General features: G+C 26.1%; 2 protein-coding genes across 2 annotated transcripts; one reads left to right on the plus strand and one right to left on the minus strand.

Annotated features, from left to right (window-relative positions):
- Nucleotides 1–10,878: 10,878 nt before the first annotated feature.
- Nucleotides 10,879–29,478, plus strand: LOC117177074 (S-phase kinase-associated protein 2). Its single transcript, XM_033367556.1, has 6 exons — nucleotides 10,879–10,977; nucleotides 19,165–19,491; nucleotides 23,263–23,539; nucleotides 25,840–26,276; nucleotides 26,391–26,518; nucleotides 28,186–29,478. The coding sequence occupies exons 1-6, from the start codon at nucleotides 10,952–10,954 to the stop codon at nucleotides 28,530–28,532; spliced, it is 1,542 nt and encodes a 513-aa protein (XP_033223447.1). The 5' UTR covers nucleotides 10,879–10,951; the 3' UTR covers nucleotides 28,533–29,478.
- Nucleotides 29,479–31,840: 2,362 nt separating this feature from the next.
- LOC117175882 (serine-rich adhesin for platelets-like) lies at nucleotides 31,841–55,522 on the minus strand. Its single transcript, XM_033365707.1, has 6 exons — nucleotides 54,674–55,522; nucleotides 50,734–51,308; nucleotides 46,844–47,371; nucleotides 39,085–41,667; nucleotides 36,227–36,428; nucleotides 31,841–32,502 (listed from the first exon to the last, which is right to left on the minus strand). The coding sequence occupies exons 1-5, from the start codon at nucleotides 55,450–55,452 to the stop codon at nucleotides 36,235–36,237; spliced, it is 4,659 nt and encodes a 1,552-aa protein (XP_033221598.1). The 5' UTR covers nucleotides 55,453–55,522; the 3' UTR covers nucleotides 31,841–32,502; nucleotides 36,227–36,234.
- Between the last annotated feature and the right edge of the window lie 6,537 nt (nucleotides 55,523–62,059).

Here is a 62,059-nt window from a genome sequence, read left to right on the forward strand (position 1 = left end):
TTAACTGTATTATCAATTCCAGGAAATAATAACTTCTTACGATTTTAATAAAAGGCAAAAATTATTAAACAAATAAAAATTGTTTAAATAATTACTAAATATGTTAAACAAAAAGAACTACTTTTAACATTAATCAAATGTATATAATTTATCCCGAAAGATAATAACTTTTCACGACTTGCAGGAGGGGAATGGTTTAAACAAATAATAATTTTCTGGGCACAATAAATGCGATCGGGGAGTCAAAATTAAAAGTTATTGTATGGAAATTATTCCTGGAACATTCCTTAAGAGGTGACTATACTTTAATTCACAAAAAGTTCATCAAAAGTACTTCTTTTTCCTATTTTTTCCAAAACTGATCATTTCCCAAAAAAAAAACAATAAAAAAAATACGAATTTTGTTTTCTGCAAAACGAACAGCTTGGAGGGGGGGGGAGGTCGATCGCCAAAAATCGAAAGTGGAATTTTTGGACCATGCTAATGACATGCCCTAAAATAATAGTGGATGGAAATTTGGATAAAATTAGGTTGCAAATTAAATTTGAAATCAGAAATAAGAAACAAGAACGCGTTTATTTCAAGAGTGCTACTTCAATTCCTTTTCTACCAATTCATTTTCTGAGAGTGCTATTACGGCAGTCGATATGTCATTCACCTTTTAAGTGATTGCCTACGCATTACAATTACTTTAGAATAAGAAACCAGAACACAAGAAGCTATTTTTAAAGCCATTCAGCACATTGATATTATATTTAAATGTCTTCCTTATTCAGCTTATTAAGCACAATTGCGAAATGTTCTTACAAATGCCATGTAGGTAAGTCATTGAACTAAATATAAGACAATTACTAAATGAGCTAAGCATTATTATAAATTTTTCTATTTGCATGATGACTTAGTGAAGCTCTTCGCATGGGGTGATAGCTAGTGAGATTGAGCAGCGACCTGCGTCGAAGCACTGTTTCGGAACCAACGCATTATTTAAATAAGCAGTACGGGAATTCTGGATTGATAAAAAAATACCTGCCTCTTATACCCCTTATACAGTCCACTCTCTAAATAGTGCCGGAAATGGACTGGTAGGGGAGTATTTTTCGTGGAATTCAGCGTCCCCTACTCTAGCACGTGGAAGCGCCATCGAATTCCAGCCCGCTCTCTCTGAATAGTACTGGACATGAGCCCCCCCCCCCCACCCGCAAGTACGAAGTATATATGTTTGGATGTTTTTTTCTCGATTTTGATTCGACAAAAACGAGTCGGTTGTGTATAAGCATTGATTCGGAAAGTATTTGATTAATAATTATTACTGCTATAAAACATTAATCTGGTACATATTCTATTTTCGTACACATATTTGAGTGGCACTATTCAGGGAGACTGGATTGAAATGGCGTTGCTCGAAGCGATAGCGCGATGGTGAGGGACGCATTCGAGAAAGAATAAGGAGAATCGGCACTATTCAGAGCGGCATTATTCGGGGGGCGGAGTGTTCTTTTAAGGTAGTTGTCGCGCCAAAAGTCAGATATCTGAAAAAAAATTTGTATATGATTTTAAAAATGAAAATATTATAACTGATGTCATTTCAAATAAAAAACTTTAATTTTATGAAAAATATTCAAATTCACAACAAAAAAACGTTAATTTTAACCGTGTGTTTTGCATTTTAATTTTTCTGGCCGTCACTTCTTACAAATTTTTGAAAAATCATTGCATTTTAATAAATGGCGGCTATTTTTTCCGAAAAGGATTCTCCACAACTCTATCTTTTCTAATTGGAAAATAACTAAATAATCTTAAAATAACCTTTAGTTTCACGGTGGGAACGTGGGTTCCCACCAACTTCACTTCAGATTGTTACATAAATGGAAGAACTTTAAAAAATGTCCTTTTTTCGAAAGAATTCATTTTTTCAGAATCTATTCAACATAATAAACTAAAAACCCCTACTCGGGGTTTTTTGGGATCGCTGATTACGAATCTGAATTCAGAATTTCGAAATATTCAAATTCAAGATGGTGGATTCAAAATGGCGGTTCCAAAATGTTGAAAGCAGATATGCGTGCTTGAAAATCTATACTTGGAAGTTTTTGGGGTCGCTAATTACAAATCTGAAGTCAGAATTTGGAAATATTCAAATTTAAGATGGCGAATTCAAAATGGCGGTTCAAAAATTTTTAAAAAAGAGATATGCGAGCTTGAAAATCTGTACTCAGGGGTTTTTGGGGTCGCTGATTACGAACCTAAAGTCAGGATTTGAAAATATTTAAATTCACGATGGCGGATTCAAGATAGCGGTTACAAAATTTTGAAAAAAGAGATATACGAAATTGAAAATCTAAACTCGGGGTTTTTGAAGATGCTGATTACGAATTTAGAGTTACTAAATTCAAATTTAAATTAGTCGATCAAATTTATTGTACATTGATACGTAGACCTTCGAACTCGTAGATGAGATTTTGAATAGATTGATTTCAACAATGTAGCCATTTATGGAATTTTGCGATTTTTTTATAACGAATTAAAAATTTCATAAACATTCCAACCACAATTTATGTGTTAGTGTTGGTCATATTAGATCTAGTTTGAAGAATTACGAGAATCTAAACGTAGATCAGCGATCGTAATCAGCGACCCCAAAAACCCTTGAATATCGATTTTGAAGCTTATACATTTTTTTTTCTTCCAAATTTTGAAATCGCCATATTTAATCTGCCATCTTGAATTGAAAATTTCGAAATTCTTACTTCAGATTCGTAATCAGTGACCCAAAAAACCCTCGAATAAGAATTTTCAAGTAAATTCGTTAAACAGAAAAATATGTGCAACAAAGGGTTAAAATGAAATAATTTTTTTGTGAATTTTAACATTTTTTATAAAAAACAATGCTTTTTATATGAAATCACATCAATTAGAATATTTTGTTTCTCAAAAACATAGAAAAACTATTTTTTTCAGATATCTGACTTTTGGCACAACTACCTTAATAATAATAGTAAAAAATGTATTAAACTCCAAAAACTACAAATTTTTCAGTGAATTTCACTTAGAAAAAGAATTATTTTAACAGGTGAATCAGTCAATATTTCTGAATAAATAAATCAGCCCATTGAAGTGTCTGATTTTCCTACTATAATAAACTAGTAAGGTCATTTCTGAATGAAAATTCCTTATTAAATTTCCGCATTTCAAGGAATGATTGAAATTAACCATAAATGAATGCTTAACATAGTAAAATTTACAGATTATATAATTCAAAATGACTTTCTTTAGATCATCTAAAATTACTGATTAAGTCAGTGGGTATTACTGATTAAATGAATTTGTTTTTATTGAAATAAAATACATCTTTTTGTTTTAAAATTCATCTTTCTGGTTAAATTCCGCTGTTTTTTATTTAATATTAACATATTTTTTAGCTGAGATATCAACTATTCCATTTTTGTTGGGCATAATATTTTTACATTCCCTATCAGGGAAGGTATACCAGATTTTTTTAATTTGTCCCCCCCCCCCCAGCCCGTTTTTTATAAATGTCCACTTTCTTAGACTCCCTGAACCCGAAAAACAGGTTTTTACGAATGCAAATGTATGTCTGTATTAATGTCTGCCTGATAGCCTGTCGGTGTGTATGTATGCATGTACATATGTATGCATGCATGCATGCATGCGTGTATGACTGTATGTATGTCTGTCTAGATGTCCTTATAGCCGCATGTACCCGTGTGGAAAAATGTTCTGGCGCTGGCCTGGCCCAGACCAGACCATCAGGTTTCCAGCCCTGGCGCTGACCAGATGGTATGGCCTGGGCCTGGCCAAAAGTGTAACGTTTTTTCTGGCTAGCTTCAGCCCAGACCGTCTGGTCAACCGCTAAACATGGGCTGGTCAGCCGCTAGTTACGAGCTGGTCAGCCGTTAGTTATAGGCTGGTCAGCCGCGAGTTATGGGCTCGTCAGCCACTAGTTAATGGCTGATCGATTAATGTTTTATCGTTGAGAATCATATCGTCCATGTTTAGAGGATACGCTTTGAGGATAGGCTCAAAAAGTAAAACATGATTTCCTAGAAAAATATGTCATATACATGTTTGATATAATCAGTAAAAATTCAAATTTTGCGTCAAAAATATACTTCCATCAATAAAATCAATAAATTAAATTATCGTTTCTAATACTTATTCTTTTATAATAGATAAAAAGTAGGTTTGTACTTACTATTTATTTAATAACTTAATAAAGATTTGGTACATTTTATGCCTCCGCTTTTACAGCTATAACTTTTGGCTGGATTAATATATTATTAGGAAAATAATTAGAAATTTCGACAGTTTGTGACACTTGATCGACAAAAACTAGCACTGTTTCCGAGAGGTCGGAGCCAAACACTGTCATAATACTTCAAGTTGCGACGTCAACTGGCAAGATGTCTACACGCCGAGGGCTAAGCAATGAATTACAATTACTTGGGAAAACTTGATTGTTTTAATGACTTGAATACAAAAATTTCACTATAAACTTTTTTAGTTAAAAAAATATCATTATAGGCTCTGTAACCTTTTTAAATGTAAGAAAAAAATTACTGTAACGAACTTAGATTTTTTCTTGGCTCGCTGATCAGCGCCAGGCCTGGACCAGACCAAACTGTCAAGATGATAAGAAAGAAAGTCGTGTTTTCATAGTTTGAATTTCTTATTTTCCATTATTTTAGACACCCTGTAACTTTTTCAAAATACATCCAAAAAAAATTGGTGATGGAACTTAAGATTTTTTTTCTTGGCTCGCTGATCAGCGCCAGGCCTGGACCAGACCAGACTGTCAAGATGATAAGAAAGAAAGACGTATTTTTTTAGTTTGAATCTCTTATTTTCCATTATTTTAGATACCCTGTAACTTTTTTAAATACATCCAAAAAAAATTTGTTGATGGAGCTTAAGATTTTTTTCTTGGCTCGCTGATCAGCGCCAGCCCTAAACCAGACCAGACTCTCAAGATGATAAGAAATAAATTCGTGTTTTCATAGTTTTAATTTCTTGTTTTCCATCATTTTAGACACCCTGTAACGTTTTCAAAGTATGTCAAAAAAAAATTTGGTGATGGAACTTAAGATTTTTTTTCTATTGGCTGGCTGATCAGCGCCAGACCTGGACCAGGACAGACTTTCAAGGTGATAGGAATAAAGGCTTGTTTTAATACTTTGAGTTTCTAATTTTCCATCATTTTAGACACCCTCTGATATTTGAGAAGTATGTCAAAAAAAATTTATGTATGCATGTTTGTATGTAAGTATGGATGCATGTATGATTGTATGTATGTATATATGTATGTATATCTGCATGTATGTTTGTATATGGTCTACTCTTCAAGTATCTTAAACTGAGGTTCAAGATCATTATCCAGCCATTTTCGATGAAAATTAAAAAAGTTAAAACATTCAAAATCTTTGAGACCACTGCTTTTCCAGATTGAAATATTCTCGGCCCGTCTGTTCGTTTTATTTAAAAACTCAAAAAATTTATCTCTACGACTTTTTTCGACAAGAAGAAAATCAACAGCGTTATAGCATTTTCAAAAAAAAAACAAAAAAAAACGAAAATGAACATTTTAAGCCAAATAACGCACAATACGGAAAAAATGAAAATAACAAAAAAGTTCCTTTTTTAAAGCCTTGTAAAATTATCGTAAGAACTTTTTGATTTTTGGTAAAAAATCGAAAATTGAATTTTTGATTGCATAAAAAAAATCAACAATTAAAAATCTCTTTTTGCCGTCTAACTATGCAAGTTAAAAAAAATTACAAAAATTATATAAAAAAAAGTCGTTGATCCAGAAAAGAGCTACATATTTTTTATAAATATTTTTTGTACAATGAGTTCAAAAGTTCAAAAGTTCCTTACCCTAAAAAGAGCCTACAAATGTGTATTAATCATTTTTGATAGGATGCGTAAATTGTGTTTTAATCATAAAAAATAACATTAAAAATAAGAAATTTAATTTTTGAAAAACGAGACAAGGTAAGAAAAAAATTAATGGACAGAAGTTGTCCAGTCCAAAAGAATGAACAAATTTATTATAAATTCTTCTTATAAAAATATACTAAAAATGAAAATATTAACATTTTGGAAAAGGAACGCAAACTTTAATAACATTGTACATTTAACCAAATTAGTCTCTTAAATTATATCCGAAAATTTAATAACAAAATTTATTTTTTTATAGGATGTGCTTTTTCTTTAATTATAAAAACAAGACAATAAAGAAACATTTGTTTCAATATCAATGAATATTTTTTATTGCAATAATATAAATTGATTGAAATGATGCATTTTCTAGGGTAGCTGAGAATAAAATTTAACGCAAAATAAGAAAGAAACATTAAAGTGATCATGAAGAGTAAAATTTGTACTTTATTTTGCAATATCTGAATAAGCAATCCCAGGTAAAAGTACATACATAAATATAATATACATTTAATATACAATTTTTTAGTATAATGTAGAAAAGTTCCCATTTTGGACAAAATCGTGTTCGAAGCTTGGGACGCGTGATGAGAATGTGTTAGTTACAGCCGAAGAAACTTTAACAAAAGAGAATTCACAACCATCAAATTACAAATGTCGATGGTTCAACCTTTAATTTTCCATGGGAAATTTGAAAAATGTAAATCGATGAAAATTCTTATTCGTCGAAAACCAAATGCTATTGAAAAGATCCGCTTGCGGAACCTAAATATGTATAACTAATTTATATAGCTTATTAAACCATTGTGATTTCACAAACTGTTATTTTTCTTAACTTTGTACAAACAATTATAAAAGCATATTTTGTAAATGGTAACAGAATATTTTTTCATATTTATAATTTTGTTTATTATGATATACAGTTCTAAATCAGTTTATTCATTTGTATCAATTAATTGGTTGCTTTTGACTATTTAATTAAGAATTTTATATTGTGCTAAAGCTCATTATGAAAATTAAAAATGAACCGATTTTTTCAGTTGAGGATTTTTGTAAATAACAGTGGGTATAATCAATAAGAAGCAGGAATCGGAAATTCTAACCATGAAAATTATAATTTTTACAAAAAAATTAACGATTTAAATAAAAGTTACAGCAAATAACTTGATAATTATGGTTTTTAGAGGCAATCAGATTTCCAAAAAAATATATTATTTAAAAGGTTGAGAATAAATAATGTCTCTCCGTACAATAAAATGCCACAAAAGTGACAAGTTTTAGTTTATATAAAAGATTAATAAAAAATCAATGAAAGACCTCAGCTATTAAAATACTTTACATTCAGACAAATTCCTGGGACAAATACAAAAACTCATGTCAAATATCAATGATGTGCAGAAAATCAGCAATTTTTTAAGGTAACAAATTTTTAAGGCTTTTGAAAATACCTTGTATTCTTTTAAAAGTCCCTAAAATATTTAAAATACTTAAAATATTTAAAATTGTTTGAAATCCTTTTAATTTCTTTGAGCTCTAGAAGTATCTTTTTAAACCTTTTTTAAATCTCATAAAATATTTAAAATCCTTTACAATTTTTGTAAAGGATTTTACTATATTTTTTCAAAATAAAAAATATAGTTAATGAATGTGAAGAGAGATATTTCTTTTCTAACATATTGGGTAATTATTTCAACAATCTTCATTTTTTTAACAATTTTTTTAGCGTTAAATCGTGAAAAGTTATTAGTTTTTTAACATTCGTTAACTGTATCATTATTCTAGAAAATACTAACTTCTTAGTATTTAATTGAAAAAATCGTAAAAATAAAAATTATTTAAACAATTGCAAGATATGCTGAGCAAAAAATATAATTTATTACATTCATTAACTGTATCATTTATTCCAACAATAGTGACTTTTCATGAATTATTAGAAAAATTATATTGTTTAAACAAATAATAATTTTAAATTTTTAAAATTAGTTTTAAAATATTTAATTATTTGTAACTTATAGAATTAAAATAATTAATGTGTAAAAAATTTTTTTTAATACTATCTTTGCCATGAATTTTACATAAAACTGCTATTTCACATTTTTTGCAGAATTTTCCGAGCACAATAAAACGGGGAGGGGGGGGGGTCAAAATTTTAACTTATTGCATAAAAATGATTCCTTGAACATTCTTGAGAAGTAATAAAACTTTAATTTACAAAAAGATAATAGCAAGTACTTTTTCCCATTTTTCGAAAACCGAGCTTTTCCTATTGGGTTTTGAATATCTTCAAAACCCCATGTTAATTTCAAAAGTCCAAGCACGGATTAATATGTTGAGCGAATTGAACAAAAAAATTTTTTAATTTCTTTTCGCAGAAAATGAACAAATTCGAAAAATATTGTTTCGTGAAAGTATAATATTTAAAAAATCGAAAAAAATATGCTTTTTTGTTAATTTATACGTAGAGTTGCCAACAACATTTTTATTTTTTATTTATTTTCTTATGCTCTTTTTAATACACTAAAGAAACATGTATTTTTAACTTTCAAACAAAAACATGTTTCTATTTTTACAGATACTTCTTTAAAAAGAGTATCAAACATTAAAAAAAACACGAAATATTTTGTTTGCAAGTTTAATTACAAATGAAAAAATTGCATTTTTCGTCATTTTTTGAAATCTTATACTTCGGCGAAAATTTAAAAAAGTTACCCCAACAAAAATTTCTTCCATGCACAAAAAATTAAACAAATTTAAAGTTAGAAAATTTGGAATCGAGTTGCCCAATAGTGAGAGATTCTTTAAAAAAATGTGTTTATTTGTTCATCATTCCACAAAGAAACTTTTCAGTGATATTAGCCTATTACGAATAAATCTAATAAATTTCAGTTTTCCTTCCCCACCCTCATCAACAGCCCCTAATCAAAAATTCAAATATTCGCGCAAAAAAGTGCAGCGGATTTTTTACGAAAGTAAGAAAAAACATTTTTCTTTGAAACATAATATTTCAAAAAACAAGAAAATATTCACTTTTGTTCTTTTGTACTTAGAATTGCCAAAAACTGGTATTTTTATGCTCTTTTTAATAAACTAAAGAAACACATATTTAATAAACAAACTGAATAAACAGTTATAGATTTTTAAGTCTTGCAACATCAGTCATTTTTGGAAATATTATATTTCGACGAAAAGAATGTTTCTTATTTCTTTTTCTATGTAGGGTACTTCCTCAAACTTCGCCCTAAAACAATTTTCTTCAATACAAAAAATTCTAATAAATTTAAAGTTATAATTTTTTTATCTATGTGCCCAATGGTAAGAAATTTTTCAAAAAATATGTTCATAATTCTGCAAAGAAACTTTTCTGTGCTAGTACGAATGAATCCAATAATTTTGAGTTTTTTCGGCCTACCCAGATAGACGACCCCTGATCGAGGATTCAAATAATCGCGCCGAAAAATCCCGCGCATTTTTCACGAGAAGAAAAAATTTTTTTAACGAAATTTTGTTGTAGAAATATATTTCAGAAAATGGCGAAATATTCCAAAAATAATTGTATTTAATTTTTTGAATTTTTGATACTCCTTTTAATAAACTAGAGGAACAGGTGTATATTTTTAAGTTTTAACAAACTATTTTTGTCTAGATTTTACGGATCCTGTATAAACGGATCCTTTACTTATGAAAAAGAACATAAAAAATTTTTTTAAAAAACGAAAAACCTTTTTTTGGCAACTTAGTATCAAATTAACACAATTGCATTTAATAAATTTAAAGTTAAAACATTTTTTATCTAATTGCCCAATGGCTAGAAATTTGTTCAAATAATTACAAAAATTTGTTCATAATTACACAAAGAAACTTTTCAGAGCTATTACCAATAAATATAATGATTTTACGTTTTTCGGCCCATCCCGATGGAAGACCCCTGATCGAGAATTTAAATAATTGCGCGGAAAATAGGCGCGCACTTTTTACGAAAGTAAGAAAAAAAATTGCGTACAAATTTAATATTTCAAAAAATGACAAAAGATGCCAAAAATAATTGTATTTTATTTTTTTAAGAAACAATTTTTTTCTAATTTTTACAGATCCAGTATGAACGGCTCCTTAGTTTATTATAACGAGAATCAAAAAAATTTACTTGAACGAAAAACCTCTTTTTATTTAGCATCTTTAGTTACAAATTTACAAAGTTGCATTACTCTTTATTTTTTTTAATATTATATTTCGACGAAAAATTTTGTTTACTTTATATTCTATCAAAGCTACTTACACAAAATAAAAATAAAATTATTACCATACACAAAAAACTTTAAAACTTCAAATTTAGAAATTTTGTAATTGATTTGCCCAAAGGTGATAAATTTTTGGAAATTAAAAAAAGATGGTTTATAATTCAAAAAGAAAGCATTTCAATGTTATTACGAAAGCATTTAATTATTTTGAGTTTTTCGGCCCACCCTGATGGACAACCCCTAACGAAAAATTCAAATAATCGCGCGGAATGTACCCGCGCATTTTTTGCGACGCATGCGCCCCTCGTCTTTAAAGGCCGCGCTTCCCAACGAGATACCGGACCGAATATGAGAATGAGATACAAAAGCCCGCCAGTAGCGGTTGTTTTACCACGGCGCAAAGAGGGATAAAAAAAATAGCCTACAGTTTTCCGCCAAAAACGAATCCCGGCATGGACGAAATTACGACACTAAGCCACGAGTTCATCGAGAGTTCTGAGGAATTATTACTGCCCAAAAGGTGAGTCAGATCATTTCCAAAACTGGTCGGTTTTCCGGAATTTTTCAACGTGTCCCGGCGACCTCGACCTGCCGCTAAGAAAAAGGCAGGTGTTCCCTGCGCGCCTCAGGTAAGGTTAAGAACCCCTGGGCACACACACTTCATCCCTGAATCGCCACGAATCACCCTCCAAGACGCTTGCTTACCTGGTTTTTTCCCTCCGAAAATCGGGGTGTTCCAGTGTTTTTAAAAATTATTTATCATGTCCGCAACCTGCTGGTACCAGAGGTAAATTTCCCTCCAAAATTATTGCTCTTCTCTCAAAAACGCGACAAGTGAAAATCATTTTCAGTGATTTTTGACCTGCGATTCGAGTCAGTGTTGGTGTGAAAATTAGTGGAAAATGGCAGCCTAGACGCTTTTCTGTTTTTCTCAGCTGCCTCAAAAATCTCAGCGGTTCCTCATTTATATCGTCTCCTGTTTTTCCGAATACTAGTGTTTCAAATTTTTTACTTTTATTTACTTTGCTTTGTTATGGAAATGTTATTGTTTTCCGTTTTTTTTGTGGTTTCTCAAGTACATCACCACGTGTTCGCATAATTTACGATATAGTCAAATTTGTTTATATTTTTAAAAGAATGAAAACAAACCTCTAAATTTGAATTTTAATAAACGAGCTTCTTGTTTAATGTTTATTTTTATCGATAACTAATTTTTTTAGGTTATTTTATTATTTTTGGTGTGTTTATTTCATTTATTTGGAACTTAATTTTTGTATTCAAAAGTCTGGATATAAATTTAACATTTTTTTAAATAATAGAAAATATTTTCATGTTTTTCTTCACAATTTTTCTAGTATTCATGTTTAATCATGACATATTTCACGGATAAGAGTATTTGTATAAACCTTATAAGCATCTCAAAACCCGAGTTCATTTCTAATCTTATCTAGCAGTCAATCATTTTAAAAAAGCGTTCTTTAACAATTTTGTGAATTAACAGTAAAAAACTACATCTTTTAAAAAAAGTTACTTTCCCTCAAAAAATTATTTTGTTACTTGACTTTTCAACCAAATAGTTACATTTTTAACCAAAAAGGTGAATTTCTTACCAAAAAATATTATTTGTCAACAAGATACATGCATTTTTAACCAGATAGTGGAATTTTCAAATCGAGAATATGAATTTTTAAAAAAAAAGTTAATTCACAACCAAAAGACACAAATTTTCCACCAAATCAGGTAAATTTTCAACCAAAAATTGAATAGGTAAATTTTCAGTTGAAAAAAATCAATCTTCAACCAAAAATAAATAATAATTTTCAAAGAGAAATTAATTTTTAAATTAAAATGATTAATCTTCAACCAAATAAATTAATTTTGAACAAAAAAGTTAAACTTTCAACAATTTTCAATTAAAAAGATGAATTTTTAACTATAATTATGAATTTTTAACCAAGGCAAAGCAGATAAATTTTAAAACGAAAATTGAAGGGTTAAATTTTTAATTGAACAAATTATTCTTCAACCAAAAAAAGTAGTTTTATTTTCAACTAAAAAAGATAATGTCTGTGTTAAAAATTAATATTTTTGTTTGAAGATTCAAGATTTTAATTGAAAATTCATCTATTTTATCAAAAATAACTACTTTGTTGGAATCGTTTGTTTTTTTTTCAACTAAAAATTTAATTATTCCTCTAGAAAAATTCACTACTTTGCTGAAAATACTTTTTTATTATTAAGAATTAGATTTGCAGCCGAAAATTCAACTATTCTATTTCTGGTTTGAAAATTGATCTTTTTTGGAAGAAAATTCAACTCTTTGATTGAAAATCGATATTTTTTATTTAAGAATTAAACTATTTGTTTGAACATTTATTTAATTTATAGAGAATTTGTCTTTATTTGTAGAAAATTAATCTGTACGATTAAAAATTCATCTTTTTTTTAAGTACAAAATTCAAATTTTTTTGTTGATAATTGTTCTTTTTTAATTCAAAATCCAACGATTTGGCTGATTATTTGTATTTTTTAATTCAAAATTCAACTATTTCATGGAAAATTCACATATTTTGTTTGAAAATCGATTTTTTTGTATAGAAAGTGATTTTTTTCTTTGAAAGTAAAATTATTTATTTAAAACTTCTTCTTTTCGGTTAAAAATTCAAGTATTAAGTTAAGTCTTTCATAATTTTAGTTAAAAATTCATCCGTTTGGTTGAACATTCATTTTTGAACTACAAATTTAATTACTCGATTTTTGTATTGAAAAATAACCTTTTAAGTTGAAAATACGTTTGGGGGGGGGGGTGAACAATTATTTTAGTTTTGATTTGATTTTTATTTCGGTCAATCTTTAAAAAAAATTCTACTTTAAAATGTTTGTTAATTAAAAGTGAAAAACGATATATTTAAAAAAAACTCCAAAACTGGTAAATTTTCAACCAAAAATCGAATAATTTAATTTTCAGTTGAAAAAATTAATCTTCAACCAAAAAAAAATTAATTTTCAACAAAAAAAAAGTCGTTGAATTTGGTAGAAATTTTTTTTCTAATTGAAAATTAATTCTCTTAAATAAAAATTTAAATAAACAATTATTACTCAAATGTCCTCTTTTTTTAGTTTAAAGATTTAACTGTTTAGTTGAAAATTGATGTAATTTGTTGAAAATTCGTCTTTTTTTTAAGAAAATCATCTTTTTGGTTCATAATTCAACTGTTTGGTTAAAAATTTATGTATTTTATTGAAAATTCCTTTATCTGGTTAACAATTCATGTATTTGGTTACAATATCAACTATTACATTTTTGGTTGAGAATTTAACTATTTTATTGAAAATTCAACTGTTTGGTTAAAAATGAACTAGAAAATTCAACTGCTTATTTAAAAGTTTTGTTTTAAAACAAAAATAATAATTTTCTACCAAGAAATACTAACTCTTAACAAAATACATATATTTTATACCCAATAGTTAAATTTTTTACCAAGAGAATTAATTTTCTACCAGGACACGAATTTTAGAGAAAATTACTATTTTACTGTTTGTGGATCTTTAATTTTTCTGGTTATCTCCGCATTTTTATAAAATGTATTTTTTTTTTTAGAAAATTATCTTTTTCTTTCAGGGTTAATCTTGTCGTTCGTAAATTATTCTTTTTGGTTAAAAATTCAATTATTCCAGTTAAATATTGATAATTTCAATTGAAAATTCGTCTTTTGGTTTGGAAATAAATTCGAATTCTAATTATTTTTTTGTTGGTTGAAAATACCATAATTTTACTTAAAAATTTATTTCCTTGATTGAACATTCATTTTTTGAGAACAAATTTAATTATTCAATTTTTCGTTAAAAAATGACCTTTTTCATTTGAAAATCCGTCTTTTTGTTAGAAATTCATCTTCTTGGTTGAAAATTAATCTTTTTGGTCAAAAATTCAATTATTCTAGTTAAAAATTAATTATTTCAGTTAAAAAATTCATCTTTCTGTTTTAAAATTCAAAATTTCAACTGAAGTTATAAATATTCAACCAAAAAAAAATCAACTTTTCAGAACGTAGTTCAACTTTCAAGCAAACAGTTGCATTTCCATAATAAAAAAATGAATTGTCAAACTAAAAAGATGACTTAAAAACGAAAAAGATGACTTAAAAACGAAAAAGGTAATATTTGATATTTCAGCAAATAAATATTTCAATAAAAAATGAAAAACCGTTAGATGCAACCAGGAACAAAAATTTCATAACACTATTTTGACACTATTTTTTTAATTTGGCGACACTACTATTTACAGTATTTTCGATCTCTAAAGTGAGCCTGAGCCTGCAATCAAGTGTTTAGATTCAATTAACCAAGGAATTTTTTGAAATATTTTAGTGACCACCTAGATCTATTAAACAATTTTTTAATCTACTAAAGCATATTTCTCTCTTATGGACCTTCCTTAAATTTTTGCAAATTCGAAAAAACTGTTCGAAAAAATGTAACAGTTTTCTTGGAAATGAAACTATTTTCTATTAAATGTACTGTTTGTTTAAAATTTCTATTTTTGCGTTTAAAAGTCATTAGAAATGTTTTAGAATGAAAATTTAACCCTTTTGAAAATTTGTCTTTTTCGTTTTAAAATTGACCAGCTTTAGCAAGCATTACATCTTTCTAGGATAAAAATGCAACTATTTGGTTGAAAATTAAATTATTTTGTTAAAAAAATTTACTATTTCGTAGACAATTTACTTTCTGCTTAAAATTTATATTTTGGTGTTGCAAAATGAACTAAGATCTTTTCTGGATGAAAGTCATCCGTTTTAGTAGAAATTTTCTTTTTCTGTAATAAAATTAACAATACATATATTTGGTAGAAAATTTAATTACTCTTTAAAAAATTCATCCTTTTTTGTTGAAAAAATCGTCTTTTTGGATTGAAAATTCAATTGCTTTTTTGTAGAAACATTTTTGTTGTTGTTAAAAACTTCATATTTTGATCTTGAAAAGTCAACTGGAATATTTTTTGGATGATAATTGAACTATTTTTTTGTTAAAAAATTGTTGTTTAAAAAAAATTCATCTGTTTTAGCAGAAATTTTATCTTGTTTGATAAAAATGCAACTATTTGGTAAATAATTCCACAATTTTGTTAAGAAGTCTTCCTTTTTGGTTTAAAATTCTGCTGTTTTGTTTAAAATTGAACTATTTCGTAGAAAATTTACTTTCTTGTTGAAAATTTAACTATTTTGTAGAAAATTTGCTTCTTGTTTAAATTTTTTTATTGAAAAATGAACTAAAATCTTTTCTAGGTGAAAGTTCAACTTTGAAAAAAAGTTCGTTGTTTTTCATATAAATTAATCTGTTTTAGTGCAATTTTCATCTTTCTTGGATAAAATGCAACTATTTTATTAAAAACTCACACTTTTTTGTTTAAAAAATTCGTTTTTTTTAGATTGAAAATTCAATTTTTTTCGTAGAAACTTATTTCGTGATTTTGATCTTGAAAAGTCAACTAAAATATTTTTTAACCGATAATTCAAATATTTTTTGGGACGACTGAAAAATCCCGAAAAATAAAATTTCCGACACTGTAAAATTCCTAAATTGCAAAATTGACGAATAATAAAAATACCGAATGGGAAAATTCTCGAATAATAAAATTCCCGACAAATAATTGCCGAATTATAAGATATCCTAATTGTAAAATTATCGAATTTAAACCATTACAATTATTTATAAATATATTTGTTTGATTACAAATACTGTACCGAAATAATATTTGAGAACATTATTTTCAATGTTGAATTTAATATAACAATAATTTTTAATGTAATATTTCTGGGAGACGTATTTTTTATGTGCATAGTATTTGAAAAAATACAAAATCTTTCGCAAAAATCGAATTTTAAATTGAAAGATTTTTTTTTTTGAAAAACGTGATAAGGGTGCTAGAAAAATAGAGGGTGATTTCCATTTCTTTTTGTTCGAGGAGCAAATTTGGTCAACTTTAGAAGGTATCAAAAAATCAAATTTTCAAGTTCAAACAATGAGAATTTAACTTGCAGCTATTGAGTTCCGGGTGGCTGCTGGACCGGGAATTTTTTGAGACCGGGAAATGACAGTGATTTTTTTTTACCAGGAATATTAGAAATTTGCAAAAGAAAAATCTGTCCACGTTCGATTTCAACAGTTTTTAAATAATTAGTTGGATTGTTATGTTTTTCTATTATACTATTATTTAGCTTACAATGCGCAATTAAAAATTTTTTACTTGAAAATTTGTCCACTTTAAATTTTTATTTCTAGGCTAACATTTTTAATTTAAAGAATTTTAAAATGCTTTTTTAAAGACTTGAAAAAAATAAATAAAAAACTTTGATATTGAAAATTTGGGATAAAAAACATTTTTATTTAATAAATAAATATATTTTTTTAATTTATCTGTACTTTAAGTAATAAAAAGTGAACAAAAAAGATTTTAAACCAGTTCAAAATATAAGAATTTTCAGATTTTAACGTTTTAACTTAAACGGTTACAATTTGAAAGTCTTAATCATTAAACAAATGTGAAGGTGTGACTGAAAGTTTTTAAAATATTTTCAAGTTAAAAATAACTTCATAATAATATATTCTTAATTAAAGGATTTTATTCAATTTGCAATTTTTAATTTAAAAAAAATATTAATTATTGAATATTTAGCAATATTTGATTTTTTATTTAAGACAAGTCAATTGAAACCAAATATGTAAAAGTAAAGAATCTTTAACTGAATTGTTTGACATAGAAAACCTGGAATCGTTAAAATTTCGAAGAGCCTTTAAACTTTGAACGTTACAATTTTAATTGTTGTATTTGAAAAATGCTGAATTTGTAAGTGAAATTTATAAATTTTGATGTATAATTTAAAATAAACATTAATAGAACAAATTTGAGTAATTTTAAGAAATATTTAGGAGTTTTAAAAAGATTAAAAATTATCATTCAAATTTTAGAAAGTTTTCTTAAAATCTTCTAGAATCTTTTTTGAAAATTTTGTTTAAATCTTTGAACAAGTTTTTAAATATTATCTTAAAATAATTTTTCAAAATAAAATGTCATTTTTAATTTTCTTAAGAAAATGTTTTTATTCCTTTGAAGCCTTTCACAGTTCTTGAAAAGAATTTAATTTTTTTGTTTAAAATCTGCGAAAATCTACATTTTGTTTGATGTTAGGCTATCATTTGAAGTTTTACATTAAGTTTGAATCTTTTCAAAACTTCTACATATCTCTTAAGATTACTCAAATTTCGCCTGCAACTAAATAAATGTTTAATTTTTATTTATACATTCAAACTGTAAAGAAATTTTCTCAAATTTGAAGGATTTTCTGAAAATTGTAGACAAAATTCAATTCATTTTGACAGATATTTAGAAGTTCTGAAAAAATTTCCAAAATAGTAATTTTGAATTTAAAACAAATTTAAAACTACTTCTAAATTTCGCAAGGTTTTGAAATAGAATTTTGAAGCTTCCCAGGGATGTTTAAATGACTTAAGAAGAAAATAATTAAATTTCTAATTTATGAAGTGTTAAGTTAACATTTTTTCATTTTTTCAATATTAGATGTTTCTAGCTTAAAATTCCTTAAAATTATATAAGTTTGAAAATTTTAAAGTTCATTTATTGGTTTTGTAATTTGAAAAATGTCAGTACTTTCAATTTTATACGCGTAAATTATTGAGTATTTTAATACAAACTTTTTAAATTAAAAACTTTAAAATTAAAATTTTAAAATTTCAAAATTTAAAAGTTCCACTTTGAGTGCTTTCATTTGTAGCTCAGTTTTAATTACCTAAAGTGGAAAATTGTTTGCTTTTAGTGTTCCATTTTTTTAATTTCATTGACCGTGAAAAATGTTTGCGGACCGGTAAATGACCGGGAATTTATGTCGTCGATTAAAACGCCCACCCCGGAGTTACTGAATTTTTACCAAAAAAATTTCGAAAAAAATGAGGTTCCGAGAAAATTGAGGTGGGATTTTTTTGCATAATAGATACATTTCATCAAACCTAAACGGCGATAATGACATAAGCTAAAAGTCAATTTTTTATTCAATTAAAAATTAGATTTTTTATCACTGTCTACGTTTGATTTGACCAAATTTGCATCTAGAACAAAAAGAAATAAAATCACCCTCTATTTTTATCGCACCCTTATAACGTTTTTCAAACAAAATACATATATAAATTTAGAATTCGTTTTTTGAGAACGTTTTTTGTATTTTTTCAATTACTATGTACATTTAAAAATGCGTCACCCAGAAAAATAGAATTAAAAATCATTTTAATTTTAAATTCAAATAATAATTTTCGAAATTTTAAACATTAAAAATATTGTTCTAAATCAATATTTCATTATAGGATTTGTAATCAAACAAATATGTTTATAAAACAAATTGTAATTGCCTAAATTCGAGAATTTTCCAATACGGATATTTTATAATTCGACAATTTTCTGTCAGAAATTTTATTATTCAGAAATTTTATTATTCGAGAATTTTCCAATTAGGTATATTTATTTTTAGGCAATTTCATTATTCGTGAATTTTACAGTGCCGGGAATATTATTTTTCGAAATTTTCAGTCGTCCCTATTTTTTGATCATTTATCTTTTTGATTTAAAAATTCATCTGTTTTAGCAGAAATATCTTCTTTTTTTTGTAATGAAAATGCAACTTTTTGTTTAAAAATTCTTCTTATTTGCTCTTTTTTTTCTTTAAGATTGATACTTTTAGTTGAAAATTCACTTATTTAATGATCGAGAAAAATGAAAAATGAGGGAATTTTGAATATAAATTTCTCGGAAACTAAAAATTACGTACAGAAATAGGGTGGGAGGGGTAGAAATATTTTGTTACAGGGTTGGGGGGGGGCTAAGAGAGGGCCTACAATCCATAACATAATTCAAGTACGGCCCGTTATGTAAATTTTATTTGTTGATAAAAAAATGTTTCAGCAAACGAATGCGTTTAGACGATGGCTGTAATAATAATTTAGACGAATTAACGGAAGCTTCGAAGAACAATAGCACGCATTGGTCATGTTCAGGTGACACGAGTCTTGTGGAGCCAGAAATTTTGGAAGACATGGGCGTCAGTATGTTGGAAGATGAGGAAAGCTGTGAGAGTGATTTGAAAAAAATCCGAACGGAGGAACCTTCACCAACACATCCTAAAATAAATGGTGAAATTCCTGTAAAGGAAAATGGGGTTTACGCCAGTCAGGATTCAGAACTGTACAGACATTCCAGCTTTGAGGCAGTCACAGCCGAAAAGTACGATAGGTTTGTCTTTCAAATTATTCCTTAATTATGCGTTTTTTATTTTTTTTCTCCTGATTTCAAGAAACTTACCCTTTTTCTCGGTTTTAAAAAAATATTAATTCTTTTTAATTGAAAAGTCTGGTTTTATATTTTCGATTGAGAGTTCATCTTCTTAGCTGAAAATCCAAATTTGATTTCAACAGACTTTTTAATAATTATTTGAATTTTTATCTTTTTCAATTATGCCATAACTCAGTTTACATTGCGTTATTGGAAAATCTTTCACTTAGAAATTTTGTATTTTAATATTTAGGCCTCCATTTTTCATTAAAAGAACTTTAAAGTGCAGTTTTAAATGCTTGAAAAGTTAATAAAAAATAGTAGCGTTTGAAATCACAATTTTTTATTAGGAAAAAAAAACTTTTTAGTTGATCAAATTAAATATAATTTATAATGATTCTTAAATTTTAACAAGTGAAATAATTATTTATTTTACAAAAGTATTCGCAATCAGTGTTTAAAATGGAAGAATTTCCAGATTTTAACGTTAAAAATTAAACTGTTTTAATTGGAAAGTCTTAGCAGTTAAATAAATATAAACGCACTATTTATACTTTATAAACTATTTTCAAATAACTTCAAATATTGCTAAAAATATATGTTTAGATATTCGGAAAAAGTTTCAAAAATAATTTAAAATTTTGAAACTTTTCAAGAATTTTTAAACTATTTAAAAAGAAGATTTAACTTTTAATTTAAGAAGTGTTCAAATTTGTAAGAAAGATATGATCGCTCAATTTTTATTATTTCTAACATAAAATTGCTCAACATTATTTGCAGCTCAGTTTTTATGACTTCAAATGGAAATTTTTTTAGCTTTTGAGTTTTAATTTTATTGACCGTGAACAATTTTTGCGAACCGGGAATGGACTGGAAATTTTGGTATTGAAAATTCAACAATTTAGTTTAAAAATAATCCTTTCTGATTTTTTTTATTTACTAGAAAAAATCATTCTTGATTGCAAATTTGTAATTTTACTTTGAAAATTCAGTTCTTTTGGTTAAAAATGAAACTTTTTGGTTGAAAATTAATCTTTTTTAGTCGAAATTTTCATTCGTCTTTTTGGATAGAAAATTCATATTTTTTGATTTTAAATGATTTATTTACAATTTAATAGTCATCTGTTATATTATTAACTAACCTCTTTTGTTGAAAAATGAATTATTTCTTTCAAAATTATATTATTTTGTTTAAAAAAAGATATTTTTTCTTTGAAAATTTAACCAATTGGTAGAAAATCCATTTTTTGGTTGTTGAAAATGAATTCTTCTTAATTTAAAAGTGAAATATTATATTTTTGTTTCAGAATTGAACTTTTCGGGTTAAAAATTTAATTATTTTCTTGAAAATTAAGCTATTTTATACAAAAGCCATATATTATGGTCGAAGTTTGCTGTTATATTTTTGGTCAAATATTTAATAATTTTATTGAAAATTAAAGTATTTTGCTTTTAAAAAAATCATATTTTTCGTTGAAAATTCAACTTTTTTGGATCAGAATTAATCTTTTTAAGTTGAAATCTAATTATTGTTTTGAAAACTCAACTATTTTGGATAGAAAATTGAATAAAATATTATTTTATTTTAAAAATTCTTGTGAATTGAAAACTCATTTTTTTTGTAGAAAATTAATCCTTTTGATTAAAGTTTAATTTATTTTAAATCAAAAACTCTACTATTATATTTTTGATTCAGAATTGATCTCTTTTTCTCCTTTGGTAGAAAATTTATTTGCCTTGGTTGAGGATTTAATTATTTTGTTTAAAAATTCCAATATTTTATTGAAAATGTATCTTTTCGGGGTTAAAAGTAACAATGTTTTCTTTTAAAAATTCACTTTTTGGGCCGAAAACTAAACGCTTATATTTGGTAATTGGCTCTTAAAAATTAAATTTTTCATTGAACATTCATTTTTTCGAAAAATCCTTCTTTGTTGGACATTCATCTTTTTGATTTGAAAATTAATCTTTCTAGCTTAAAAACTCAACTATTTGGTTAAAAACTCTTCTGTTGCTTAAAAGTTAAATTATTTTGTTGTAAATGAAACTTTTGGTACAACACGATTTTTTCGAAAATTCAACTATTTGGTTGATAATTCACATTTCTTAGTTGAATATTAACATTTTTGTTGAAAATTTTTCTTTTCGGGCTTAACATTCAAACTTTTTCTTAAAAAAATTGACTTTTTTGTATGCATTTTTTTGGTTGACAATTTATGTATTTTTTTTTTTTTTTGAAAATCATATTGTGGTCGGAAATTCATCATTTTGGTTGAAAATTGAACTATTTTGCTATAAAATTCATCTCTTTAGTTGAAAAAAAACTTTTTTGTTTAAAATTTTAATAATATACTTGAGCATTAATATGCTTTTTCGTTAACGATTCAACTATTTTGTTAAAAATGTAACTATTTGGTTAAAAAAATTAACATTTTTGTTGAATGAAACTATTTTTGGTTTAAATTAAAATCATTTTTTCTTAAAATATCAAATAATACGTTTTTTGTTGAGAATTAATATATTTAGTTGAAAATTCACTGGCTCATTTATTAATTTTTTAACTGAAGATGTAACTGTTCCATTGGTTGTCGAAAATTTATAATTTTTGTACCGAATATTTGACCGTTCTATTTTTAGTTGAAAATTTATTTGTTTCAAGTGAAACTTTTAAATATTCTTGGGTTAAAAATTTAACTTTTTTGTAGAAAATTCGTTTTATTTTTGGTTAAAAATAATAGCTATTATATAATAATATCATAATAATATAATATAATAATAGATAAAAATTAGTTGTTCTTCTAATAGAAAATGCATCCTTTGGGATGAAAATTCCACTATTTGCTCAAAAATTCATATTTTTAGATGAAAATTCATCATTGTGATGAAAAATTAATTTATTTGGTATAAAATTCGTTTCTTTTCAGTTGAAAAACACTTTTTTCAACTAAGACTGTAACTATACTATTATTGCTTGAAAATTTATATTTTCAGTTAAAGAAGAATTAATTTTGCTGAAAAGACGATTTTTTTGTTTAAAATTTACTTCTCTAACTGCGAAATTGAAATTCCTTATTAAAGAAAATTAATTTATCGTTTTTAGTTGAAAATTTATATATTTAATTGAAACTGTATCTTTTTTGGTAGAAAATTTATCTTTTGGGTTTAAAATTGACTTATTTTGTTGTGAATTTATTTTTTTGATTGAAAATTGGTTTAACTGAAAATTTAAATCTTCTATTTTTGATTAAAAAATAATTTTTTGGATGAAAAAAACAACTTTTTTTTAATTGAGTTTTTTTTCAAAATTGATCCTATTTAGATTAAAATTTATCTACTTTATTGAAAATTAGTCTTTTTTATTAGAAACTTAATCTTTTGATTGAAGATTCATTATTTTAATTCAAAATTCATTTCTGTGTTTGGACACTTTTTTTTTACTTCAAAACACAACCAAAAAGTGTTTAAAATATTATTTAGAAGCGAAATTATTTTGCATAAAATTATTAATCTTGTAGGTGTATGATTGGTTTTATACCTAGAAGAATTTAAAAGTTGGGGTATTGTATCAACTTTGAATAATTTAAATAATGTAATTATTAAATAATGACGTAGAAAATACGATTTTTTAAATCCTAATTGCAAATTCTCATAAATTCTCAAAGCACATAAAGGTCGTTCATTTGAGTTTATTATTTTGCAACATTTTTTTTTGTTTTGACAACTTTTTTAAAGGCTCGAGGACTTGATAGATTTGGAGGATCCAACGAGTTTCTCAACTGCGGGGAATGAATCTGGATATGGTTCGAGGGCAGAGATAGAATGTCTTGGAGAAGTTAAGCAAAGTTTTCACAAGGACGAACAAAATCTTACCGCGGACAAAAATAGTTTAGATTTACAATTTGGCCTACGCAGAAGGAAAAAACCTTCGATTGTAGGAGAGGATAGATTTAATAAATTATCGGATGAGATGATTCTGATGATCTTGAAGTGGCTTCCAAAGCAATGTCTGGTGAGAAATATTTTTATCACTTAAAAGTTTATTTCGGGTCCCTAAAGTGCCCTATTTTTAAGATTTGGTCCCTATATGGTACTCTATTTCCAGCCCATAATGGAACTTTATAAAAATTGATAATAAGATCAAAGCTTCCAAGAGTCAGGTATTTTGAAAAAAAAAAATAGAAAAAATCGACGAATTTCTGTAAGAATTAAATTGACTCATGGGAAATGACAGTGAATTTATTTTTTGATTGGGAATTTTACAAAATTTTTAGAATAAAAATTTTGCCCAACTTTGATTTCAACCGTTTTAAAATAATTTCCTAAATTGTGATTTTCATAAATTATTATATCATTTATTTTAGAATGCTTAATTTGAAAATCTTTCACTTTAAAAATGTTCCATTTTAGACCTTTAATTTTTAAGTATATATTTTTAATTAAAGAATTTTAAAATGCAGTTTTAAAGGTTAACAAAATTTTAAATTAGAAATTTTTTTAATCGAAGATTGCTTTATTAAAAAAAAAACAGGGTGACTGCCAGACCGGGAATTTTACGTATTATCAGAAGAAAAATCTGCCGAAGTTCGATTTTAACAGTTTTTAAAATAATTAAAGTGCAGTTTTGAGGATTTCAACAATTGAAAATTAAAAGCATTTGCAGTTGAAATTTTTTGATTCCAATTATTTTGTTTTTAAATAAAAATTTCCATGATTTATCAATAATATATTTTTAATTTAGAGTTTCAGGTATTCCTTTATATTATTTTTTTATATTAAATTTAATAAATAAATTTATTAATATATTATTTCTATTAATTTTTTTAGCGATTAAAAAAGGTAGAAGTGTGTTTTACGATTTTCAACTTTTAAAAAAATTGATAATAATATAGTCATAATTAAAGATTTTTATTAAATTTAAAATATGGTGAGTCTAAATCATTTAATTTTTGTCTCATTTAATTTGAAATTTCTTAAAGTAGAAAAAGAATAAGTATTTAAAATTTAGCAATATTTCACTGTTCATTTAAGACGAGTAAATTGAAACGAAATATTTAAAAGAAAACAATTTGAAACTGAATTGTTTTACATAGAAAGCTTTGAATCTTTAGATTTTCGAAGAACTTTTAAACTTTTAGCGTTACAATTTTAATTAGTCTATTTAAAAAGTGTTTAATTTATAACGGAAATTGTTAAATTTTAACGCATATATAACAATTGAACACTTATTATTTATAGAAAAATTTTTAGAAGTTTTAAAAAGATTCAAAATTAATTAAAAACTTGAAATTATTTCAAGTAATTTAAACGAAGTGTGTTAAAATTTTTTTCATAACTTCTAAATATATTTTTAAATTAATCCAAATTTTCCTACAATTTTTGAAAATTTAAACAAGAAAAATGAATTTTCAACCCAAAAATACAAGTTTTCACAAAATATGTTGAGTTTTGAAGCTAAAAGTAGATTTTTTAGAAAATATTTTACTCAGGCGGGCCGTTTTAATCGACAAACAAAAGTCCCGGTCATTTCCCGGTTCGAAAACATTTTTCACGGTCAATAAAATTAAAAAATTCGAATTCTAAAATTTGTTTTACATTTTTTAATTTCGAAAATATTTTTGAAATTTTTTCCAATCTTCTATAAAACGAATCGAATTTTTCCTACAATTTTTTTAAATTCCTGAAAATTTAAAAATAATAAGTGTTTACAAATAATAAGTGTTCTGTTGTTATTTATAAATTCAAATTTTTTTTTAGGATTTTCTAAAAGTTATAGAAAAAATTCAATTCATTTTGAAATATATTTAAAAGTTCTGACAAAAGATTAAAAAATGATTTTGAATTTGGAAAAATTTTTAACCACTTCTAGATTTATCAAGATTTTGAAATAAAATTTTAAAGCTTTTAAAGGATGCCTAGACTATTTAAAATAAAGATAATTTAACTTCTAATTTAAGAACTGTCAAGTTAAAAAAATTATTTTTAAATTTTTAATGTGTCTAGCTTAAAATTACTAAAAAATAATATAATTTTGAAAATGTTTAGAGTTCATTTCTTGATTTTTTAATTTAGACTCTTGAAAATTTTAACGTTGATTTATATTTTTGGAACTTAATCTGAATCTTTGAACTTGTTAGAATGAATTTACCCGGAATTTTTTATCCTTTGAGCACGTAAAAAAATAACCTATGATTATAAAAAAAAAATACAATTTGTTCCTTACATTTTATCCCGTGAGTACTGTGAGAAGAAGCCTCTTATTTTAATAAGTTAATAATAAAAAATAAAAATAAAATATGATTTCTCTTGCAGCTGCGTTCCATGTTGGTTTGTAAAAGGTGGTGCCAAATAGCAAGGGACGAAGCCCTGTGGACGCGTTTGGATTTGGGCAGTAAAGTATTAAACGACGGAACTCTAGGACACATAATTCCACGAGGTGTTCACATTTTAAGGCTAGCCCAGGCCGAAATAGCTTCTCCAGTATTCCATCCAAATAGTGAAGCCCTTTCCGAAATCTATACGAGTAAATTGCAGTACTTGGATCTCTCGATGGCTGTTATTTATCCCCAAGACTTGGCAATTTTGCTCTCAAAATGTAGACTTTTAAAAAAATTATCCCTTGAAAAGTGCGTGTTAAACCGATCATGCTGTGCAGAGATCAGTGAAAATGTAGGCTTAGAAGTATTAAATTTGACCATGTGCGAAGGGATGAACATTGAATGTGTTCGTAGTTTAGTCAAGTTAAAACGGTACTAATTTTATACATATTTTTTTATTTTATTTATTTTATTATTTTAATTATAAAATGTTTTTAAACATTTTTTAATTAAGAGCTGATTGCTGTAATAGATTTTTTTTTGCAGATTGAATTCCTTGAATCTGGCTTGGTGTTCTCTTGATAAGGAATGCATGAGTCTTCTTTGTCAATCATTACCGTCGACCATCACGCGGTTAAACGTTTCTGGATGTCGGAAAACTCTCCTCGATGAAAGTATGTATAAAAGATTTTAAAATTTGAGAGCTTTCGTTTATTTATTATTTTTTTTTTTATTTAACGAAAATATTTATTTTTAACTGTGAAATTCTTTAATAAAATTTAAATAAAAGAAAAGAATGATTTTCGAATTTTATTTCTTTTCGGGTCTAAAAATTAAATATCTAACAAAATTTACTTTTGAGCTGAAATATCAATACTTTGATTGCAAATTTATATTTTTGGGTAGAAAATTCGTATTTTTTTGTTTGAAAATGTAGTTTTTAGCTTGAAAAATCAACACTTTTGTTGAAAAAAATTTTTTTTTTTTGAGGCTGAAATGTCATCTATTTTTTTGAAAATTCATCTTGATTGAAAATTGATCTTTCCGGGTTCAAAAGTAAAATATTTTCTAAAAAATCGACTTTTTAGCTATAAAACTCAACTCTTTTATTGAAAATATGTGTTTTTGTGTTGAAAAGTTCATCTGTTTTTATTAGTATGTTTCCATTCGAATTAAAAAAAGTTAATATTTTTGGACTATAATATGTTTCAACTGTCTTATACAAAAAAATTTATATTTTTAACATTAAAATACAATTCTTTGTTTTTTATCGTTTGAAAATTTAAATCTTTTATTGAAAATGCATCTTCCTTGATTAAAAATGAACATTTTGATTTAACATTCATCATTTTCTGGTTTAAAAGTAAAATATTTTCTAAAAAATCGACTTTTTAGTTATAAAGCTCAACTCTTTTATTTAAAAATTCAAAATTTAAATTGTTAAAGTTCATTGCTTGATTTTGAATTTAGACTATTGAAAGTTTTAACGTGGATTTATATTTTTGGAACTTAATCTGAATCTTTGAACTGTATAATAGATAAAAGTTCTAAAATTTGCAGTTAATTTATAATTTTTAATTGAGAAGTGTTAGACCTTCCATTTGGTACGTGTGAATTTTTCAGCATTTCAATACACAATTATTGAGTTGAAAACTTTTAAACTTCAATTTTGGAATTCAAGTATTCCATTTTGAATGTTTTAGTTTGTTGTTTATTGTTTATTACTTTATATGGAAAAATGTTTAGGATATAGTTTGATTTTTTTAATTTCATTGGCCGTGAAAAATGTTTGCGAACCGGGAAATGACCGGGAATTTTTTTCTTCAATTAAAACACCTATTCTGCATCTTGAAAATTCAACTCTTGCCGAAATAACAATATATATTGCGCTGTTATTAATCCTTAAAGTGCATTGTGGGTGTCTGATACCCCAAGAAATTTTCAAACTCTTATAAACCATACTTTATTCGAAAAAATTGAGTAAATCTCGCCATTAGATTTTTTTTATGAAAGTACACTATTTCAAAAATTAGTCATAAATTTTCAGGTTAAAATAATTAAAATTGCGTGTCTTATGAATTTTTAAGTAAAAACTCCGTTTTCTCAATAATTTTTTTAACAAACTTAAAATAAATAAATGGCTATAAAATCAACTCTACCTTATAAAATATACTTTAAACTATAGCGGGTAATTTTATTGTGGAAAAATATTCAATAGGGGTTAAACAATACATGATTAAATACGCTGGGGTGTACATCACCCACAATGTACTTTACCGTGATTTTTACCATTTATGTACTTTAAGGGTTAATCCTTCTACTTTTTTATATTTTATTTCAGATGTGAAGGATTTGCTCAAGAGTTGTCCAGATCTCGTGGAATTGGATCTGAGTGATTGCACACTGCTCACAATAAGTACAGTCCACAGTATTTTAAAATTCACACGTCTAGAGCACTTGTCCTTGAGTCGCTGTTACAGTATTCCAACCTCGATGTACATCCGATTAGCGTACATGCCGTCGCTCATGTATCTGGACTTATTCGGCCTGATGACCGATCAAATACTGAAAACCTTCCAGATTAATTGCGAAGAGACGGAAATTAACAAATTCCTCTATAGTTCCGTTGCGAGGCCTACCGTTGGCGTCCGAAGAACGAGCATTTGGGGCCTTCGAGTCAGGGATTGACTGAATTTTCTACAGCGAATAATCTGATTAGTAAGAATCTGAATAATCACGGAAATCGATTTTTCATTCAGAGGCTGAAAATCCGGAAGAGCCGAAATTGAAAAAAAATGTGTATATTGATACAAAAGCGGGAAAATAATTTCGATTGGATTTTCAGGAATTGAAGATACTGATTTTTTTTTTAACAAGAATTGCTTCCGGTTTCGTACTTTGAACGGTACTTTGAAATTGGTGATACAATAAGTATTACAGTTTGCGAAATGAAGTATCTTTTCAGTCCGATTTTCTTCACAATTTGTAAATAGAAGTTGTAGTATTGCACAGAGACTTGTTACTTTAATTTTCCCTCCGAGGCTGTGCGTTAAAGATACTTTATTATTATTATTTTTTTTTTTTTTTAAATAGATTTATGTCATCACTATATGTGTTCTAACTTGTCACAAATTTAGCAAACTACTAATACTTCCTGCCTGCCTATCTATTGATAAAAATCGATTTATTAATTGTTCGAAATTATTAATTTATGAGTGAAGATCAAGTCAAAGTGAGCGAGTTAGAACATGAAGAATCACATTTAATTTGCTGATTAATAAGATTTTTATATAATTATTCGAAAGCAACTTCAGCATCATTGTTAAGAAAATCTCAATTTACTGATATGGAATAATTAAGCAAATGTATGAATTTACCCTCTTGCTTAATTGTGGAACTAGAATATTTTCTTTTTTTTTTTGTTTTTTCTTTTTCTTTCTTTCCTTGTTTTGCCTTACCGAGACGATTAAAGATGACATTTTTTGTAGTCCCGTAGTCCCTAGTTTTACAAACGACGTTGCTCCAAAAGAATTTTATCCATTGTGATTTTCATGAAGTACCATAATATTAAATGTAAGGTAATGTTTTTTTTTTACATTATGAAGCGTTTTCAATAAAAGAATTATGAGAATGATCAAAAATTTTAGAGTTTTTTGTTTTAAGGATGAAACTACATTGAATTGTTAACGAAGAAGATAAATTTTTAATTAATAAGATCATTTTCAAACAAAAAAGTTAATTTTCTGCCAAAAAATACAATTTTTCAACAAAACAGTTGAATTTTTAAATAGAGAAGAATCCATTTTTAACAGAACATGGAATAGTTATATTTTTAGTTAAACATTAATTTTTATTAAAACTGAAGAACTTTCAACTGAAATGATGAATATTTTTAATCTGAAATACTTGCATTTTTAACCGAAAAGATTAATTTTTAAACAATAAAATTAATTTTCAAACAATAAAACTAATTTTCAAACAATAAAACTAATTTTCAAACAAAAAAGTGAATTTTCTGTAAAAAAAATACAATTTTTCAACAAAATACATTAACTTTAACCAAATAGTTAAATTTGCAATCAAAGGAGACACATTTTCAACTAAACAGTTAAATTTTTAACTTGAAAAATATCCATTTTTAACAGAATATGGATATTTTTATTTTAAAAATTATTTTTTACTTAACTGATACACTTTTAACTATAATGATGAATATTTTTTTTATTAAAATACTTGAATTTTCAAGCAGAAAGATTAATTTACAAACAAAAAGAATTATTTTCTACCAAAAAATACCAGAAGAACATATATTTTTAACTGAATATGGAATAGATAAATTTTTTAGTAAAAAGAATTTTTATCATAACTGATGAATTTTCAACTAAAATTATGAATATTTAACTGGAATACTTGAATTATTAACAAAAAAATGCATTTTTAAACAAAAAGATTAATTTTCTACCAAAAAATACAATTTTTCAACAAAATACCTGAACTTTAGCCAAATATTTGAATTTGCAATCAACGGAGACAAATTTTCGTCTATAAAGTTAAATTTTTAACTTGAAAAATATCAATTTTTAACAGCATACGGATATTTATATTTTAAAAATTAATTTTTTACTTTACTGATAAACTTTGAACTATGATGATGCATAGTTTTTATTATTGAAATACTTGAATTTTTAACCAGCAAGATTAATTTTCAAATAAAAAGAATTATTTTCTACCAAAAAAATACAATTTTTCAAGAAAATACATACATTTGAACGAAATAGTTGAATTTCTAACCAGAAAAAAATCCATTTTTAACTGAATATTGAATAGATATATTTTTAGTAAAAAGAATAATTTTCATCCTAACCGATAGATTTTCAACTGAAATTATGAATATTTAAATGGAATACTTGAACTTTTAACCAAAAAGATTAATTTCAAACAAAAAATATCATTTTTCAACAAAATACATGAATTTTAACGAAATAGTGGAATTTTCAAACAAAGGAGACAAATTTTTTAAGCGAAATACTTGAATTTTTAACCAAAAAGATCAGTTTTCAAACAATAAGATAAATTTTCAAACAAAAAGAATTATTTTCTACCCAAAAATACCATTGTTCAACAAAATACATAAATTTTAACGAAATATTTGAATTTCTATCTAGAAAAAAATCCGTTTTTAACTGAACTGCTATATTGTTATTAAAAAAATTAATTTTCATCCTAACTGATGAATTTTCAAATAAAATGTTGAAGATTAAAATGGAATACTTGAATTTTTAACCAGAAAAATGAATTTTTAAGCAAGAAGAGAATTTCCGAACAAAAAGATTAATTTTCCACCAAAAAATACAATTTTTCAACATGATACATGAATTTCAAAAAGATAGTTGAATTTTTAGCATGAAAAAAAACAACAATTTTTAACAGAATATAGAATAGTTACATTTTTAGTAAAAAAAATCATTTTTATCTTAACTGATTAATTTTCAAATACAATAATGCATATTTAAATGGAATGTATTTGAAATATATCTTTGAATTTCTTTGCTAAGTGAATCAAATAATATGCCCGCTATCTCAAATAATTATATTTTTAATGAAAAAGGTGAACTTTTAAAGCATTAATTTAAAGAATCTTACACAAATTTATCAAATTCCCGGTCTCAAAAAATTCCCGGTATCCCGATCCAGCGGCCACCCTGGCTATTGACGATGCTGGCAAAAAAAATATATGCTTCAAAAATATTAATTTTAGTTAATTTTGCAGAATCTGAAAAGCGTAAAAAACTTGTAAATATTCGATCTCAAATTATTTTCAATTCACCTAAACTCTAAAGACTATTTAACTCTTAAATTAATGACTGAAAAGGTTCTAAGTAACAAAATCTAAGAAGAAATAATATGAGAATATGATTTATTACTCTGCTCACGTACGATAGTCATTTATAATAATATATATTACTAAACGCCTTATTACAAAATGTTAAAATGATTATTTTCCATATGTATTGACGAAACTTAAGTTCAGTTAAATCGCAAAATTTCATAATCCTAATATCATACAGGTTTCAAAAACTAAAGAGTTTTCCTTACGTATATCCATTTCTCTCTCTCTCTCTCTCTCTATTATGATATAAATCATACACGCACTAAACTGGCAAACACAATTCGAGTACGCATCTTTCCCAAGTAGTCTCGAAATTACTTATATAAATTCATCTTACAAACTAAACCGCATCACTTATAGGTACCCTTTCTTCTTCGTAAATCTAAAACGCAGCATTTTTTTCTTTTTTAGAATGAAACAGGCGATTTTTTTAAGCTAATTGTAACTGTACAGTCTATTCTATTGCTTTACACAAACGATTTATTCGCGGTAAGATTCATTCACTAAATACTTGCACATATTTACATTTTTGTTACGTTATGTAATTTAAAAATAAGCAATCACCGATTTCCAAATCAGCAGTGAAAACTATTCAATCCACAATGGAAAATCGAGTGCTTATACGTTTTCACTGCATCGAAGAAGAAAGTTTTTTGTTTTTTTCCGCAATATTTCTTCGATGTTTCACATCCGTTTCAAACACTCTTTTTTTTCTCTACAACTTAATGCCATTTTGCGTTTGCTACTTTAGCTTTTGAAAGCCCTTATCTGAAATGTAAAATAAAGTCAGATGAAATAAGTTTTCAAACTCAAATATTTATACATGATTTCATCATCTTTGTCAAACGTATGTTTTCTAGATTAAATTTATACCAGACATGTGGTAAACTAAATTGCAAATTAACTAAAATACTTGTGAAATTGCAAGGACGCAACTAAGGCAAGAAGGGTAATATCATTTTGGAAAAAATCAGAGTTGATTACACACTTCATTATTTGCCTCTATATTTACAGTCTTTATTTTACATATTTTTACAGAAAAAGAAAATTTTTTTTCTAGGTAAATATTTCTTTGAACAAGCCTTTGTTCCGAGGGGGAATAATTTACCACTCACCAGAGTGCGCGGTCTGTTTGGGTCCGAGTGTTGCGAAAATTAAAATTTTATATATGAAAAATAGCTTTTTTTATACAAATTATTAATTAAAGTTTATAGTTCATTCGTGAAATAGAGTCCAAGTGTTAGCCACTTAGTTTTAAAGGAAAAAATTAATATTTTAAATTTTAACAAGTTCTCTATTTGCTATAGCAAAAAATTGTTCTCTTTTTGAATTCAACTTTTTTTATTCAAATTTTATAAGTTGAAATTTCTTCTCTTTAGTTGAAAATTTAACTATTTTGTTGAAAATTTGTCTTTTACTTTCTTTTGTTTTATTTTTGATTAAAAACTAATATTTTTTATTTGAAACATTACATAATTAGCTGCAATTTTGTTCTTTTTGGTTGAATTCAGCAGTTTCCAATTTAAAATATTTTTTGGTTAAAATATAAATTATTACATTTTACATTGTTTCTTGAAGATTCATCTCTTCAGTTTAAAATAAACTATTTATGTGAAAATCAGTTTTTTTCGTTAAAAATTGATTGACTGAAAATATAACTGTCCATTTTTTGTTAAAAATTTGCCTCTTTTAGTTCAAAAATGAACCATTTGGATGCAAATCCATGCATTTTATTGAAAATTCGTCTCTTTTGGTTGAAAATTCATCATTATGTTTAACAATTAATATTTTTGGTTAAAAAATCGTTTTTCGGTCAAAAATTTAATTAATTTTTTTAAAATTCGTTTTTCTTTCCTTGAAAATAGATTTTTTGAATTAAAAATTGAACCTTGCGTTTGAAAGTTGTTTTATTTTTAGAAAATTATTCTGCTTGTATGCAAATTCATTTATTTTTTATAAAAAATCATTTCACGGACTTAAAATTTAACTACATGTTAAAATATCTTTTTTTTTGGTTCAAAATTATTTTTTTAAGCTAAAAATTGAACTATTTCATTTTTTGTTACAAATTTATTTTTTTAGTTGCAAATTCACTTCCTTTGATGAAAACTTAACTATTTTATTCTTTTTTTTTTTTAATTCAATATTTTGTGTTGAAAATTTAAGTTTTTTGTTGAAATTTCCTTTTTTTTTTTTTGTTAAAAATTATTTTGTTAACTGGAAATTGAACTATATTTTTACAAATTTATCTTTTGTTTGTTTTTGTTTGATATGTTTTTGAACAATTATATGATTTGTTGAAAATTCTTCCTTTTTTAGGAATTCAACTGGGCTTTTAATAAAAAATATTTTTGATATTTTGTTTTAAAATTGACTTTTTGTTTAAAAAATTACAGTTATTCTTTGCAAATTCATTTATTTTGGTTAAAAATTTAACTACTTTGTTAAAACTCTATCATTTTTTTTTTTTTAATTAATATTTCAATTGAAAATTAATCTCTTTTTTTGCAAGAAAATTAATTTTTTTAATGAAAACTAAACTATTTCATTTTTTTACAAATTTGTTTTTAAATTGCAAATTCGCTTTCTGCAATGAAAACTGAAATATTTTATTGAAAATTTTTTTTCCTGAAAATTCATTTATTCATCATTTAAAAATTTATTTATTCTGGTTAATTAATTTTTGTTGAAAATGTCAGTATTTTGTTCAAATCTAATTTCTCTTTCGTTCAAAATGATGTTTTAACTGAAAATTAAACTATTTAATTTTTTTGTAACAACTTATTTTTTTAAATTGCAAATTCATTTCTTTCGATGAAAATTGAACTATTTTATTGAAAATGTGTTTCGTTTTCTTTGTTTAAGATTAATTTTTGAACTTCAAAATTTAGTATTTTACTAGAAATTTGTTTTTGTGTTTAAATTCAAATGTTTTTTAATTTAATAATACAATTTTTTTGTTGTAATATCAAATATTTAATTTTTTGTGGAAAATTTATCTTTTTTGGTTGAAGATTTTATTACTTTAGTTGAAAATTCATTTCTATGGCTAAAAATTTAAGTATTTTATACAAAATCGTTTTTTTTCTGTTAAAAAATAATTTTTATCACGAGAAAATTTAACTTTTTCATTTCGGGCTGAAATTGTCTTGTTTTTCAGTAAAAATTTCACTTATTTTGTTATAAATTGAACTATACTGTTAAAAATTAAAGTTATTTATCTGAAAATTTCACTATTCCATTTTTGGTTAAAAATGTATTTTTTTAGTTAAAAATCTAACAATTTTGTTGCAAACTATTCTTCTTAGTAGAAAATGTAGCTTTTTTTAGTTAGAAATTTAATTAATTAGTTGGAAATTATGTATTTTGTTACAAATTTTTCTTTCTGTTAGAAACTTAATCTTCCCGTTTAAAAACTCATAATTTTCGTTAAAAATTGACCTATTCAACTTTTTGGTTCAAAATTAATCTATATTAGTGGAAAATTCTACTATTTTATAGAAAAAAAAGTAAATCTAATCAAAACACGTTCTTTGAATTTTTTCAATAGACAATAATGTTATTTTTGTTAAATCTCGAAATACGCCAAAAAAGGTACCAGCAAATAAAATATAAATTTTTTTTCTCTTCAAACTGAATGGCTTGCTCTTTTACTTCATTTTACAAATAAACTATAAACTTTTATTTGTAATTTGTATAAGAAAAGCTGGAAAAAATGATTTTTTTCTTGTTCTATTGTCAAGATGAGTTGAAAAAACAAAACAAAAAGAGGAAAATAAGCTCAATGATTTCAAGGCGAATGAAATACAATATTTAAATTCCTGAACTTAAGTTTACCTTTTCTTAACAAAAAAACAAAAACAAAAAAAAACACACAACCTAGAATTATAAGTAACGATTGCTTATAGTTAATAATTCGTGACATATGCTCATAACTTCTGATGTACGGAATTGTAATCAAATGAAATAATTCACAATCATGTATTTCGCTTTTGTGAAAATATGAGACACGTGCATTATCGATAGCAAAGAGGAAATAAAAGGATGATTATAAAAGAAGAAAAAGAAAAGCTTGCAAAAGGTGCGAATTATAAAAAAATTCCATCAGAGCAGAGGGATCAGTAAAAGTTTGGACCCATCATTCCAGCTTTGCTTCTTGAAATTCAAATCAGAAAAAATTGATTAGCGAACTGATTATTCATTCTCAAACATATTTAGCCTATTATTAAAAGAGTGATTATTAATACTTCGAAAAATGCATAAAAAGCACCAAAGCTCCTAGGCAGCTAGCTACTATAGAATTTAGTTGCGTCTTTCACAACTTTTTGAGATAAATAAATAATTAAAAAAAAAAAAAGAAAAACTACGTACAACATACGTTTGAGCATATTCGAACACAGAATTCAACTGATAATTGAGTAAAAGCCTGGTTTTACTGAAAAACAGAATAAAAAAAAACAACAAAAAAACAAAAATAGAAAATTAAATTTACATTCTCCATCATCTTTGTCTTCTGGGACGTGTAGTTCTCGATCTCGGTGCAGTGGACCCAGTTCCGATGCTAAACATTCCTCCAGTGGGAGCTGCAAAATTATTCGCTCCTGGTGCAGGTGCATTAAAAGCTGATGGTGCTGCTCCACCAAAATTAATATTTGGCGTCGCTGAGGGTGCATTAAAGTTGAAACCACCCGTCGCTGAAATTAAAAGCAGATACTGTTAATTTAATTATTTACACATTTCGATTTTATGGAACTGAAGGTATTTTTTATGTATCAGGGTAGATATAAAAAAAAATGGAAGTTTTATTTCAATTTTTTCATTTTTTCTAGCACAAAATCTTCTTTTTATAATCCTTAAAGAACTCTAAAAAAAATTTTAAATCTCTGAAAATTATCCTCAAATTTTGTTGAGCATAGAAAAACTTTTATCAGACTCAAAAAATTATCAACCCTTGATTTAAATCAGTATTAAAAATATTCGTACTTCTGACTTTTTCAAAAATCAATTTTTTTCGTAATCTACATTAAAAAATCTTTTCAGATTTCAATAATTTCAATTTTTCTATGAAAATTTTCCCAGGTTAGAAAACACTTTTCACGGCCAATAAAATTTAAAAAATCAAACTATATTCTAAAAAATTTTCCATACAAAGTAATAAACAATAAACAACAGATTAAAGCATTCAAAATGAAACAATTAAATTTCAAGCTTTTAAAATTGAAGTTCAAAAGCTTTTCAATTCAAAAATTGTGTATTCAAATGCTCAAAAATTTACAAGTACCAAATGGAAGGTAGTAACACTTTTCAAATAAACAATGTTAAATGAAATGCAAATAAACTGCAAAATTTAGAACTTTGATCAATTATAGAGTTCAAATATTGAGATTAACTTCAAAAAATATAAATCCACGTTAACATTTTCAAGTCTATATTAAAGATTCAAGCAATAAACCTTAAAAATTTTCAAAATTATATTATTTTGAGTAATTTTAAGCTACACATTAAAAATTGAATAAAAATTTTGTTAAATTTAATAGTTCTTAAATTAGAAGATAAATAAGTTTTGAATTTTTTTCGGAACTTTTAAATATATTTCAAAATGAATTTTTTCTATAACTTTTAGAAAATCCTGAAAATTGAAAAAAAAATTTTAATTTGAATTTATAACTAATAATAGAAATAATGAACAAAAACATTAATTTACTGCCAAAAGACGAGTTATTAATAAAATTTGAGAATTCTCAATCAAAAAGTTGAAGTTTTTAAGTAAAACAATACATTTTTCAACAAAACGTTAATTTTCTATCAAAAAAAAAAATTAAATTAAAACTAAAAAGAATACATTTCTACAAAAGAAAACAATTTTGAATGAAATTCAAGAATTCTCAACCGTGAAGTTGAATATTCAACTAAAAAAGATGAATTTACTACCAAAGAAGACGAGTTATTAATAACATTTAAAAGTCCTCAACCAAAAAATTGAAGTTTTCAACTAAAAATATACATTTTTTGAGAAAAAGATTAATTTTCTACCGAAAAAAAAACGAATTTTTAATCAAATTAAAGAATTCTCAACGTAAAAGTTGAAGTTTTAAGAAAGTAGTGCAACTTAAAATCCTTGTTGTTACATTTTCAAACAAAAAAATTGATTATAAAACAAAAGGATTAATTTTCTATAACAAAAAAAATTTAGAATGAAATTCAAGAATTCTCAACCCTAAAGTTGTATTTTGAATTGAAAAAGATGAATTGGTAAAAAACAAAATTAACTTAAAATAAAAAAAGAAGAATTTCCAATAAAATTCAAGAATTTTTAACCAAAAAGTTGAATTTTCAACTGAAAAAGATTAATTTCTAAACAAAAACATACATTTTGAAACAAAAAAATTAATTTTCTACCGAAAAAAAAAACGATTTTTTAATAAAATTAAAAAATTCTCAACGAAAAAGTCGATTTTAAAACAAAAGGATTAATTTTCTACAAACAAAAAACAAACAATTTTGATATTGAAATTTCAACTAAAAAAGGTGAATTTTTTAAAAACAAAATTAAACCTGCTATTAAAAAAAAAAAAGAATTTTCAACCACAAAGTTGAATTCTTAAATGAAAAAGATTAATTTTTAAACAAAAATATTAATTTACTTCCAAAGTAAATTAATAAAGTTATCATTATATTAATAGTTATTAATAAAATTTCAGAGTTCTCAACCAGAAATTTGAAGTTTTCAACTAAAATCATACATTTTTAAGCAAAAAGATTAATTATCTATCGAAAAAAAACACGAATTTTCAATCAAATTGAAGAATTCTCAACGAAAAAGTTGAAGTTTTAAGAAAGTAGTTCACCTTAAGAACCTTGTTACATTTTCAACCAAAAAAATTAATTTTAAAACAAAAAGATTAATTTTCTCCTAAAAAAAAAAACAATTTTGAATAAAATTCAAGAATTCTCAACCGTAAAGTTGAAGTTTTCAACTAAAAACATACATTTTAAAACAAAAAGATTAATTTTCTACCAAAAACATTCATCATTTGGAAACGTACTAAAAACGTTACCATGTGTACTTTTAGAAAAAAAATTCTTTAGGTTCTAAAAGCTTGTTACGTTTCCGAACGTTGGTTTTGTGAGAGAGCCCCCCCCCCCCTCAAATATTAATGTACTTTATGGACGATCCCTATGTCCTATGACTGTATAGAAGTAGAAACCACTTTTCAAAATTGACAAAAATAATTAAAATAATAAAAACTCAAATTTTACTGTCATCAGAAGTAAATTCCCTGTTGATTTCCCAGTTTTACCCCAATCTGCAATCATCCCGCACATTTACAAAGTCAAAAATCAACTTACCAGGTTTTGTAGAAGCTGCTGATCCAAACTGGAACGGTTGCGCCGCGGCCTTATTATTACTGGCATTATTATTATTATTATTATTATTATTAGTGCTCGCACCACCAAATGAAAAGGTCGGTGCTGGTTGCGCCTGTTGATTTCCTCCAGCTCCCGCTCCAAATGAAAACGCTCCACTCGCATTCGCATTATTATTTCCACCACCACCACCACCACCACCACTACTACTATTAGCAGTAGCAGCTCCATAAGCTGGCGGCGGCGGAGGAGCAGAACTGCCCGAATTTCCAAAAACATTGCTACCACCCTGCGCGCCAAAAGGCGTTGTCGTCGTCGTGCTGCTGCCAAAAGACGGCGGATTATTATTCCCCGTTCCAAAACCGAGCCCACTATTATTCTGAGCCGGAAAACTGTTATTCGTCGCCGATCCAAACCCACTAGTTGTCGTTGAAGTTGAGCCGAAAGATGGCGCATTTGAGGTTGCGCTTCCAAATCCAAAGCCAGAATTCTGGCCACCTGCAGCTGCCGTTCCCGAATTTTGCACTCCAAATATCGGCGTTGCTGTATTCTGCGAACCGTAAGCCGGCGGTGGATTTGCTGGTGTATTCGTCGCATTAAATCCAGTTGAATTTGTGGAAGCTGCACCGAAAACGGAAGTTCCCGTGTTTCCAAAACTGGAGGAATTTGATCCAAAAGCTGGGGGCGATTTCGCTTGAGTGAATACGCTAGAACTTCCTCCAATTGTCGAGTTTGACGATGTCGTGGAAATGGCATTAGCTCCGCTGAATAAACCAGACGAATTAGTCGACGCACCGTAGGCTGGCGGCGGGGAATTTATACTCGAATTGCCCTGGAACATACTTGAAGTCGTCACGGGAGTTCCAAAGGTGGGCAGGGTTGAGGTCGTCGAAGTCGTATTGCCGAATAAACTCGGTGAACTCTGAGCTGTGCCGAAACTTGGAGTACTAGAAGCCGAGCCAAAAATCGAGGCCGTAGTTTTCGGTGATCCAAAAGCACTCCCTGTTCCTGAAGACGCGTTTCCAAAAATCGGCTGAGAATTTGCCGCGCCAAAGACAGAGGAAGTCGTGACAGTCACAGACGCGCCAAACATCGAGGGTGTTGCAGGCGTTCCAAACGACTTGACACCTGTACTCGTAGCTCCTCCAAAATTCAGACTAGAATTGCTCGTCGCGCCGAAACTGGAAGAGGCTGAACTTGGCACTGAACTTGCAAAATTTGGAGCTGTATTCGCAGGAGCTCCGAATGCAGATGGAGAAGTTGTTGGAAGATTAGATACTGGATTGGCTGTCGAACTTGGTGTTGGATTTGTCGCAGCTCCAAATGTTGGGGTTGAGTTACTGGCACCAAAGATCGGCGTAGTTGTTGTTGCTAATGCGCCGAAAGAGAAGCTTTTTGTAGTGGCAGGCGCACTTCCAAATGAGAAAGAGGGTGTCGTGGAAGTCTTGAATCCCGAGGAACTTGTCTCGGTGAGTTTTGAACTACTGGAAATCGGGACAGCATTTCCAGGGAAGGAGAAGCTCGACGATGAACCAAAGGACGAAGCTTGAGTTTTTGGCGTTTGTTCGACAGCTGGCTGGGAAATTGGATTGCTTGTTCCAAAGGAGAAGGTCGGGGCTGATGCTGGCGCGCTTGTTGTAAGATTGAAACCAGGAGTCGCGAATGTTGCACTTGGAAGAGAAGCAGCTGGTGTCGAGGAAATTGTCTTATTAACAGCTGGAGCCTGACCAAAGCTTGGCAATGACGTCGACGTTGGAGATTTTGCAATAGCTCCAAATGCGAATCCGGAAGACTGTGTTGTATTAAAATTTTGAGAAGTGCTGAAACTCTGCGAATTGTTGAAACTCTGAGAAGTGTTCAAAGTCTTCGTAGTATTCAAACTCGACGTGGTGACACTCGGAGAACTTAAAATCTGTGTAGTATTTAAATTCTGTTTGATGACACTCGGAGAGCTTAAAATTTGTGTCGTATTTAAATTCGGCGTGACGACACTCGGAGAGCTTAAAATCTGTGTAGTATTTAAATTCCTGGGAGCATTAATACTAGTGAAGGTGCTCGTGGGAATTGAAGATATCGCTGATGTTTTTGATGCGGAATTACTAGAAGCAATTGGCACTTGATTTGCTGATGGAGCAACGCTCGTGGAAATATTGAAAGGTCCTTGAATCGTGGAAGTTGGTGCGGTGCTCGCCGATCCAAAGGAAAAGGTGGGAGCGGTTGTGTTGCCAGTTGAAGCGGAGCTAATAGAGAAAGTAGCAGAAGCTGAAGTTTTGGTGGAATCTTCGCTTTTGGATGAAATGTGCTCAATGGGCGAGATAGAAGAAGTAATGGTGGATGTTGGCGCTCCACTTGCGATACTGAATGTGACGTGTTTTGTTGGCGTTTTCTTGTTCGAGGTGGTTTTCAAGATTGGCACGACTGGCGACGTGATCGGAGATGTATTTACATTAGTCGTTGTGGTTGAAGAGCTCAAAGTTGTGAGAAGAACTGCTGAAGCTTCACTTGAAGCTGGGTCCTTAATCTCCTCGGCATGAATAACAACATCTGGATTGATTTTGCTAGCTCCTAAAAAGAATATGAAATTTAAAAATATATATATACAAATGGGGCTGCCACAGAGTGGTACTTGGAAAAAGTGATTAATTTTAGGACGGTCGTTTTAATAGGGAAGAAAATTCCCGGTCATTTCCCGATTCGCAAATATTTTGCACGGTCAATGAAATATGAAAAATCGAAGACTAAATCTAAAAATTGTTCCATTCGAAGTAATGAAAACTGAACTGCACATGAAGGCACTCAAAGTGAAACTTTTGAGTTCAAAATTTTGAAAATTGAAGTTTAAAAGTTGTTTCATTCAACAATTTTGAACAATTTTAAATTATATGCAGGTAAACTGCCAAAATTAAAAATTAAAATTTTTATAAATTGTAGAGTTTAAGGATTCAGATTCAGTTCCAAACATATAAATCCACGTTATTTTTTCCAATTCTCTAAATTGAAGAATCAATCAATGAATTTAAAAATGTTGAAAATTATACCATTTTAAGAAATTCTAATTCCAGCTCAGAATTGGTTAAAAATTGAAAATTCCTTGTTTAAATTCGAAATATTAATTCTTTTAGAAAAATTCCCTTTTCAAATCCAGATTAATTCACCACCAAAAAGACGAATTTTTAATAAAATACAGAAATTAGGAACGAAAAACTTGAATTTTCAACTAAAAAGAAAAAGATTTTGTAAAAAAAATTAATTTACTATAAAAAAGACGAATTTTTCATACAATTCAAGAGTTCTCAACCAAAAAGTTGAAGTTTCAACGAAAAACATAAATTTTTAAAGAAAAAGACTATTTTTCTACCAAAAAAAACAACGAATTTTTAACAAAATTCAAGAATTCTCAACCAAAAAGTTGAAATTTCAATTAAAATATATGACTTTTTAAACAAAAAAATTGATTTACCACAAAAGAAAAGAATTTTCAATAAAATTCAAGGATTCTCAACCAAAAAGTTGAATTTTCAACTAAAAATAAAAAGATTTTGTAAAAAAATATATATAATAAAAAGACGAATTTTTTATCAAATTCATGAGTTCTCAACCAAAAAGTTGAATTTTCAACTAAAAAATATTAATTTTTTAACAAAAAGATTAATTTACTACCAAAAAAGACGAATGTTCAACAAAATTCAAGAATTCTAAACTAAAAAATTGAATTTTCAACTAAAAACATAAATTTTTAATCAAAAAGATTAATTTACTACCGGAAAAAATAATTTTTAACAAAATTCAAAAATTCTCAACCAAAAAGTTGAATTTTCAACTAAAAAATATTAATTTTTGAACAAAAAAATTAATTTACTACCAAAAAGACGAATGTTCTACAAAATTCAAGAATTCTAAACTAAAAAATTGAATTTTCAACTAAAAACATTAATTTTTAAATAAAAATTATTAATTTTTATAATTCCATTTTATAATTTTAATTTTTTCAAAAATACCTCGCTTAAACACAAAATAACAATTTTGTTTGAAAGATTCAATTTGTCATTAACAATTGTTATTTTACTAGATAAATTTCAATTCCAGCTCAGAATTGGTTAAAAATTGAAAATTCCCAGTTCAAATCGAGAATTTTAATTCTTTAAGAAAATTCTCCGTTCCAACTAAAAATTGGAATTTTTCTGTAAAATTCCCGGTCCCAATTCATAATTTTAATTTTTTTTCGAAAATATCCCCTTTTAACTTAGAACTCATTCTTTTAAAAAAATTCCCGATTCCAGCTCGGAATTTATTTAAATTCTTAAATTCCCTGTTCCACGACAAGTTATAATTCTTTTGGATAAATACCAGCTTCAACTTTTTTAAACAGAAAGATTAACGTACTACCACAAGAGACGAATTTTTAAGAAAATTCAAGAATTTTGAACGAAAAAACTTTAATTTTCAATTAAAAAGAAAAATTCATTAAATTCAAGAATACATAATCAAAAGGTTGAATTTCTAACTAAAAAAGATTAATTTTCAAACAGAAAGATTAATTTACTACTAAAGAGGCGAATTTTTTAACAAAATTCAGAAATTATGAACGAAAAACTTGAATTTTCAACTAAAAAGAAAAAGATTTTGTAAACATTTTTTTATCAACTAAATACTTCTTAAATTATTTTCATTTTAAATAGTCTAAAAATCCTTAAAATGCTTCAAAATTTTACATACAGAACTTGAAACATCTTCCACATTAATTTTTGATAATTTTGTAAACATTTCTAAATCTTTTAAAATATTCTCTTCAAATTAATTTTTCAAAATAAGAAATCATTTTCAATTTACCATGGAAATTAATTTCGAATTTTTTTAAACTTCTAAATATCTCTTCAACTTGCTCGAATTATTTCTAATTATAATGTATGTTCAATTTATACATCAGCATTCAACAATTTGATTTAAAAATTCCATTTTTTTCAAACAGAAATTAAAATTGTAATTTTCAAAGTTTAGTTTTTTTGTCTAGTCTTGAATATTTATTTTATAATTACTTTTTTCTTTTAATTAAACAGTCAGATATTTCTGAATATTAAGTCTGTTCTTTTTCCTAATTAAAATTTTTCTAATTCAATGGTTTAAAAACTGAATTTTTTAGATAGAAATACTTGAAATTTAATAAAAGCCTTTAATTATGAATATATTATTTTGAAGTTATTTTAGAATTGAAAATAGTTTATAAATTTTCAATCATACGTTTATATTTTTTTAACTAAAAAGACTTTCCAATTAAAACATTTTAATTTTTAACGTTAAAATCTGAAAATTGAAAAATTTGGAAACAATTCCAAACCGTCTTGTAAAATCAGTTATTATTTGTTTTGTTAATCTTAATGTACAGTTGAATTTTTAAAATCAACAATTAAATTATATTCAGTTTTATAAACATTTTATTTTATAAAAAGGTTTCGCGTCCAAAATTTTCTATTTCAAAAGCTTCTAATTTTGAACTGTTTAAGTCTTTAAAATTGCATTTGAAAAATCTTAAAATTAAAATATGCGCCTAAAAATTAGAGTCTAAAATGGAAAATTTTAAAATTCAAACATTTTTTAATTACGCACTCTAAATTGAATGATATAATAATTGGAAAAGGTCAGAATTCAACTAATTATTAAAAAACTGGTTGAAATCAAAGTTGAAAAGATATGTTATTCTAAATTTTTTGTAAAATTCCCGGCCAAAAAATAAATTCACTATCATTTCTTGGTTTTCCCGGCCGCATAAAATTCTTGATTTCACGGTCCAGCGCCCAACCTGAACTAATTAGACTTTTTATTTCTTAAAATATAATTTAATTTTAAAATCACGAATTAATTTATATTGACAGTTGATCAACTAAAAATGTTTTTCATCCAAAATCTGTGATTTTAAATTCTTCTAATTCAGGGTGGACGTTTTAATGGACGAAATAAATTTCCGGTCATTTCCCGGTTCGCAAACAGTTTTCAAGGTCATTTTCAATGCTCTAAATTAAAAAATCAATCAATGAACCTTAAAATGTTCAAAATTATATAATTTTAATTCATTTTAAGCTAAATTGTAACTGAAAATTTCTTAAATTAAAAAAACAATTATTTTCTTTTTAAGTAGTTTAAACATCCTTGGAAAGCTTCAAAATATTATTTCAAAATCTTGAGAAATATAGAAGTTGTTTTAAATTTGTTTTAAATTTAAAATGATTTTGGAAATGTTTTCAGAACTTTTAAATATGTCAAAATTAATTGAATTTTTTCTAAAATTTTCAGAAAATCCTGCAAATTTTATAAAATTTATTCACAATTTGGATGTATAAATAAAAATTGAACACTTGAAATGATAGCCTAATATAAAACAAAATTAAGATTTTCGCAGATTTTAAACAAAAAAAAAAAGATTCTTTTTAAGAATTGTTAAAGGCTTCAAAAGAATAAAAACATTTTCTTGAGATTCATAGGAAAATTACAAATAATTTTTCATTTTGAAAAATTACAAATAATTTTTCATTTTGAAAAATTATTTTCAGAAAATATTTTTTAAGTTTTTCAAAGATTTAAACAACATTTTCAAAAAAGATTCTAGAAGATTTTAAGTAAACTTTCTAAAATTTTTATGATCATTTTTAATCCTTTTAAAACTCCTAAATATTTCTTAAAATAACTCAAGTTTTTTCTACAAATATTCATTTGTAAATTAGAAATCAAAATTTAAAAATGTCACTCACAAATTAAGCACTTTTCAAATACAACAATTAAAACTGTAACGTTTAAAGTTTAAAGATTCTTCGAAATTTTAACGATTTCAGGCTTTCTATGCCAAACAATTCAGTTAGAGATTCTTTATTTTTAAATATTTGGTTTCAATTTACTTGCCTTAAATGAAAATTCAAATATTGCTGAATATTCAATAATTAATTTTTTTTTAATTAAAAATTTCAAATTGAATGAGTTAAAAATTGAATATTTTAGACTGAAACAATATTTTAAATTTAATAAAATCCTTTAATTAGTATTTTAAAGACTTTTAAATTGAAACCGTTTATTAAGTTTTATCGTTAACATCTGAAAATTTTGAACTGATTTAAAATCGTTTTATTAAATCGTTTTTGTCCACTTTTTATTACTTGAAGGACAGATAAAAAAAAGATTTATTTATTAAATAAAAATGTAAGCTTAAAAATAAAAGTTTTTAATGGAAAATGTTTAACGTAAAAAATTGTATATTATTCATTGTAAGCTAAATAATAGCATAATTGAAAAACATAACAATTCAATTAATTATTTAAAAACTGTTGAAATCGAACGTGGACAGATTCTTCTTCTACATATTTGTAAAATTCCCGGTCAAAAAAAAAGCACTGTAATTTCCCGATCTCAGAAAATTCCTGGTTTCCCTGTCGAGCGGCCACTCTGTAATTAATTGTTTAAGCCTTTTAAAAAATTTTAAATAATATAAAATGCAAAATTTTCAAAATAAAACATTTACGAATTACGCATTCCAAACTGAAATATATAATAATTCAAAAAGATTACAATTGAACTAATTATTTAAAACCCAGTTAAAATCAAAGTTGAAAAGATTTTTTATTCTAAATTTTTGTAAAATTCCCGGTCAAAAAATAAATTCACTGTCAATTCAAGACTTTTTCCCAGTCCCATAAAATTCCCCGTTTTCTGGTCCAGAAGCCACCCTCTATTAATAAAAAAAAATCATTAGTCTTACCTTTTCCAGAGATGGCATCGAACATACTCTGGAGTCTCGCTTTCATACTCGTTTGTCTCATATTGACAATGTCCTTCTTCTTAATCTCATCCTTGTCAACCATCGAGAACTTGTCTTTGACATTGGCTTGTTCTGCAATCAAAGTCCGTAATTTCTCGTTATTCTGGGGTTCTGCTCGCATGAATAGCTTATCAGCGAGCTTCACCGGACTGCTAGGAGTCTTCGCTTTCTGCAAAACCTCTGGTCTTTTCATTTCCAAATGATCTGTAGATTTCTTCTCGTTTCCAGGAGACTGATCTTCCACTATCATGTTAAAATTCCCTTTGGGTGAAGTTTTTCTTGAGGGTTTGGCTTTCTGATCAGGATTAATTGGAACATTAATAATCGGCAAGGGATCGGTTGCGAAACGCTGTGTCGATTTAGGCGTTTCGTTCGGCTCGATTAAAGTGGAAAAGCAATCATCCTGGGACTTGTCCAAAGATTTGAAATGCTTTTCGAAATCTGGTGTGCTGCTACGCGAAATATCGGCTGAAAATTAAAAAGATATTAGTGTATTTGTCCATTTTTTTAAAAGAAGTTAGTTTAATATTTATCAAAATAATTTAATTTCTAAGAAAATTGTTATTCTTATTTCCGATTCGATTGATTTTCATAAAATCGGAAATCGTCACAATGAACTTAAAAAAAATCAAATGAATTGCAAAAAATTTTTAAATATGAAAAAATCTCATTGAATTCAAAATTTTTAAATAAGCTTAGAAAAATGCAAAGGTATTTGATCAAATGCCTGAGAAATCCAGAGACTGCAAGATGAATTTAACGAAAACCTTTAAAAATTAAAAAAATCCATTAAATTAACTAGAATTTAGTAAATTTAGAAGAATTGATGTGAATTAAAATAATTCAAGGAAATTGCAAAGAATTTAAAATAATTCAGGGTAAAATAATACGAATTTAGGATGAATTCCGAAAAAATTCAAATCACCTCAAATCTGACTAATTTCTAACCAAAAAGGTGACCAATAAAAACAAGACAATTCAAAAGAATTTATTGAACAAAAAATCGGATAAATCCATTTATTTCAGTAAACTTTGAGTAAATTTAGATGAATTTAAGGGAAAAGAGACGACTTCGATGAAAAAAATGAGACTAAATTTAAAAAGCAATCAAGTGAATTTAAAATAATTAAAAAATATAAAAAATTGAAACAAAAATCAATTGAATTAAGTAAAATTGATTGAATTTAGAATAAGTAAAGTGGATTAGAAAAAATTCAAGGGAATTTCAAAGAATTTAAAAGAATTCAGGATGAATTTCAAGAAAAAAATGTTAATCACTTCAAATTTTTAAAAACCCTACTAATTTCTGACCAAAAAAGTGACTGATGATTTATTTCAGTAAAATTTGATTGAATTTAGAATAATTTAAGGGAAATGAGAAGAATTCGATGAATTAAAAAAAAAATGAGACTGAATTTAAAAAATAATCAAGTGAATTAAAAATAATTTTTAAATATAAAAAATTAAAACAAAAATCAATTGAATTAAGTAAAATTGAGTGAGTTTAGAAAACCATTAGTCACTTTAGAAAAGTGACTGATGATTTTTTTCAGTAAAATTTGAATGAATTTAGAATAATTTAAGAGAAATAATAAGAATTCGATGAATTTAAGAAAAAATGAACCCCTACAATATACCTCGATCCTCGTGGATATATCCTTTGAAATACGCTAAGATATTATAAAATCCAGTTAACTTTTATATTTCCTGAAATCCTGGATAATATATTAAAATACGTCTAGAGCTTCAAAATCCCTTAAAATCATTGAAATCATCAGAAATCTTGTAAAATCTTTTCAAATACCTATGTCTTCCAAAATTCTAGAAAATTCTTTATCTTAAAATATTTCAAACGCTTTGAATTACCTTCAAATATAATCAATTTAATAAAAAATTTCCCAAAATATTTCAAATTAACAGCTCTTAAAAATGCCCTAAAATCTTTAAAAAATTCAAATGATTGAAATCTATTTTAAAAATTTCTCGGAAACTTTCAAAATACCCTGAAATAATCCAAAAGATTTCATGACAATTCCAAGGTGGCCGTTTCAATAGAAGAAAAAAATTCCCGTATTTTTCCGGGAAATTTAGAATTTAAAATAATTTGAAATACACCCGAATTTAAAATAAAATTTAGATTTTTGCAGATTTCCAACAAAAAATTTGGAATTTTTTTAAGAATTGTGAAAGATACTACGAAAGAATAAAAATCTTCTTAAGATTCTTAGGAAAATTGAAAATTATTTTTCACTTTGAAAAATTATTGTAACAGAAAGTTTAAGAAGATTTTAAGAGGTTTAAAAAATGATCAAAGAAGAACGGAAGATTTTAAGGATTTTTTTTCATTTTCAGGATTTTCAAAAATTGTAGGAAAATTTCGATTAATTTAAAAACATATTTAGAGGTCAGAAAAAAATGTTAACACACTGCGTTTAAATTACTTGAAATAATTTCAAGTTTTTAATTAATTTTGAATCTTTTCAAAATTTCCATGAATCTCTGAAAATTACTCAAATTTTTTCTACAAACAATAAGTGTTCAATTGTTATTTATGCGTAAAAATTTAACAATTAAACTTATAAATTAAACACTTTTTAAATGGACTAATTAAAATTGTAACGCTAAAAGTTTAAAAGACCTTCGAAAATCTTAAGATTCAAAGCTTTCTATGTAAAACAATTCAGTTTCAAATTGTTTTCTTTCAATATTTGGTTTCAATTTACTCGAATTAAATGAACAGTAAAATATTGCTAAATATTAAATACTAATTCATTTTCTACATTAAGAAATTTCAAGTTAAATGGCATAAAAATTAAATAATTTAGACTCAAAACATTTTAAATGTACTAAAAACCTTTAATTACGACTACATTATTATGGAGTTATTTTTAAATTGAAAAAAGTAAAACGCAAGTTTACATTTTTTAATGTTTATAACAATTAATAGAAATAATATATTAATAAATTTAGTTATTAAATTTAATATTAAAAAAATAATACAAAGGAATACCTGAAACTCTGAATTAAAAATATATTATTGATAAATAATGAAAAATTTTATTTAAAAATAAAATTATCGGAATAAAGAATATATTAATTTAAATTCGTATCAAGACTTTCGGATTGAAACAGTTACAATCTAGAAAGTCTCATATTTTTAACGGATCTAGAATTGTTTGATCAAATTAATTATTGTCCAGATTTTTATACTTAGAGCACACATCCATTTTGAAAATAATTGAATTCTTTATATTTACAGTTGATAAAATAAAACTGTTTTTCATGAAAAATTTTCAACTTCAAATGCTTTTAATTTTTTATTTTCTAAATCTTCAAGACTGCACTTTAATTATTTTAAAAGCTGTTAAAATCGAACTTGGACAGATTTTAAAATTCTTTAAATTAATATATATGCTTAAAAATTAAAATGGACAATTTTTAAAGTGAAAGATTTTCGAATAAGGCATTCTAAACTAAATGATATAATAATTTATAAAAATCACAATTCAGGACATTATTTAAAAACGGTTAAAATCAAAGTTGGACAAAATTTTTATTCTAAAATTTTTGTAAAATTCACGGTCAAAAAATAAATTTTTCCAAATTTCTTTCTTCTGAATCCCAATTATAATTTTTAAACGAAATTTCCGTTCCATGTAAAAAATATAAAAAATGTCCTGTTCCAAGTCAGATAAATGAGGAGCAATTGAATAAAACGTGATAAATCCATTTTCTGAAGAAAAAAATTTGTTTAAATGATTATTTTTGTATGTACATAAAGTAAAAATCCCTTTTCTAAATTAAAAAAAAAAAAAAGATTGAAGACTTACTAGCTTTTCTTTTAACACCAGAGAGCACGTGCATGCTAGAACTGAGAGAGTTCAAAATATCATTGCACGATTGGCCTTTCGATCTCTTTAAAGGCCTGGAAGATAGGTGCGAAGGAGAAGCTTCCTCGTCGGATTTCGAGGACTCATCTCTGGCTCGTTTCTGCGTCATTTCTTCCAAGGTTTCCAATTCTTCGCTAAAGATGCCGTCAGTTCGTTGTTTCTTGACCAATTCGGAGGTGACATCTTCCCTCGATGCGTGTCGTTTCAGGGATATTTCTCGCAATGCCTGGACGACATTGGGCGATTTATTTTCAGGATGACACACCATATTCAACATTTTGTGCCTCTCTGAAGAAGAGTATCTCATCGCGTCGGGCTGGGCAATTCGAACTGTTACTGGCATCCTCATTTTGGCTGCTTTCGTATTTATCAAGGGAGTTGGGCTCGCGTTGAGATTCACTTTTGGGAAATGTCCCATTCCGTATTGGGATTGGTGTAGTAATTTGTTGCCGATTTCGGAAGCGTATTTTGACAATCGTGTTGTTAAACCCGGCGATGTGGCGTCTGAATAGACTCTAAACAAAGATTTTACTTATCAGAAGCGAAAAAATCAGTTTAAATTACAAATTTGATTGACTTATTTGTGAAGTGTTTTGAAATCATATGAAACTAAAGTTCGCAACGTTTACGACAACGAAAATATTTGCAGAAATTAACGGAAAAAACAATAGCCGAATATATAAATGAACGAATTATATAATGTGCGAAATTTAATATAACGACAAGATTTTTAAATGCCGAAAAATGAAATCCCAAATTATAAAATGCTCAATTTAAAAAAAAATCAAAAACTGTGTAGTACCACATTACAAAACATTAAGCGAATTAATAAACTCACACAAATATTCTAAATTTTAAATTGACCAAAATTTTAAATTACCGAAAATAATTAGAAATGTATCATTTGTTGTTTATTGAATAATTAAATCGATTTCCGTATCTTTTTGTATTCGGTATTTTTTTTCGGCAATTAGAAGTCTTGTTTATTTTATTTTTTGAACATTAAATGAAACCATTTAAAACAAAATTTAAGTCTGGAAGTAAGGGGAATTTTAATGATTTTTTTAGTGCTTAGGGGATGATTTTGGGGGTGATCCTAGAGTGCTAGAGGGATGAAATTAAGGGCTTCTGTTGACATCAAATGGAAGTATTTAAAACGATAAAATTTTAGGTCTCAAGCTTTTTATAAAAAAAAATATTTTCGTTGTAGTAAACGTTGCGAACTTCAGTTTCATTGAAATCTTTACATTTTCAATTCCTTGAATTTCAAATTGTTTAATTTTCTTTACTTTTAAATATAATTTTTTAAGTATTGAAACTTGACCATTTGTCCAATTTCGAACGATTCAACACTGAAGTTGTCAATTTTTTCAAATTTTTGAATATTCAACTACGTATTCACATTATGGCAATAATTCTCAATCATTTACGCTTAAAAAATTGAAGACACTAACATTTTCCAAATTTTAAATTATTTTTGAAATGTTTTCAGAAGTTTTAAATGTCTTTTTAAATGAATCAAATTTTCCTAATTTTTTTTAAAAAGTCCTGCAAATTTTTAAAAATCCCCTTAAAATATTCCAAATTCTTATTTTTTACTAGTTTGGAATTTTTTTTAAATGTTCACTTAAAATAATTTATCAAAATGAAAAATGATTTTCAAATTTCCTAGTGAAACTTAAGAAAATGTTTTTATCCTTTTGACGCCATTCACAATTCTTCAAAAAGCTTCTAAATTTTTTGTTTGAAATTTTCAAAAATCTACATTTTGTTTTAAATTAGACTGTAGCTATTACCGCCCAAATATCTTTAAATTATTTAAATTTTCTAACAAATTATAATTGTTCAATTCTTATTTATACATCAAAATTCAATCACTAACAAGTTTAAAAGGTGTTCGATATTTTAACGATTCAAGGCTTTCTATCTCAAAAAATTCATGTTCAAATTGTTTACTTTTAAATTATTCATCTTGAGTAAACAGTCAAATATTGCTAAATATGAAATACTTACTCTTTTTATTAAGTACAAAATTTAAAATTAAATAGATAAAAAATTGAATATTCTAGACTGAAACAATATTTCACAATTAAAGAAAGCCTTTAATTACAAATATATTATCATGAAGTTATTTTTAAGTTTAAATTATTTTATAAAGTTTCCATCGGACATTTACAATTTTTAATGGCAAACTTTCGAATTCAAACAGTTTAATTTATAACGTTATAACCGAAAAATTCTTAAATTTCTAACGGATCTAGAATAGTTATGTATAATCAATTATTATATTTACAATTGATAAAATAAAAATGGTTTTATCCAAAAATTTCAAATTTAAAATTCTTTAAATTAAAAATAAAAATTTAAACTGTACAATTTTTAAAGTAAAATATTTTCGAATTACGCATTGTAAACTAAATGATATAATAATCGAAAAAACTAATTATTTTAAAAACTGTAGACATCGAAATTGAGCATATATTTTTTAAATATTTGTAAAATACCAGTATAAAAAATTAATTCACTGTCATTTCCCGGTCTCAAAAAATTTCTCGTAATTTCCCGATCCAGGGGCCACCCTAAATTTAGAATAAGAATAATTCTTTAAATCGGAACATTTTTAATTTTTGCAACTTAAAATTGTTCAATTTGAATGTGTGTATTTTTTAAATTATACATTTTGAGATCGTATTGAATTTAAAATAAAAAATTTTTATTTATAAATTTTACTTTTAAACTTAATGCATAACATTAAGAATAAAACTAATTCTTCAATTAAAAATGAATCAATTTCGAATTTTTTAAATTTCTAATTACTAAATTTCAAGCGCTCACAACTTCAAATTATTTAATTTTATTATTTTTGAAATTATACGTTTCTAGATCGTATAGAAATTATTATATAATATTGAAATGAAAGATTTTATAAACATTTCAAATAAAAATCTTCATATTTTTAAACAAAATTGGTAATTATATATTAATTATTTGTTGAAGTTATATATTTTGGGATCGTTTTGAATTTGAAATCGTACAATGTGAGCGATTTAATTAGAAATTGTTGAAATTCAAAGGTTTAAATTGAGATAATTTTGTAAATTTAAATTACATTTTTTTTGTAGAATTCAAAATTAAAAAATCATCAAATTTGTAATTATTTGAAATTAAGACATCAAATTGAGAATCAAAAATTAATATTTCACTTTGGAAGGTTTGCAATGCAAAATATTTTGAAGGGTTCCAATGGAAGATAGATAGGTATTAAAATAAAGAATCTAATTAAGAATAAAATTCATTTTTGAATTTGAAACATTTTTCATTTAATATAGATTAATTTAAAATTATTAAATTTGAAATGTTACCATTGAAAGTCTTTAATTCTAATTTTGAAAATTATGCACTTTTAGATCGTATTTAATTCGTATTTGTACCATGTGAGCGATTTAATAAGAAATTACCTAAATTATAATTGAAATTGGAACGGTTTCAATGTAAAATATATCAATTTTAAATGTTTCAATAAATAATTATTAAATTTTAAATGTTTACAACTTCAAATTGTTCAATTATAATCTAAGCATGATTTAAAATTATGCATTTTTTGGATGACATTGAATACGAAATTGTACAATTTGAGCGGTTTAACAAGAAAATATTTAAATCCAACCGTTTAAATTTAGAATGTTAGTAAACATTTAAAATAAAACACCATATTTGAAATTCTTTACACAAATCAATACTAAGTTTTGAGATTAGAATTAAAAAGCTTAAAATAAGAAAAAGAAAATGCCCCTAAAGAACCGAAGTAAAATTCTTGCGATAAATAAAAAAAAATTGTATTTATAAAAGTCAACAAACCTAAAAAATACGTATTACTCACTTAGTATCGATGTTGTATCTCGTGGATGCTAAAAGTGGTCCAGCAACAGTCTGAACTGTCTTAACACCAGCAGCTTTTGCACGCATCTTCGGACTGATGCTCGTCCCCCAGGGTGACCCTTCAGGACTGAACATAGTCTCTTCTCCCCGAGACAAAGTGTGATTTTGTCCCTGTAACGGAGAAATCTTGGTCTGGGAACGTTGAAGTAAATCCTGTTGAGGCTCTCCTAGTTCACCGTTCATCACATTTTCCTTCTTCCAAGAAAGCAGCGGAGTAGAAGTATGCTTGATCACAGATTCACCACCTTCCACTAATCGGTTACATTCGTTCCACTCGTCGACCTGCTGGAAATTTCGCCTCGGAATCGGACTCAACTGATTAACGTTTGAATTCCTTTCCCTGGCATTCACGCCAAATGAATCACTGCTGAGATGGTAAGAGCTTCTGCGAGGTCGATGCATATTGCTATTGGAGATCTGGCGTTGATGGTAGTGTCGTTTCGCGGCGTCCGCGAGGTCCCGGATGTACCTGGAGATGAGGAGGATGACGCGCTCGAGGATGAGGTTCAACTCCGAAGCGACTGCCTTGGCGTATTCGAAGGCTAATAAGTTGTGTGGCGAGACAAGGCTGTCGTTGATGAGGAGGGAGTAGCACGTGTTCACTACGAGGAAGAGAAGAATTGCGAGGACGAGGATCAGTCCCCAGGCGTTGTAAAGGATCACTAACCCAACAAGCACACTTATCAAACCGACAACACCCCGGCTGCCTATTTCCCACATATTATTTCAAAAAAGTAACCTCTCCATGTTTGAAAACAGCACACTCACGGAGTCACCGGAACCTGGCTGCGTACGTCTTTCGATGTCTTACGAGGAATTCAGACACTGACGCCAACTTAACTCGGGCCTCCCAACAATAACTTCCTGCGCATGCGCTGTATTATAAGCGTCATTTGTTGCCGTTCGCGCGCTCAGTTAAAATGTTAGAAAATACAATTCTTGTATTTATTATTAATATTTAGAAATAATTATATCTTAACATGTCCAAGTAATATGCGTATTATTTTTAATATATTTTGAGCATTAAGTTGATGAATAAATTGAGTATTCAGTAAATAAAAATATGTGATTTAATAAACTTTTTTCATTTTATTAATTGCTGTTCTGTATAATTCCTATTAAAGATGCTAAAAATACACAAATTTTCGAAAATTTGAAGGAATCTGAAAAAATAATAAATATTCTGCTATTATCTAAATTAATTAATCCATTCAATCTTTAATTAATTTTTATCGGTATAATATTAGAATATTTCTTATTTATTCAGATTGTTTAAAATCTCTGAAAGTTTTTGTATTTTACGCATCTTGAAGAGGAACTGGAAACCTATTCAAAACGCGTGGATGCTTTATTGTAAAAAATAATAAAAACGTCAATAACTGGTCTAAAAAAAATGGCGACAAATAAAAAATGTATATTACCCTTTACTTAATAAAGTTTTTTCTAAGTTTTAAAATAAATTCGACTGAGTTTTTTATTTAATATTAAACTTTTATAAAATTTGAATTAAACATTCTCGGTACATAAATTTTTAATATTTCAAAATGCACCTGTGATAAAATGTGAATATTCATTTAAATTGATAAACAAAACTGCTCATGCAAACATTAGCAACAATAATTTTAAAAAATTTAATGACAATAAAATATTTTCGGTTCACTGAATAATCATTCTATTTTTTAAATTAATTTTCAGAATATATTAAAAGGCATCCATGTAGTATGTAATTTAACATGTTAAGACATACAATTATTTTTAATTATTAATAATTAATGCAAAAATGGTATTTTTTAATATTTTTGATAAGCGCCCAAACGGCAGCCAATGACGGGCCTTATGCATCGCATGCGCAATAGTGCAGAATGCCATCGTTGGCAGCACTGCTTAAACTTCGAGAGAGGACGCCGTATTAGATGGACCAATCAGAGGGAAGGGCCTATTGCAAATTTTAAATACAGTAATCACACTGGTTCATATATTTTCTACTAAAAAACAACGAATTTTTAAAAAATTGTTAAATTTGTAATCAAAAAGATGAATTTTTAATCTAAGAAAATAATTTTCTACCAAAACACGACGGAGTTGAAAAAATATATCCAAATTAATTATAATGATTGAAAAAAGAAAGAAGTTAATAATTGAGATTAATATATTCAACCACTAAGAAGCAAATAAAATAGTCAAATTTTCAATCGAATAGCTGTAATGTTAATCTAGAAAAAGAATTTTATAGCATAGAATGATGAATTTGAAAAAATATATTTAAATTAATTATAATTCATAAAAAAATAAATTAATAATTGAGATCAATTTTCAATCGATAAAAAACAAATAGAATAGCTACATTTTAAACGAATAACGACGAATTTTTTTAGAATAGTTTAATTTTCGTTCAAAAATAAGAATTTTTAATCTATCTAGAACAATAATGTTCTACCAAAAAACAACGAACTTGAAAAGATATATTTAAATTTTCAACCAAGAAAGAACAAATTTCAACCAAATATGTATTTAGAATTTGAAAAATTTATAATTAAATGGTTCAAATTGCACTACTCATAGCGTTGAGTCGAAAATACTTTTTTTTGCGAAAATACTGCTTTTTGAAAAATGCATATATTTCATTGAAAATCCTTCTTTATCGGTAGAAATTTTTTTTTTCGTACATTCTAACTTGTAGTAATTTTTTTGTTATTGTTTTTTTTTTTTAGTTAAAAATTGATTTTGGTAACTTAAAATGTAATTTTTCCATATCTTTTTGAAAACTTATCTTCTAAAGTTGTAAATTCAACTATTTGGTCGGAAATTGAATTATTTTGATAGAAAATTGCACTATTTGTTGTCGGATTGTGAATTGAACTGTTTAAAAGTCGAAAGTTAAATTTATAAAAAATTATAAAGTGAAAATTATTTCAATATTTTGATGAAAATTATAGTTTATTGCTTTTAATTTTGTAAACTGATGAATTAATTATTAGCTGATTAATTTGTTTATACCAAATATTAAATTAAATGAAGATTAAAATTCAGTTTTAAAAAACAAGTATCATAAACTGATAATTCACTTAAAGGTAACATCGTTAAATATTGGTAATAATTTATGTAATAAAAGTTTATAATAAAAGTAATAAAAGTTTAGTTTGAACTGAGTATTTGAATTTAATTTAAAAATTATATGTAAATATGTTTTCAATTGTTCTGAAATTAGTATAAAAGGTCAATCTAGGTTTCAGAAATAAAAGAGAATATTTAAATAAATGTAAAGTACGAATTATTTGAATGTTTGAATTAAAATTATAGTTTAATGTTTATTATCTAGTAGACAGATCCATTAATTATTATCTGTTTTTTTATCAAGAATATTAGGTTACATAAAGCTTGAATAAAAAAATTTCCATAAATTATCATAGATTGATTATTTATTATAAGGTTATGTAATTGAAAATTGCTTAAAATTTTTTTAATAAAACCCTATTTATTTTTAAAATACCTACATTTCAATTATGTAATTTTTGTACATTTTTAGGATATTGTGAAATGAGTATCTACATTCTAATTTCAAAATTATATGTCTAACTTTTTTAATGAAATTAGTCTAAGAGATTATTAATAATTCAATTTTTTTGATAATTATAGTGTAAATATTATTTGAATTTTTAAATGAAAAAATTGTTTATTGCTTTTTAAGTAGTAAACTGGTTAACTATTTTTTTATTGTTTAATTTTTTTACAATATAAAATTCTACGAAGATTGAAATTTAATTGTTATCAATTAGCTAAATTAAATCAATGATTTATTTAAAGATTATGTAATTAAATATTGGCTATTGCTAGTGTACATAGTGATGCTGTGAAATGAGTATCTGAATTTAATTTTCAAAATTCTATGTAAATATGTTTTAATGTTCCGAAAATCAGTATGAAAGGTTAGTAATATTTCAAATTTTTAGAAATGAAATCTTAAGTTTAAAAATAACATAAAGTGAAAATAATTTGAATGTTTTGATGTAAATAATTGTTGAAGGCTTTTTACGTTGTGAACTGATTAATTGATAATTGACTTTTTTTACATTATTAAATTCGATAAGAATTTAATTTTAGATTTTATCTAATAAGTAACATAAATTGATTATTTATTTTTAGGGTATGTAATTGAACATTGGCTATAAATCGTATGATAAGTTTATTTATATTTAATATATCTGTATTAAAATTAAATTTTGTAAGTGTTTGTGCTTTTTGAAAGTAGTGTCTAATTCCGTATTCAAAATTAGATGTAAATGTTTTAATATTCTCAAAAATTAGTTTCAAAGCTTATTATTAAAATCAATTGATCATAAATAAAAGTTTAAAATGATATGTATATAGAGTAAAAATTATTTGAATGTTTCAATGAAAAGAATGGTTTAATGCTTCTTATGTTGTAAACTGATTACTTATTATTAAATAACTCTGTTATAACTTAAATTTTCTGCTGTTAGTTTAAAAGGTTATTACTAAATTAAAATTAAAAAATGAACGTTAAAATTTTAAAAAATATATAAAATAAAAATTATTTGAATGTTTACATTCTTTCAAAATCTAATTTCACAAGAATTTAAACGATAAAAAACCTTAAACAAATAAACAGTTGTTCCAAAATTGGTTTATTTACAAATTAATAAAAAATTAATAGTATAGTATATAAAATTATCCGACGCCACCCCGCCAGATCACTTCTTTGGATCCGCGACTGGTTGTAGGTTTTGATGTTGTGCAATGAATATGTAATTTTAATTTTCAAAATTATATCTAAATATGTTTTTACTTTTTCTAAAATAAGTATGAAAGGTACCTAATCAATCAAACTTCCAAAAATAAAGTGTAAATAAAAAAAAATGTAAAATAAAAATGATTTTAATATTTAAATGAAAATTATAGTTAGGAATAGAAATAATTCTCGTTTTTTTTTTGCATCAAAATACACTAACTTAAGCTTTTCCTACCTTTCGTGAAAAACATTCGGCCCGGCAAAGGGTTTTCTTGCCGGCGCCGACATGGAGGTTCTTTGCCGGCGCCGGCAGTCTAGAGTGTCTAGACTCGAAACTCTACCTTTAAGAAATTCTCTTTCTTCAGATATATTCTGGGTGACCTAAGTGACAGTTTTGGACAGACAGATTCAAATAGATTTCCTTCTTTCCTATACGTTACCTGAACTATCAAAATTATTTAAGGATAATTTTCAGAAATGTGATTGTTTGAGAAACAAACCAAATTTATGATGTTGGTTAATAAGTTTTTAAATCCGGCTAAATTTTAGCTTCCGGAATTTCCCCAAGTTAAGTAAATTATTGCCCCAATATATTAAGGCTACTGAAGTTCACGTGAGTAAAATATACTGCAAATTATTCCATGAAATTGCACATATACTTGAACATGTATTCTTTAATTTTTAATTTTTTAACTCAACCCAATTTTTTTAATTTTGGAAAAAAATTGAATAATTTAAAAATATAGTTAGAAAGTTTAGAAGTTTAAGCAATGTTTTTAAAAAATGTAGGTGAAATTTGAATCTTTTTCAAAGATAATTAAAAGGTTTAGAAGTTGAGAAAAGATTCAAACATAATTTGAAATTCGCAAAGAATTCAAAATAATTAAAAGAAAATGTAATTTTTTAAAGATTTGGAAAAAAATATGGAAGCTTTTTTAGAGTTTTGAAAGTTTTCAAGGGAATACAAAGTATTCTTATAATGTATAAAAAAATTTATATTATTCTTTATTTCGAAAAATTAATTCCAAGAAAAAAATTTCAAGATATTAAAAATAATTTCCTGAAGTTTCAAAAAATAATGTAACAGGTTTTAAGGTCAAATTTTAGAAACAATTCAAGTAAATTTCAGAGATATTTAGATGTATTGAAAAAAGTACTGAATAATTTCAAACTTGAAAAGATTTCATAATTTTTCTGAGGAAATATAGATTTATAATGATTTTTTGAAATCTTTCAAGAAAATACTAAAAAAATTTCCAGATTAATGGGAAATTTAAAAAAGATTTATTTTGAGAAATTAATTTTACGTGAAAATATAAATATGTTGCGAAATATTTTGAAGAATTACTAAAATAGTCCAAAAAAGACTCCGCAAGACTTGAATTAAATTTTTAATCATTCAGAATTTAAGTTTAAAGCAAAAATTGAATAAAATACGAATATTTTTAAAAGGTATTTTAAACTTTTAGAAGTTTATGTAACATTGATAAAAACGAAAACGTCAAATCATTCAAAAATATAATGTAATGTAGATTTTTGAAGATTTCCATAAAGAATTTACTAGCCTTTTGAAAATTTTGAAAGGTTCCAAATGAATAAAAAATAAATTCTTAAGATTCCTGGAGAAATGATTCTTTATTTTTTTAAATTAATCCATACATGAAAACATTAAAAGTTATTTCCTAAAACTTCGAAAAAGAATATAAAAGATTAATTTTTTTTTCCAATTTTGCAAGTTAACGAAATTTAAAAAAAAAGTTATGATAAGATTAAGAGATGTTTAAAAGTTGGAAAATTATTCATAAATAATTTTTAACGTATGGAGTTTAAAATTTTTATTTTTTAGTCTATAATTGTTTAATCTTTGAAAAATAAGGTTTTTAAGAAGTTTGATACTTTTAAAAGAATAAAATAATGTTTTTAATACTCATAAGAGCAATTTAAATGATTTTATTATATGTTAAACAATGAATTTTAAGAGAAAAATCCTCAAGATTTCAAACCAGAAGACTGTAAAAAATCTTTTTTTTTTAATTTAAAATTTTAAAAGATTTTTGAAAGGCTTAGAATTAAAAAAATAAAAAATTTGAAAATGAAAACAAAATGTTTTTAAGATTCCCGGATAAAAATAACAATAATTTTTTATGTTGGAAAATTCCTTTCGAAGGAAAATTTTTTGTTAATTCAAAAAATCAAATTATTTCTAACAATATCGAAAAAGAATATGGAAGATATTAAGGCATTTTTTTCAATCTTGTATGCTTACAAAATTTGAGAAAAAATCCAGGTATAAGGCCCTTTTTGCACTTTTCAAATTTCTTTCCGCTTAAACTCTAGTTTTTTCCGAATGTAAAAAAAATCTCCAAATTTGAGCGAGGGTCCCCAACGAAAACCTCATGAGGAAAAATTTGAATTTCACTTAATATTGCGGTTTATTAACACTTTTTGAACTTAAAAAAATCACCATTTGGCCATTGAAGAATACCCAGTCATATATTAAATAATTTTAAATTATTAAAATCATTTATATTATTTAAACATTTCTTTCTTTCAGGAAACTCGAGGAATATGATTGTA

The sequence above is a fragment of the Belonocnema kinseyi genome, chromosome 7, assembly GCF_010883055.1.
Source record: "Belonocnema kinseyi isolate 2016_QV_RU_SX_M_011 chromosome 7, B_treatae_v1, whole genome shotgun sequence".
Lineage (NCBI taxonomy): Eukaryota > Metazoa > Arthropoda > Insecta > Hymenoptera > Cynipidae > Belonocnema > Belonocnema kinseyi.

What these genes read in the sequence shown, in the direction of transcription:
- LOC117177074 (XM_033367556.1), top strand. Translation starts at nt 10,952, where the DNA reads ATGTCCGCAACCTGCTGGTACCAGAG. An exon ending in GCAACCTGCTGGTACCAGAG is followed by an intron (nt 10,978 to 19,164) that starts GTAAATTTCCCT and finishes AAAATGTTTCAG; the next exon opens with CAAACGAATGCGTTTAGACG. An exon ending in AGTTTAGTCAAGTTAAAACG is followed by an intron (nt 26,277 to 26,390) that starts GTACTAATTTTA and finishes TTTTTTTTGCAG; the next exon opens with ATTGAATTCCTTGAATCTGG.
- LOC117175882 (XM_033365707.1), bottom strand. Translation starts at nt 55,452, where the DNA reads ATGTGGGAAATAGGCAGCCGGGGTGTTGTCGGTTTGATAAGTGTGCTT. An exon ending in TGGTGTTAAAAGAAAAGCTA is followed by an intron (nt 47,372 to 50,733) that starts GTAAGTCTTCAA and finishes TTTAATTTTCAG; the next exon opens with CCGATATTTCGCGTAGCAGC. An exon ending in AGCAGCTTCTACAAAACCTG is followed by an intron (nt 36,429 to 39,084) that starts GTAAGTTGATTT and finishes TTTTAATTTCAG; the next exon opens with CGACGGGTGGTTTCAACTTT.